The sequence below is a fragment of the Nansenia antarctica genome (assembly GCF_963989245.1).
Source record: "Nansenia antarctica genome assembly, chromosome: 6".
NCBI lineage: Eukaryota > Metazoa > Chordata > Actinopteri > Argentiniformes > Microstomatidae > Nansenia > Nansenia antarctica.
This window is the reverse complement of record NC_137676.1, coordinates 47920882-47992462: the sequence shown is the minus strand read 5'-3', so window position 1 is coordinate 47992462 and position 71581 is coordinate 47920882. Positions and strand designations below refer to the sequence as shown.

At 42.1% G+C, this 71581-nt stretch overlaps 5 protein-coding genes across 9 annotated transcripts in view; 4 read left to right on the top strand and 1 right to left on the bottom strand.

Annotated features, from left to right (window-relative positions):
* The window catches only part of rnd1b (Rho family GTPase 1b), a gene marked incomplete at both ends in the record, with an annotated part of 9759 nt that extends 1284 nt beyond the window's left edge, over window positions 1–8475 (top strand). Inside the window, 3 exons of the mRNA XM_080533328.1 lie at window positions 6584–6693; window positions 7205–7339; window positions 8230–8475. Coding sequence (XP_080389454.1) covers window positions 6584–6693; window positions 7205–7339; window positions 8230–8475 — 491 coding nt within the window. The remainder of the gene's footprint in view (window positions 1–6583; window positions 6694–7204; window positions 7340–8229) is intronic.
* A 24867-nt stretch (window positions 8476–33342) lies between these two features.
* dtx3 (deltex E3 ubiquitin ligase 3) lies at window positions 33343–39370 on the bottom strand. Of its 4 annotated transcripts, none has more exons than XM_080533991.1 (6): window positions 39338–39370; window positions 38956–39063; window positions 38698–38742; window positions 36868–37682; window positions 36503–36720; window positions 33343–35431 (listed from the first exon to the last, which is right to left on the bottom strand). In XM_080533991.1, exons 3-6 carry the CDS (start codon window positions 38708–38710, stop codon window positions 35356–35358), a joined length of 1122 nt encoding a protein of 373 aa, XP_080390117.1. In that variant the 5' UTR covers window positions 38711–38742; window positions 38956–39063; window positions 39338–39370; the 3' UTR covers window positions 33343–35355. The 4 variants fall into 4 exon arrangements, with proteins under 4 accessions (XP_080390117.1, XP_080390116.1, XP_080390118.1 ...); XM_080533990.1 differs by having other exon boundaries at window positions 38698–38739; XM_080533992.1 differs by lacking the exon at window positions 39338–39370 and having other exon boundaries at window positions 38698–38739; window positions 38956–39313.
* A 3603-nt stretch (window positions 39371–42973) lies between these two features.
* On the top strand, window positions 42974–58389 carry LOC308160148 (nascent polypeptide-associated complex subunit alpha-like). 2 transcript variants are annotated; one of them, XM_080534031.1, is made up of 8 exons: window positions 42974–43047; window positions 43914–43985; window positions 54639–54724; window positions 54853–54930; window positions 55041–55187; window positions 57391–57519; window positions 57986–58108; window positions 58303–58389. In XM_080534031.1, exons 2-8 carry the CDS (start codon window positions 43916–43918, stop codon window positions 58315–58317), a joined length of 648 nt encoding a protein of 215 aa, XP_080390157.1. In that variant the 5' UTR covers window positions 42974–43047; window positions 43914–43915; the 3' UTR covers window positions 58318–58389. The 2 variants fall into 2 exon arrangements, with proteins under 2 accessions (XP_080390157.1, XP_080390158.1); XM_080534032.1 differs by having other exon boundaries at window positions 58306–58326.
* Window positions 58390–58975: 586 nt separating this feature from the next.
* ptges3a (prostaglandin E synthase 3a (cytosolic)) lies at window positions 58976–63007 on the top strand. Its single transcript, XM_080533796.1, has 8 exons — window positions 58976–59110; window positions 60568–60681; window positions 60821–60890; window positions 61130–61228; window positions 61347–61436; window positions 61529–61588; window positions 62158–62185; window positions 62358–63007. Coding segments are annotated over exons 1-8 (483 nt in total). The 5' UTR covers window positions 58976–59108; the 3' UTR covers window positions 62378–63007.
* Window positions 63008–67501: 4494 nt separating this feature from the next.
* On the top strand, window positions 67502–69206 carry mipa (major intrinsic protein of lens fiber a; the record flags this gene model as incomplete). Its single annotated transcript, XM_080535076.1, has 4 exons — window positions 67502–67861; window positions 68501–68665; window positions 68774–68854; window positions 69021–69206. The coding sequence occupies 4 exons, from the start codon at window positions 67502–67504 to the stop codon at window positions 69204–69206; spliced, it is 792 nt and encodes a 263-aa protein (XP_080391202.1).
* Window positions 69207–71581: the final 2375 nt, after the last annotated feature.

Below are 71581 nucleotides of genomic sequence, written 5' to 3'. Positions count from 1 at the left end.
GTAATTCTTTTTTTATATAATTAATATCTTAAAAACTAGTCCATTGACATTCACAGTCATTAACAATCAATTTCCCCCACACTGCTGCGCATTATGATCCACATCTAGCCTAGTCCTCATTTGAGACGTATATGCCATGTCAACCACAGTAGGTCAGGTTGGCTGAGCCACAGGTATTAAAGTGTGCAAGAGACCCACTTGTGTATGTGATGGGATGTTTTTGCACTTTTTTTCAGAATGAAATGCGCTGAAACAGAAATAATGAATGTAATTTTGGCCAGTGTAAATCCTGTCTTTTTAATCCCAGCCCTGGGCCTTGATCTGATAGGTCTGTGTGGTGTGGTGCTTGTGGATGGGCAAAGGGAGAAGGTTTTGGTAGCAAATGAGAGAGAGAGAGAGAGAGAGAGAGAGAGAGAGAGAGAGAGAGAGAGAGAGAGAGAGAGAGAGAGAGAGAGAGAGAGAGAGAGAGAGAGAGAGAGAGAGAGAGATGGTGATGGTGATGACCTGCATTCTTCCTCATGTTGGTCAGGTCACCTGCCCACACACTGGAATGGCTTGACAGACATGTCTACACCTTCAAAATGTGTGAGGATTTGAGAGAATGCTCTCTTTCTCTCTCCCTCCCTCCCTTTCTCCCTCTCCATTCTCTTCTTTCTTTGTCTATGTGATTGACAGCAGTGACCATATTTAAAGCATCATGACTAGGGCCACCTAACATACAGTACCATGGTGGTGACAGGGCCAGCTAGCTAACTGATGGTCATGCCAAAGAGTTTCCCCTCATTGTAATCTGCTGTAATTACATGAGGCTGTGCTGCTTGCCGCCCATGCCTGGGCGCTGAGTGAGTCTCCTCATTACCCAGGCTTCTCTCCATTGATTGGACTCACCTCATCATTGGGTGCTGTGGCATCTCTGTCTCTCTCTCCCTTGCTAAGGCCTGCCTGGGATTTACAGGCAAAAATCAATCCAGTGGTTTTAATCAGGCGGACATTGGACATGCTTGAGGGCGGAGAGAGAGGAACTGCCTCCTCACACTAAACACTATAGGGCTCTAACTCATGAATACTGAATGACGATGCCTGGTTAGATTGTTTCAGAGTCATTTATGCTTGTTTGAATTAACTTGCTGATGAATTTCTTTTTTAAGAATTATAAGATGATTGCTTGTTGGATACATAAATTAAATTGATCTGGTGTGGTCTTACGTACACATTAGCTTGATGAAACCATCTGCATGCTAGAAAAATATTCAGACATCATTAGAAAGTATAGAAAATATTTAATTGATATATTGATTGTGGTTCTGTAATGTTTTTGCAATATATCTGATCTTTTTCCAAATCAATTGGAGTGAGACTTTTCTAATGAGAACCAAGTGTAGACTCATTCATTTTGAATGTTAGAAGATATTGTTATAAGAAGTCAGAACCAAGGATCATTCATCTTGATTTTGAGTAGCTTTCCCAAAAGTTCCCAAAACGTCCAGAATCCTCTAATTTGATGAGGATACTTCTTTGTCCAACAGCACCTCGGCTAGGCCACTTCTGCTGTTTTTAACTCAAGTGACGGCAGAGAATATGGAAATGTGTCAGGAGCACTCATGCCTCTCAGTGTTTTATGGAAGGTATCAACAAATATCCCTCTTCTTTCTATCCATTGTTTTCGTAACGTCTTCCCTTCCCTAGTAGTGCTTTTAGATGAGACCAGCAGAAAGCGATATGCTGGTTGACTTTGAACTATGAGAAACGTTTTCATGAATGATGCCAGGATATGAATTGTCATTCTTAACCTGTTTGTGTTAGCTGTGTCAAATCCGCTTAGATGTATTTTTTATGAACAAAGATAGTCTTATCCTCCCCGCACCATGAGTTGAACAGGGCAAATGTGTAACTAAGTCTGAGCAATCTAGTGTTTTGGGTTTGACTGTGAGTTAAATGGACTGCACTTACTGTATATAGCGCCTTTATCCAAGCGCCTTACAACAGCCTCTCATTCACCCATTCACATACCAATGGCGGCATGCTACCATGCAAGGCGCCGGCCCGCTCACTGGGAGCAATTTGGGGTTCAGTGTCTTGCCCAAGGACACTTCGACATGTGGCCAGCTGGGCCTCGAACCACCGATCTGCCGACCTTGTGATCATTAGACGGCGGCTCTACCTCCTGCGCCACAGCCTCCCACATAGATACCCCTTGGGCATTTTAGGAAAACCTAAATCAATTATTTAGGAAAACCTAAACCAATTATCATTGATTTTTGGTTGCATCTTTGTATTTCGGTCATAACGGAAATGGTATAGTGCGGCAGTGTCTGTAAAAGGTTTTCTTGTTGTAATATCCTTTTCAGCATGGTCTGAACTTTATCCTGATTTATCACAATCTCTCATTTTAATTCTAGTTCTGTTTTTAACCTCATGAGCATGAAGTGTCTAGTATTGTTAGGTTACATTATCCCATTATTGATCTACGCTATGTACAGTATCATTTTTAAAACATCTTAACATTTGTGAGCGCAATGGAGGTTTATAAATGTTTCTAGAGTCTGAAATGAAGAAAAAAAATTGTAACTTTCGGAACTTATTGTACAGTAATATGTGTTTATTATAAAACTTAAAATATATATTAATATACATTTAATTAATTGGGGCGAGTAACATTAAAATAAAATAAGGATTACTCATACATTTGTGATCACACTTTGAAAATCAATAAATCCTCAGTATGCAATAGAACAGGGGTCGGTTGCACCACTTCTTACTAAGTACAAACTAACCCTAGTTATAGTGTAAGTATTTACTAAATCAAGATTTAGTCACTACTAAACTTGAATGGGTTGCACCAAGCACACTAGTTATGACGTAGAGCTTAGTAACTACTAAATATTTATACATACCCCTAGGGTGGTGTGAGTTATAACTAACTCGTAGCTAACCGTAGTTACCTCAGCGGAGATAAAGTAGCCTGCTGAAGCAGGGGAAACCAGACTATCTTAGCAACGTAATGTTGCTAGCGAAGTTTCCCACAGAAGTGGGGGGAAAAACGTCAGATCAGATATATAAACGGGTTATTTTGATAAACTGGACACATTTTGGGAATATATATGGCTACTTTCTCGCCTGAAAACATATTAAAACTTCATAAAATGACATATTAACACTTGTAGAGCCAAATTAAAGCTTTTAGCCAAAATTGAGGATTTAAAAACGGTAAGTATTTACTAGCTAAGATTGGCAGAAGGTTGGCGTGGTGCAACCGAAATTAGTAAACAACTAGTTTGAAACTAGCTAGTAACTACTAGGGGTTTAGTAACTACTAAATGCCTACATTTAGTAATGACTTACGCCAAATTGATGCAACCCAGGCCAGCAGCATATCCCACCAACATTAGACAACTATGCAGAAAAAACTGAAGCTGTTGAAATATATTTGTAGTCAATATGTACCGTAAGTCAATTAAATCAATGGTTAGAGTGTAGATTAACTGAAACACTAGACAACAGTGCTCAGGCCAATTCGTAGCGAAGTGCAGATGTGTGGTAAGTTAAATACGGGCCTAAGTATCCATTGGGTTAGGAAGTTCATGGTACATCAAGACTTTAAATGTTGTATTTATGTAAATAATAATAATAATAATAATAATAATAATAACAAATGTTTTATTGCCATTGTCAGTCAATTGTTGGAATTTGGTATTTGATGCTCTAGGCAAGGGGTCGGCCATAGACGGAAACGCTGGAGCAATTAGTGGTTAAGTGCCTTGCTCAAGGATACCTCGACACATGGTCAGTCGGGGTTCGAACTGCCGACCTTGCAATCATTAGATGCCGGCTCTATCTCCTGAGCCACTGCCGCCCCTAAATAGGCAACATTAGACGATGACCATCAAGTGATAAAGTTAAGTCAACTTTGAAAAATAACCATCACATAACAACGACTAATCCAACATAGCAAAAGCTATAGAGCTTCAGTCTTGCATTTTGACATTTAAAAAACGTTCAATAACAATAGTCTCAGAGTCAGAAGCGTTGTTATGCATCAGTATATCATGTCCATGAGGTTGTAGCAGCACAGCACAGTTTGCCCAGAGGGATGGGTATGTCTCTAAATCTGTGTGAGTCATCTCATCACTATAGCATTCATCTAACTGACTCCACGAATGTCCCATTCTAAAATGGCTTCGCTAATGATGTGGATGAGGCATTGCACTTATTGATTAATACACCCAAAAGTAGTGTATGTCCCTGCCACTGCCCCTCCCCCCTGTACACAACACTAGGCTCCTCTCCTCTTACCCCACTTCTATGCTGGCCCACTTTCCAGTTCCATCTCCTTGACATTTTGCTTTGGGCATTGCATCATAGATAATGATGACCGGACTTCAGCCATAGGAATTTGGTGATGCCCTTTTTTTAAATAACATGTTTCATGCATCAGAAACTCTCCATCTGTCATGGCAAGCCGGGTTTAAAGAACGAACATGTGGCCCACTCTGTAATGCAAAGCTGTGCAGCTCGTCTGTCCATTGAGCTGTGTTTTGAGGCTGTAGGAGACGGCTCCTCTGTGATCTCACACCACAGGTGGTGAAGAATTAATGGTAGTGGAGGTCTCACTGTGATGTTCCAAAAGGCACTCTCCCTCCCTTCTTCTTCCTGTTGCCTTTTGTACCACCTGGTTATTGGCAACACACATTAGAGAAACAGCTTTCTCCAGGAAATGGCTTTGGAAGGTTTAGTTTGGAAGCGGTCAACAAAAAGAGCAGCACATAGATATTTCTCAACCTCCCCCATCTAGCGGGGTGACTAATTTGTCTGCCTTAATTGAAATGGCTCCTCAGCCCCCCTCTGTGCATGTCCATCGATTTCTGCATTTAGATCAGTGACCATTTAATGCAGCGTCACACCCGTGCTTGCTGCTTTGTGACTTCCCTGTGTGGGAGACAGACACACCGAGGGCTCTTAATCTTCACAGGGACGAGGGATGCTAACCTCAATGCCGACACAGACAGACTGAAGTGATCATCCTCACCGTGCCTTTCAACTGCATCCATGGCTCTGATATTTGCTAATTATGTCTGTTCTCAAAGTTGTAATGATGTCACATCAGGCCAGGATGTACAGCAGACAGTGTCATGATATACATGTCGTGTATGACTTATTGACAATGAGAGTGATCGTATCCCCAATGTAAAAACATCAAACGTTCTAGTAGATAATTACTCCGCTTTATATTTCTCAGATGGGCAAAACCACTTGTGAAAAAAAGTGATTAAACAATGAAAGTACTTGCAAAGGATTTCGATACGGACTAGTAATGCAACAAGCTAATCCTATTGTTCCTCCTGCAGCAATGTTTACATCCACTCTGGTCATCAAACACTAAGGAATTCTAGCACAGCTTGTCTCTATTCAACGCACGTCTCCCAACAGCTGGCGAATTCAATTCTCCCCTTTGATAATGTGGAAAATCATTAACTATTTATGGAACAGATATATATGCACATAGCAATGTTGTGTGTGCTCTTTTAGTGGCTGAGGTACATTTTTGGGTGTTGTTTTGTTCATTGTAAGTCAATTAGCAGAGTTATGTAATACTTAATGAACGATTGCGTTGTCTAGTGTCTATCTATAGCCGTAAGAGGAAGAACGCCCATTGAGATTCATATGTAATCAGAATAAACATGTTCATCTCTCTGAGCCTCTCCTTCTTCTTCTTCTTCTTCTGAGTTCTTTTGATCTCATGATCTGATATGGGATTCACCTTTGACTGATGCCAAATTCAACCAAACAAAAGGACAGACTCCAGTTAGCTTGATGTGTGTGTGTGTATGTGTGTGTGTGTGTGTGTGTGTGTGTATTCGTTTGCGTGTACGCGTCTGTTTGTGGCCCCAATGCTGTTCAACAGAGGAATGTCTTTAGCTGTAGGTGGGTGGGCGGGCAGTTGCGGTGTAAAATGATTGATTGGCAGTTAAGGCAAGCCTTTATGGAGGGGTGGGAGGAATGCTTGATGCAGATGGTGGATTCCAAGGCTGTTGCTGTGGTAACGGAGGACTGTAGGTATTGCGCACGCGGAGGATGTTGGTGGGAAGCGGGAGGGGGGGTGGGTGGCTTACTTAAGGATTCTGAGCATGAGTGGGAGCGTCTGCCTGCCCCGAGCCCCACTGTTCCACTTGCGTAATCCACTGCTAAAAAAGATCAATGAGGATTTAGTGCTTGATTGTCATCTTCTCCCCCTCTGAAATAGCAATAGAGGGAGAGGGGAGGGAGAAGGTGCAGGTTCAGGACAGCAATGTCAGGCTCAGCATGAGAAGTGATGGCCCTCATGGATAATCCCTGTCATCTGTCTGTCTGTCTTACTGTTGGTCGATCTGTCTGTCTATCAGTCGCTCTCTCCTGTACACTAAAACTACAGTATTCACATAGAGAGAACGGACAATGTGCAATAAATATCTTAGAATATCTGGTATATTAAAAAAGATATACCGGTAACTTCATTTCCAACAAAAAAGAGAATGTTTTTTTTTATTGTATACTCTTTTACGTAATTGTGTTGTCCTAACCTCTGATATTGACTATCCTCTCCTAGGCTCCCCATACTATGATAACGTGAGGCCCCTCTGCTACAGTGACTCTGACGCGGTTCTCCTCTGTTTTGACATCAGCCGTCCAGACATCGCTGACAGTGGTCTCAAGAAGGTAATGGGCCTGAAATAATCAGAGCCTTAAAGAATCTACATTTTTATTGTCTTTTTTTTGGTTTTGCATATGGACAGAGAGAATGCACCAACACATTGAGCAAACAGTAGTAGTAGTAGTAGTAGTAGTGTTGAAGCATAGTGTCTATAGCTTAACTTCTCAACACTTGTCTCTAAATTAGTTTAATTCCAAGTCCTCAAAGCTGCTGTCTCAAGTCATCTAATTTATCCAGCCTTCAGACTCAAATCATTTCACTATTTGGTTTTACTGACTTTATATATTTGTATTTATTTAAAAACGTATTTTTAAGCTTTTAATCCAAAGCGATTTACAGTTACGAATTACAAATTACAGAGACATTCCCCCTGGAGTAACTAAGGGCTAAGTGCCTTACTCAAGGGCACACTAGTGGTGGTGTTTCAGGCGGCTAAGCAATCTCATTCTGCTTATGTTAATTAATTCCATGTAATTATAATGAATACATCCAAATGAATGTCTTTTGTTTCCATAGTGGAAGACTGAGATCCTGGATTTCTGCCCCAGCACACGCATCCTTCTCATTGGCTGCAAAACCGACCTGCGCACAGATGTCTGCACACTGATGGAGCTGTCCAATCAGAAGCAGACCCCCATTACCCATGAGCAGGTGAGATTGAGATAACAAATCACTCAACTAAGCCGGGTACACACATAAAGATAATCTGGCCGATTTTGGCCCGATTTCCCCCCTTCCGACCAAGGACAGCAAACGCCCGATTATCGGATGGCTCTAAAGATTATCCTACAAGATTATCCTGTGGTATGAGGTGTGTTAAGAGTCCATTTCTCCCGACAATCTGCTCGGAAAATGGTCGGGCCGGCGATCGTAAATATTAAACATGTTCAATATTTACGATCAAAAGTCGTTGTGTGTGGGCAACTCCCGACAACTCCCGAGTCTGATTGTGACGTGGATGGAATGTAGCCAATCAAGAAGCGAGCTGACTTCTTCTTTTCGTTCTTTGGCACTTTATTTGCCCTGTCGCACATTGGCTGCCTCGTACAGGTCAGTCAGGGTACTACGTTTGATTTCTGGCTTGGGGGACGAGACTCTAGACTGTCGTAGGACTGATCTTTATGTATGTGGTGTGCTGTATTGGGAATATCGGAGCACACCACACACAATACGATCAAAACTGTTCAATCCATGATGTGTGGGGTCTCTCAGATAAAAAATCTGTTAAGATTTAGAAAATCTTTATGTGTGTACCAGGCTTAACAGATTATACTCCATGACAAACCGGTGGTCATGTGGTCATGTATTGTTATGGAAGCAGTTAGAATAGTGTAATAAAAGAAACAATATTTCTTGCGCACTATACTCAAGATAGAAAAAGAAAACTATAAAAGCAACAAGTATAGAAAGTACAGCAGAAAAGAGGCTGTGCCGTGAAAACAAATCATGATCAATCAATAATAAAATGGAACCGACGGCACTGAGCACATTCCTTGGGTCCTACTCCCTCTCCTCTCCTACCCTCCCCCTTACTCTCCCAGGGTTCAGCCATGGCTAAGCAGTTGGGTGCCGAGGCCTACTTGGAGTGCTCGGCCTTTACCTCAGAGAAGAGCATCCACAGTGTGTTCCGCACCGCTGCCCTGGCCTGCATCAACAAGCTGCAGCCGCTGCCCAAGACCAGCCCCACCCGCCGCCTTTCCAAGAGACTCCTCCACCTGCCCAGCAAGTCGGAGCTGCTCTCCTCCACCTTCAAGAAGGAGAAGACCAAGAGCTGCTCCGTCATGTGAGTGGAGACCCCAGGCGGCACTCCCACATGCAGCTCCCAGCCCTGCTGCCTGTCTTTGGTTCGGGGAAGGGGGGGTGGGCACGATGGTTTTATCAGAGAAGGGCTCCCTGCTGAATCCTTCCTCACCCCCCCTCCAAATGGAAAACCCCATCAGAACAGGTGGACACCCAGCTGTCCACTTTGTCCTGAACTTTTCAGTGCATATCCATCTTTTTCAGTACCCTATCTATGCTTTTCAAATTGAAGTTTGATATCATCAGCTGTCAATTGTTCCACTTGTAACAGTATGCAACCATAATGTTGTCTGACATCAGTCAAATTACTATTTAGGCACAACCTTGTGATATAAATGTCTCTCAGACAATTCAATGCCTATTTTTCTAAAGATCTAGCATGAAAATATCAGACATTACTGAAAATACTTAGCCCTCCTACACAGATTGTGAGCTCTAAGCCTGTAAAGAGTAGATGAACAAAAGGCTGGTCTCCAATTCTGGAGCTTGTCCTCAGCTTCATTTAGGCCCATGGAGGCTGAAGGGAGTGTGTGTGTGTGTGTGTGTGTGTGTGTGTGTGTGTGTGTGTGTGTGTGTGTGTGTGTGTGTGTGTGTGTGTGAGTGTGTGTGGAGAGGAGAGTGTTTGACCACAGTGAGAACACAGGGCCATTACATGTCCTATTGTCTCAGTGGCCAGGAGAGGAGGGATAAGAAGTGCTGATAGCGTGGGCTGCTGTGCAGACAGACACCAGTCTAGACTGTGAACCTCGATGGTTGTTGATTCAAGGTAGTATAGCTCTAGAGAGCCCTCCTCTCAACCTCCCAGAGGAGGACCCATGCTGAAGAGGCTATGTACAGAAAGATTAGAGTTTTGTTATAAGTAAAGAAGAGATGGAATGCAAAAAACAACAACTGGGGCTTCCAGTGCACCGGAGCTTCCAGTCATGGGATATCTCCATCACTCCCACTCAATTTGAATATAGTCTGATATGTGCTTTGATGAGGAGGACACTGCCTCCTGGGAGTGTGAGGGATATAAGATTCTTTTGTTGTGACCAGGGGCACAAGCACAGGGTTTAATACAGCGCTGCCAATTGATTTGTATGAAGTTACGTCTTGTATTTGCTGCCAGAGCAGTTTTATAATTCTCTTGAGGCGTTTTTTTTTTTTTTTTTAAGGACTGCTGTTGAACATACAGTAGAGAAAGTGAATCAGAGGAATACACTGGGGGAAATTTGATATTCAGTTGAAAAATGTACTACAGAAAAGTGTTGTAGCACCACATTGTTGGTCCTTGATCATCAACAATGCTCAAACAGTATGCAGTTATCGAATATGCCTTTCATATCATGCTCCCCGAGTTCATTCCAATTTTAAAAATATGGCTGCTGATTTATTTCATTTTCAACAATCTAATGTAGCACTCCATCCCCTTGACTTTTACTCTTCCAATATATTTCTTATTTTCCTTCTTTTTCTCTCGTCAATCTCTTAACTTCCAATAAGAAGCACTTATGTTAGAACAACATATAGAGGACAGTCCAATGTATTGCTAAACTTGACCTTTTTGAGCTTACATTTTTGGCTTCATGGTTATGTGTGTGTACAGCATCGATCTATGCTTTTAACCATAAAGCAATAAGGATTTAAGTGCTTGTGATGCAAAGTCAACTGAGTGGCAATAAAGATGCAGCTTTGTGATATCAATGTCATGCTAGCCATGGACACATGTTTGGCGAATGAACTGAACCGAACCATCAATGCTGTAAGAAAATTCCAATCTGTGTTTGCCCCTCCGTTGCCCTGTTAGTGACCACTGTATGTAGGGTAACTGATGACATCACTGTGCCATGAAACAATTTAGAATTTGAGATCAAAGGTGAACAATGCTATTTGAAGATGCCAGTCTGTGCTATTCTATTTACAATATCATCGGAAGAGGAAGGAGCCATGGGAATAAGACTAAAAACAGAGGGCATGAACTGGTCTAAACGACTGCTTTAATTAGTCACATTTAGCAGTACAGTATTATTTGAGCTTTTTGCATCTGGTACGTGGAAGCCTTCTAACTTCTAACAATCGACTTGTGAAAAGGGCTAGGGAAAATGGAAGTGTTTGGGGTCGCAAGTAGAGCAAGGAATCAAAATGCACAGGCTGGCCCTGTCCAAAGAAAGATATTTTTCCATTATTCGTTTCTTGGTTGAATTATTGTGTTTCTATTTTCGTACGCTTGGAATGGATATCCTTGTATTGTTTTTGTTCTTTTGTTGATGGTTGGTGTTATTCTGGAGCTGTGGACAGCCCCCTGGAAGACAGAATGACTTTAGGTGGTGATTTGCACAAAGGCTTTAGTTCCTTGGTCACACACTGAATTCCTCAGCATTGCCTAGCAACAGTTCAACCTAGGAAATCGAGACAGGCTCTTAAGGTTTGTAGCAGAGATAGGGAGGGCTTACAGGAGACGGAGCCACATTCATCGTAGCTCCAAATATGCTTCTATCTCAAGGGGTGATCATTTGTATTATCTCTCTTTCCTTGGATTTGGGAGCTCACACAGGGCTTAAGCCCTTCAGAGATGAGGATAGAAGCAGTTCATGGACCATATCAGTTTATATACAGCCATTGTGTGATACAGTAACAGTCAGTGTGTGGTACATTGGTGCAGTCAAACTCCTAGCATGTCCTATACGAGTTGTATGATTGTACATATCTCGTTTTATAATCTTTGTAAGACATCTTTAAGAATGTCCCAGGAAAATGGTGATTCAAACAATGAAAGATAAATATGTTGTGCTTGGTGTGATAATTTATTTGATAGCTGTTGCTATTTTTGCGTTTATTTTTTGGTTGTTTTGATGTTGGACATTGGACTTTCTCTCTTTTTCTTTTGCTCTGTTAATTAATAAAGCTTGCCCTGTCTGGGACCCATGACGACTTGTTTGAGTTTTCATTATTATTAACCCTAACTAACAACCTAACCACTCAAGCACACACACATCGATACACTGATTTGGGCTTTATTGGTTGAATATCAGACTGTTCCACCCTTAATTGTAACCATTTTCTTTTATTACTGCTGAATAACTGTTACCTGTGGCATTTCTTTGCGATCTGTAACTAACCGGCCCACTGTGTGTAAATACAATACATGATCAAAAGCATAGGGCAATTGTTTTTGAGTGGTTATTGACATAGTCACAAAGGGGGATGAATGCTCCTGTTGTTACTCTATCACTGCCAGTGTTGACCATGACAATGTTAGCTACGTGGCAGACAGGCCTCAGTCCTGTCCCTTGTCTTAATTACTTTCTTAAAGAGATCGACATTGCTATGCGCATACACAGCTGCTCCTATTACTGACCAAGCTCATTAATCCCAATGGACAGAGATCACAGTCACGCAGTGGTGTAGTCTATTTTTTTCTAGTGGGTATACTGTGATTTTCCCCTCCCAGTCTGTCTCATATCGTTCATTTCGGAACAGCATAAAAATAAATCTGCGCTCCCTGTCTAGCGTTATATATCTAACATTACATGTTATAAGGCTGATCTGTGCATGATAGTGCTGCCTTTTGACATATTTCATGTCGAATTTCCCCCCGTTGATGGTATATCAACGCTATAGTCAGTCCCAATGGTCCAAACGTATCCTCCTAATCAATTAACAAACGATGCCAGTAATAAAGAAAATACTACAATATTTTAATAACAGACTATTCATTACATCCTGTATCACAGTCTAACTTCACTCTGCCCCTCTCAGGGACAGACAGACAGACAGACAGACTGACTGCAGATTTGGCACCTTCCATCCACTGTATGTTTGAAATCTTCTCTCCCTCCCTCCATCATCTCCTCGGTGACACTGGGGCTGCCATTCACATCTGTCCCCACACACACACCACATCTGGAAGGTTGTGTGTGTGTGTGTGTGTGTGTGTGTGTGTGTGTGTATGTGTTTCTGCACAGGCATTAAGACATGCCTGATGCCTACAGACATGTGACAGAGGTGCAAACCCACTGACTGGCCAGCTTCACCACATGCTCTGGAGTCTTACCTTGGTCTCCACAAAACAATAATAATACCTCTGGAGAATCTGCAAGGCTAATCCTCTTCTTAAATGGATCCTCCTCTTAAACAGTGTTCATCAGAGGGTTTATCTACCCTTACTTGTGTACTGTCTGGATCAGTCTCTTCTCCGTCATCTGTGAAACAATGTTTTTCAGCGTAATGACTTGTGTAGTGTTTAAATCTCACTTTATGTGTGAGAGTTTCTCTGTGGATTAAGCTTCTATTTAAAAAAAGCCAACCTGTTGGAAAATCCCACTGTTGGTTTTACAGCGGTTTCAACACTGAACCATGCCTCAAGCAAAGAATGGAGAATTCAAGAACAAATCTTTTTCTGTCTTCTTCCACCTGTATGTTTTCTTCTGAAGACTCATTCAACAGACTACCAACCTGGTGTGAGATTATCGCAGTCTGCAACAGGTTGTATGTAAAGTCAATTGGGTGGCTCCTATGTCACCGGGGTGGATGCAGACAAAGTCAACAAGCCCGCTGCCACCGTGCTCACACTCGAGGTGAGGGCATGTAAAGGGACTACATACGCCGCCAGTCGGAGTAAATTAGGCCAACATCTGGACAGGCACAGAGAGTTCAATTGCTCACTCAGCCATGGTTCGTACCTCCAGGCCACAGTTGAAGGGAATTGGCATCACGGCACAATCCAGCAAGTTTTCAGGATCAGCCCTAGCATTTGGTGGTGGTGAAGACATTCTCTTAGGCCTCTATCTAGTAACAGCTTTTTTTTTCTATGGTGTTGACCAAGCCTAACTGTATTGCCACAGGCATTATACAAAATACATAGTTTTTTCTGACATATAATTATTGAGTCTTATTTTCATACAAGAATATATTGATATTAAAGATATTTGATCAGTTTCAAGGTGGAAGGTGAATGGTATTCCATTGTAAACAAGTAGATTCCTTATTGGATTAGTGAGACGGAGAGGGTGGGGCATGATGATGTCAGAGGAGACCCCTGCTCATTGCTGTTGTGTAATGTCACAACTCTGTAAGGACACTGCAGGGAAAAGCACTGAGCAGCAGACTACAGACTAGCTGACCAGATCTGTGAATTGACAAAGTATGTTTTTGTGTTGGCCAAATATATGTATTTGTGTTATTCATGTTTTGTTCATTAGCCAAGGTGTATGTGTGTGTGTGTGTGTGTGTGTGTGTGTGTGTGTGTGTGTGTGTGTGTGTGTGTGTGCGTGCGTGTGTGTGTGTGTGTGTATGTCTGTGTCTGTGTGCGTGTCTGTGTGCGTGTGCGTGCATGCATGTATGCATGCGCACGTGTAGAGAAGTAGTGCTGTTCTCTGATTACTGATGAGCTGTCTACTTCTGCAGTATGCTGTCTCTCTTTCACACACTCACGCACACAGACATGTGCGCACGTGCGCATGAGCGTGCACACACACACACACACACACACACACACACACACACACTCACACACACACACACACACACACACACACACACACTAACACACACTCACACACACACACACACACACACACACTAACACACGCACACCACACACTGCCTCTGCCGCAGTGCAGGGCCAGGCCAGCACATCCAAAGCCATCAATTTCCAATCCAGCCAGTTTCGCTCATAAAAAGGGATACTATGACAGGGCTCAATAGAGCATGATGGCAGTTGCTATATTTCTTGTCTTTGTACAGTCCCTTTACTCTCTCCTTCATATAATTGTGTAAATGTGATTTTCGACCACACATAGTTGAGAGCAAGATCAATATCAACAATATTTTTGCATTTGTATATTGTCTCACATACTGAGGAGCTGTTTGTCTCTAGGCTCGCTCTTCTTTTGTGTCATTGCTGTTATTTGTATTTCATATTTGTATTTTGTATATTGATCAGTATTACCATCTCATAGTTATTAAGGTAATAACACTGTCATGTTGATAATTTATTTTTAATGAGTACTTAATTGATGAGGACAGTAGTCATTAGGCTCAGGAGGAATAATGTTGTAAGTAATGTTGTCCCAACTGCCTAACGCCCATAGCTCCACCCCTGGCACCCCGAGCGCTCTGCTGACCCTGTGTCTCACTCACAGCTCACCAATGAGCACAGTCGGACATGAACAATTGTTTAATGTTCCCTGTGGTCCCACGAGAACGCAAGTTATCCCTCGGACTGGTTTGTTTTTAAATGGCAACCAACATAACCTTGTTGTTTCTAGGACACATCCTAATGTAGTAGACGGGATGGGCCAAAACATGTCTGTGGCACAGTCAAGCAAGTCAAGCACACATCGACCTGGATGAGCAATCATTGCTTTACTGTAATGTACATGAGGATTCATATTGAGGTATATTCACTGTGTCTCATTTTCAATGAAAAAGCATAAGACGTAAATTAGATGTTTTGCTCTCTGGTGATGACAATGTTGCAATTGGAAATCAAAAATAAGAAATCACTGTTATGTATTTTCTACAGAAATCTCAAACATGCACACACACACACACACACACACATACACACACACACACACACACACACACACACACACAGAGACCTACAGAACACAGTACATTTAGTACACGCATGCATACACAACACACACATACACACACTTGCTGCCTCTCCCCGCAATCACCAGGCAACAGTGCACAAAGGCTGGGGCGTGCTCTGATGTGCATAATGTGACAGTGTCTGAGCAGGAGAGAGCCAGGAGGAGCGCTCGCTAGGCTGGGCTCTGAACACACACTCACCCCGTGGATTTGGCTGCCATCCATGTCCTGTGTCTGCACAAGCCAAACAACATGGAGGGCTCCAGGACAGAGCCCACAGCCAAGCCTCATCCTCTCCGCTCCTATCTTCCCTCTCCTCTCCTTTCAGGTCCTCTGATGGAAAAATAAGTAGAGCCCACTGCTTTGTGTTTCATGCTCCTTAAGTGCTGATTAAAATGCTAGATTAGGTCAAAATGCTGCTGATTACTTTGTATTGTGTCTCTTCTGTGTCTCACTGACCTCATTTTAGATAATTGTCATGTACAGATAGACTGTTTTGCACTTACTAAAGCATTATCACAATCTAATCTCACTATTCAATAGTTGAACCCTATTTGATGATTCATATCAACACACAATTATATCTTTATTTTTCAAAAGACTTCAAGAGCCACAATAAACACAAACAAAACGATAGTGTGTGATTCAGATCGATGTCTTCCTCTAGAGATCATACATCCCTATTAGTGATCAACCTACTATCACGTGTGTGTTTGTGTCTGCGTGCATGCATGAGTGAACCGTACAGTATATGTGTGTGTGTGTGTGTGTGTGTGTGTGTGTGTGTGTGTGTGTGTGTGTGTGTGTAAGGTCCCTGAGGCGGTGCAGAGAGGAGAGAGGAGTAGAGGGAGGGGTGGGGATGGCAGAGAGAGACAAAGGAAGATGCAGGACACTGCAGGCACCATTCTCTGCCTATCTTTGTTCCCGTCACTCTCCTATAGGGAACCATGGCTACACGCCGGAGCATGTGCCTTTGTGGGGTGAGGGAGCGTGAGATGTGTGTTTAGCTTCCTTCCCCTCGGTCTGGAATGCATGCATGCGCTGCAAAGTGAGCAGGAGGCCCTCTCTGCTTGACCAATGCTCCTGTCTGGGGGAGGATCAGCTCTTCTAGATCCCTGGTACACTACTGTGGATCATGTTTTTCCTGCATGTGTGTGGAGTAGACACTGGGGAGACACTGCGGATGTTTGAGGGGGGGAGGGATTTAAAAACAGTGAGGTGAGATGATGCTGAACCCGAGTGACAAGAGAGCTGTAAGGAACAGCACTTACTATACACATGCACTGGAGGAAAGTTCTTTAATGTACTCAAAGGGGGAACAGAAGCATACTGTATAGTGATGTTTCTCAACTGGTGGGTCGCGGGCCAAAGTGGGTGGCGGACTCATTCTGAATGGGTCGAGGAGTGTGTGGTAAAAACGAAAAAAATAGTATTTTAACACTAGAAAAGCCAAAGATAGTTCTAGTGCTTAGCTATCTCATGTCAGACTTTTATTTTGACAGATGTGTGTGAAAGATGCATGTGCACAAGCTTGAAGTCTGCAGATGAACAGGAAGGCTATGACCGTAGCCTCATCAGCATTGATTAGTTTGGATGTCAAAAGTTTTTTATAAGCATGGCTTTCCATGGCTTCAATCTACAAAACATATTTACAACATGGATAATATCTACAAGAAATCTACATTTCCACGACTACTTCACGGAGAAACATGGAGATCATCACTGGATACGTGTGACCCCTTCCGAATCGACATGGAAAGCGTCACGTTACCAAGCAATGAAGATAATCAGCTGGTGAAGCTGTTATGTGATCAGACGCTGAAAAGGAAATTCACACTACTTATCTGTGCAAAAGTGGCTTCTCAACTTTGGTCCAGCTCGAGTCAAAGCAGGGGAATAGGTTGGACACTGAGCATGATCTGAGAGTAGCTCTGTCTACCATCACCCCACACTTTGAAACTCTTATCAGGAATAAAGCACATCCCCAACTATCTCATTAGCTTCCCCAAATGCCTTGAGTGAAAACAGCCTGTTTAGTAGGCCTGCGATACTTGGAGAGATTATCATAGTATGTGTGTAACAGTTATGCAGTTATGATGTTCATTTTATTCATATTCACCAGGATCAGTAGCATGCAGTTGTGATGCTCATACTCATCAGCTTATTAATCAGGACCAATGTTATTGCTAGTGTAATGTGCTCTGAATGCAGGGATGAACATTTGAACATAAAACAGTTTGTTTTCTGTAAAAAAATAAAAATAAAAAAAGGTCATGATGACATTGTGTATGTGTGTTTACTATCCCATTTCTGAGAAATACATTTGCTGGTTTCTAATTACTTTATTCTAATTCTGCTCGAATAGCATGCCCACTGTGAATATAGAATATCTCCACAATCACAAGGGCCTTCATAATGATCTTGGTATCAAATGAAAGCTAACACCTGTGGGGTGACTGTAGAAGTGTCAGAATCTAAATATATGTTACTGTGTCAGAGTAAATAGAGCTAGAACATTGTGGAAAAAAAAAAAAAGCTTTTAGAGTGAATATCAGCTTGGAAACCTGACTGAATAAGCCCAAATCATCTAGGAATCAGTACTCCAGGGTCTAATGAGTACTTGTGCCAAATTACTTTCGAGGACCAATGATATGGAAATTCGGGGGTTGAAATCAAGCATGCTTGGTTTTCCTATGTGACGTGGCTGTAAACAAGGGCTTGTGACTCGCACTCTATTTACCGGCCGACATAAAACCCGATATGGACGTTTAGAATGGAATCTAATGAATCGTTTGCGACATCGATGAACATTATTGATAAAGGTAAGCTCTTTATATCTGTTATATTAAACATAGACCCGATTCTCGCCTCACCGGTGGGGCGGTGGATAAGAAGTGACCATACTCTGCTGGACTCTTTTATTTAATATTATTTATTTTTGCTGCTGGGGGTTGTTGTCATGACAACAACAGGTATATCTTAAGTGTGATAATACTGTTTTACTTGTTTGTTTTTTTAAAAGTAAGAAGAAATAGGGATATAACCAGTGGGACACTAATGTGTACGTGTCAGTTGCTGTGATGACAGAGTTGCCTTCAGGTGTGGCAGTGGAGTGTTTGCTGTACAGCCAGCCCGTAGGGCTCCATTTGAGGAGATTCTGAAGGCTAATGTTTCAAGATAGTAGGCCTAAGTGTGTGTATAGGCCATTGGTTATACTAGTCATTCATGAGCAAGCTTTTTCAGCCACACCATCCCTGACTGCCTCGCAGTTATTAAATCGAACTATTGCGTCTTCCCCGCTTCATACACCGGGCATCCCGATGCAAGTTTGCCTACTTGGACACAGCCATTCCTACCGTTGTCTCCAACAGGCTGTCCGTTGCGAACACTGTTTTCCACCATCAACCTCTTACTCCGCCCCCCTGATGCCCAGCATCCCTCTGGTGCCCCCGATCTCTGCTCCAAATTCCTGGACTTCTTCCAGGCAAAGTTGACTCCATCCACCAGCAGCTCCTGACGCCAGCCCCTCCCCCTCCACCCGCACCTCAGCCACATAGTGACGGCCCCTTAGCGTCATGTTTCTCCCAATGCTGTCTCTCCTCCTTCACCCCTGTAGATGCTCCTCAAGTCGCCAAGGCCTCCACCTGCTCTCTGGACCCCATGCCCACAGCTCTGGTCAAGGACTGCCTACTCACCCTCTGCCCCTACATGGTGGACATTATCAACGCCTCATTAGAATCTGGTATAGTTCCCACTAGTTTCAAAACTGCCTCAGTCACCCCCATCCTCAAAAAGCCTGATCTGGACCCTGATGACATTCATATCCACTGGCCGATCTCCAACCTTCCTTCCCTCAGTAAAATTCTGGATAGCAGGAAAGCAGCCGTCGGCCAACTCCATCAGCAACCATGAGCTCTATGAGCGTCTCCAATCCGGCTTCAGAATACACCACAGCACGGAGACCGCCCTTATTAAGATTATCAACGATCTCCTCATCGCTGCTGACTCTGGCCGCATCAACATCCTCATCCTCATCCTCCTGGACCTCTCTGCAGCTTTTGATACTGTCTCTGACACCATCGTCCTCAACCGCCTATCTGACCTCCTAGGTGTCACCAGTACAGCCCTCTCCTGGTTTCAGTCCTGCCTCTCCAACAGGGAACATTTTGTTACTATCAATGGCTCGAGTTCCCCCCCAGCCCCAAGGTGTGCCTCAAGGCTCTGTACTTGGGCCCCACCTCTTCACCTTGTGGCCAGATCATCCGCCATCATGGCCACAAGTTCCACTGCTATGCTGAAGATACCCATATCTCAGCACTACTCCATCCTCTAAGCTCCCCCCTCAGTCTCTTGTCAACTGCCTACGTGAAATAAAAACTTGGATGTCATCTAATTTTCTAAAACTTAACAGCAAGAAAACAGAGCTCATGGTTGTGGCACCAATCAAAATACTATGATTCTTTCAAAAAAACATCCCCAACAAATCATTTCATTTGGTGTCAAGTTTTTTGATAGAATTTGATATTCAGGACATTACAAATATTATGAGTGAGCAAAAAAAGGCACAACTTGTCTTAGTGATAGTAATTTTACAGATTTGAGGCATGTGCAATCTTGGAGCCAATTTAAGCCTAAAAAAATTGTTTGCAGCCCACAAAAACATATTTTTCTGTTTTTATAAATAATTATGAAAGAAAAATAATACTTTGTGAAAGATTGTGGCTTTTTTATGTTTTCATTGTGGGTTCTGGCCAGACCCTGTTGGTAAAAAAACGTATGTGAAATATGTTGGTAGCTTGAGTCAAGTATTACCTTTCATGTAATTTGTTACAAAGTCAATGTAGCTGCACTTTGACTAATCTCCAAATTCAAGACTCTAGGTTGTTTGCTCTTCAGATATCACTCTGATACTCTAGATGATGTTATCCCTACTGCTCCTCAACATATACAAGTGTAAGGCTAACACTAAACTGGCCCCTTACACATCGACTAAGACCTGGAGGTGAAGTTAAAGACCATGGCCTTTGCAGGCAGAGTAGGAATGGCCCAATGGCAATCAAGAGTGACAATACAGCCTGTGCCAACACCAAAAAGCCTGTGCCAACACCAAACTCTCCTCCTATAACAACTAGGGCCACAACTATGTGGCATTTACTTGCCCCTTCCTCAGCCAGAGTTGAATAGGTCATGGCATTTCAGAAAGGTATGTACATGTGGCCCTATTCTTGATTTCCAGTTTTATTAAGAGGTCAGTGGTAAAGGCTTGATACATTAAAATGCTTAAGATGTGGATACGGGAGAGAGAGAGTATGGTAAAACTATGGTAAAGTATGGTAAAAAGATCAAGGACAGTGTGCATAATACCATTTGATGTTGTTATCCCTATCTCGCAGAGAGTAACACAAAAGGTTCTCCACAGCTTTGCTGTATGCTCTCGTCTTATCATTAGGCTAAAGACCTCTCACATGTCTGAGTCGTAATGGCTGTCATAAATAAGAGTGCCATGTCTAGATCTGCATCAGTGCACAACAAAAGGAATGGGCCTGGATAATAGTAAAGTTTTTAATCAATGCCTGGGCCCAGGTAGTGAAATACAGCCTCTGTTACCATGCAACAACTGCTGCTGGAGAGAAAGCCTCCTGTAAGATTCTCATTCCCTCTTTGTGCCCTTCTTCCCATCGCTCGCTCGCTCTCTCTCTCTCTCTCTCTCTCTCTCTCTCTCTCTCTCTCTCTCTCTCTCTCTCTCTCTCTCTCTCTCTCTCTCTTCAACCTTCTCTTTAATTCTCTACTGTTTTGGAGAAAGCCTGGGTTTGGTCAATGTAATTGTTACTGTGGAGTGTAAAGGAGAGAGCATCTCTGCATTAAATCATTTAATAATTGTGATGATGACAATCATGAAAATGGCTTGTGATGTTCAGAGGACCTTTGAAAGCCGTTCAAACATAACTGATCTGCAAATGGACTACAATTCCTATTCCTAACCACTTATTCTTGTTACAGTTGCCTTTAAATGGACAATTTACTTAATTTGTAATCATATGTGCTGTCTTCTTTCTACCCTCTGTAGCCCTTGTACTCTGATGACCAGACAGTGAACAAGACTCCAGCCCAGTGATATAAACATTACAATTGACTTTTAAAATATGTGAGTAATAGAAAACACCTGCGGTCACAGCTGACTAAATGGAGAGAGAAATAAGACACTCAGCTACTCAGTCAGTACGATATGTGCTGCCTGTAAGTGTGGTTTGGGTTGGGTCACATGCAGTCGAGGAGGCATCGGATAGAGCTTCGCAGTGCAACCACACTTCCCATTAAGTTGAGATCTTTACCCCTTACATTACATTCCAGGGGGAGAGCACTGGGGTTTGGGCGATAGAGGAACTGACTTGCACTTGCCTACTTATTGTTTAGCCTGACTTCAGGTTCAGGGATACTCACCTATGAACTCACAGAGCTAGGGTGTCTGGATAACTCTTGGAATACATTTTTTATTTGTTTGATGTAAGGTCATCATGGTAGGAATACAGTATCAGTGGAGGAAATTCAATGCTAATCTGAATATAATTTAAAGTGCTAAATGCCTTGATTATATGACATGAGTTATAATATATATTAGTAGATATATTAGAGTTTTCTATGAGTTCCTGCAGTACGATTAGCAATCATGTGTTGCATCCTGTAGCGTAAATTCTAGAAAACCATATTAGTTTCCATGACAGCAGCAGTGAGAAATGATGTGGCTTGATGCTGGGGCGTGCTGAAGTCCAAGGCTGTGTGGATGGCAGACAGACAGACAGACAGACAAACAGGTAGGCAGGCAGGCAGGAAGGCAGGCAGGCAGGCAGGCGGGCAGGCAGGCAGAACAACTGATAGCTGTTGATTCACCATACAGCACAGAGACAGGGCAGACAGTGAAAGGGGTGGCCATGTACAGTAGATGACTGCTATACCCTTGGTTAAGAGGAGGGGAGTTTCCTAAGCAACTGATACTTTGAATAACATTGAATAACAAGGGTCTTTCCTCTCTATTTGTCTGTTTGTCTGTATGTCTGTTATGTTTGATATTGATTGTCCAGAGTGTACATAATCTCTACGCAAATCATCCTAATCATGACAGCTTCATTACTGAAACCGTGTCAATACACTATAGAGGCAGACATCATCATAGTTGCAGGATGGTTAGTATCACACAGGATTTTCAATCAAAATCGTCCTCTGTGGCTTGGTTACATTAAATAATCTGTTCCACTTTTCCATGTACTGATAGTTGGCATGTTTAAAAACAACAACAACAACAGAAAAACAAACCGTCGTAACATTAGGATAAAGAACAACTATTGACAACAAATGCCCCCTGTTGTCTGTGATGTAAGAGTAGTTTGGAGAGGTAATTACTGGCCACCATTTTAATCTCTCTCACAGAGGAAAGATGATAGTGCTGCTATTCTCATAACGCTGGCTGCTGCTAATGAAGAACAGCTTGAGCACAGCCTCCAATCTGCCTTCCAGATAACTCAGCCAAAACCCAATAGTTGCCAGTGCTACTCTTGTGCCCTGTTGGTGAAGTAAGTCAGTAAATCTGTCAGCATTACTAAGAAAAGCAGAGGGTCTGTTCTGCTAAATCAGGCAGACAAAAACCCATGTAGCAGAGGCTATGAATCAGAGAACAGAATGTGAGAAACAGTTCGGACACACACACACACACACACACACACACACACAGAGCAACCACATGTCTATGGATGAATATGGCTTTGCTCTCCGAAAGACGCTTGACCTTGTTGCTCTGCTCAGGAGGCTCCCTGATATACGGATGACACCCATGCCCTTAAACAAGCCTCAAGAAAAGATAGCCTATCCCAGTAGGCCCTCGCCACTGCAAGATCCAGCTACCTCTCAAACCTGATTGAGGAAAACAAGCAAAATCTGATGTAAAAAGTGCTATAGAAATAAATGTGATTGATTGACACACACACACACACACACACACACACACCACACACAAACAGCCTATGGCATATAGTGAATGAGTACAGTATGTCAGTGCTGTGGGCTCGCATGCTCTCATGGAGGGGAGGATCATTACATCACAGAACCACCTTAGAAGCCTACTTCTGCCCACTTCTAACCCTGGGACTCTGGGATGATCCAGCTCTGAGGATGAGGAGACAAAAGCAGATAGTGGCAGAGGGAGGCGGTGTGCCAGGTCTATCCCCAGTGCCTGAGACACTAATTAAGGAGCTCAGTGGGGAAGGGGGGTGAGAGGAGAGAGCTGGAGAGAGCACTACTGTACAAAACACATGCATGCACGCACGCACGCACGCACACACACACACACACACACACACACACACACACACACACACACACACACACACACACACACACACACATTGTCACTCAGTGATTCTCCTGTCATTATCTCTTCATCTTTGGCAAAGGAAACATGGAGCATCTCCTACCTGTCTGAAAAGTTTGTTTGAAATGGTTATACCTCAGCCAAAACAGCCTATCAGTCAACATAATCATTCATTGACTTCAGTAATTTACATATTTTCACAATGAAGCAGGCGGACTCCTTGAGATCTTGTTTTTTTTTATCATCAAGGTGTTATCATCGAGGTATCTGAACAACACATTCTGTCTTGCCTGCTTTTTGAAAGCTTGTTCTAGAAATGTTACCAATCTGTTGTGTACAGGAACTACTCTACACCTGGTCATTAACATTAGTGCATTCTATAATGATAACACACCCATGATATTCATAATCATTTATACATATTTGTATATCTGGTGGCATTTCAATAATTCCTCACCCCTGTCCCCAGATATCCAGATGGATGATGACAGGGGATGAAAGGGCCTGGGAAAGACACAAATCACAACCACAACCACCTAGATTTTTAAAGTGACTGATAAGAAGTTGAATTTAATCTATTAGATAGAGGGATTTGGTAGGCAAGTCAGACATACGGTTTCACTATGGAGATAAAGATGGGCCTTTGAAATATAATCTTTTATGGTAAAATGTAGCTTATTTCCACTGCTATTGAAGTGGATTCGAAGTTAACTTATTTGCAGTGTTTCTATGGTTACCATGTATCTGACTGTTGCACTCTGCGATGAAATGTGCACAAGCATACAACCGATGATCCTTTACCACTATGTTCATTGTGTAGACACGTATTGTTTATAACCATGGCTAGAAATGTCAGGGGGGATGGGGGAGGGATGGAGAGATGGAGGCCTGGACAGAAGGATGGAAAGAGAGATAGATGGAGGGCATGAGGGATAGATGGATGAATAGAGGAAGGGAGGGAGAGAGGGCGGATTGACCAGATGGGCCTGGCCCTGTTCTCTGAGAGCAGCAGATGCCCTGGTATCCTCCGCCACAGAAATGCCCCCAGCGCCTCTTTGCCAGGGCACTAAAGAGGACAACTCTCATAACTCTACCCCATACACACACATACACAGGCCACAGTAACCCCTCTGTGACCAAGCAGCATGGATGAGTGAGAGGGCGAGGACACCTGATGATCTATACCCCATTATCTCACCTCTGTGAGACGTACTCAAGAAAGATGCAGGAGCGGAAAGTACCGGCAAGCTAGCCAGATGTATGGAGGATCGGGATGACTAGAAGCGCCGATGGAGGGCTCGTCCAAGGACGACCTAGTAGTAGTGATGAATATGTGATGTTCAGCTGAGACTCCGTGGTTGGGTTGTGTGTACTGGTTAGGGTCAATGGGCTCCGTCAACAGCCGCAGCTGAGCATATGGTAGCTGGTAATGGTAAGTAATGCTAGGTCAAATGAGATGAGGTCTGTATGGATACAGGTGGTGATGTGTCACTTTTCATCATTCTCTAGACAAACATGTTTAGGCACTGGATTTGATAGTGATCCAGTGTTTTTTTTTATTTGGCAATCTCTATTTTACAGAAAATTATATCATGAATATCATTATTCATTCAACAAAAATACAAGAAAAAAAAAACAATCATTAGCCTATGAACACATAGTGGATGTACTATTCCAATATCAACAACATAACACAACAATAGTGTTATTGTAACTAACAACATAAAGAGAGACAAGTGTCTGTGAAAGTCTTATAATACAGATGCCAATGCCAAAGCTGCCCTGAGCCCCATGGAAACACATGACTCATCCTCTGTAGCAGATGCTCTGCTCTTCCTAGTGACTTTGGGGTATGGTGGCAGGGGAGGTGTTGTAGAGAGATTGGGTTTGTAATGGTACAGCTGCATACCAAGCAGACCTCTGTTCATTTAGAGGAGGAGGATTGCCCTCTAGTGGGGTAGAAGGAGAATGGCATGGTTTTATAGTAAGTGACTGAACATCCAAGCTCTTTATTTGGAAACAATTGTGTAAAGCGGCAGAGATTATTATTTGTTGCATAGCTGGAATTCAAAATGACATACACTGGGTCACAATCATTGTTTCTTAAACACAACATCAAAAGATGTGATATTGGAGAGTGATACTTTTGGGCCTATATATCATTATAAATAACACTATGATGAAACATGGACAAACACTATCCAAATGATACTTATTGACTACTCAATAGACACTATACCTAACTGGGATGAAGAAGGAGGAATTCATCTCAACTAAATTCTTTGTTAAAAAAACATAATAATTTCTGCCCCATATAAATTGAGGATACACAGTTGGACACAAACTAACTGCAAGATATTGATTACAAAACTTGAATGTATTTTTAAATTAAAGAAAATAAATACTGTACACACTGTACACTCAAGTGTACAGTATATTACATGCACGCCAATACAACATAATAAAGTTGCTTTGACAACAGTTTAAAGCAGATCTACTAATCTTCCCTCCAAACTCCTAAGTGTGGTGTGGATCCAGTCATGTCAGTTCTCTTCGGTCACCCCTTTAAGACGAAGCTCATCTTGAACCCTGGAGAGGTAACCTGGATCTGGGTACCCAAAACTAATACAGAAAGGCAGACCTGTCAGGATATCCAGACAACAAAGGCATGACAGCTTCAAACAAATTTTCATGTATCTGTAATTTCAAAACATCCAACTGTACTAAACCCTAGAAACTAAGGAGTGGAATCAGGTGTCCTATCTATTACAATGAAGACACTAGGGAACATACAGCTGAGGTCCTCCACATGTGTTGGTCTTGTGGTGTATGTCATTCCAGGTGATGGTGTTCGAGAGGCCGGTGGTGGCTGAGGTTCCGATGGTGAAGATGAGCCTCCTTTCAAAGGCTGTCTGGAGCAGCCTCAGCACCCGCTCCCCCTCCCTGCAGACCGGCAGGAAGGCTCTTCGAGATGTACTGGCATACCTTTTGCCAGGGTTTGGATGCTCAGGCTACAGCAAAAGGCAGAGAAATAAGAATAGGACTCAGGACAGTAATTATGTTGTTTGTTTTCCTTTTGGACAATGGATAATTAAGATAATAAAGTCCACTTTATTCAATCATTCGATTTAACCATGCCACTTTGAGAAGAAGCATGTCAGAGATTGACTCATATGAAGTTACAGTTCATGACGTTAGAATTATAAGGTTCTATCTCCATTTTTGTCAAAATTGAGTTTTTTTACATAATCTGATCCATTAGGTGTTTATTAATGCCTGTGTGGTGTTATTTTTAAAATGTTGCATTTTTTTAGTTAGTCATTCATAAAATACAAAGGTTCCATCTCATAAAACATAATGGAATGTAAAAACTTTGACGCTCAATATCTCTGAACTACCCTAAACGGAGATAGAACCGTATAATTCTAAACTCACGAGTTAGATGTTACATTGTGATTAGAAAAGCTTTTGTGATAAGCCAGTTCAAGTAAGGAAGCTGTTTGGTAATATCATGGGGGCGGTAGGCTACCCGACCAAAAACAAAAATAAAAGGAGCTCAATAACAATAGAACAATATCACGGATGCGCTCAGAAGAAGCAGCACTTTAAACGTCAAGTAAATATTCTCAAACACTTTTGACTTGATTTATACACTGACAACCTCACCCCTTGTATTCCTGCTGGAAAGTGGTAATCAATAATGTTAGTTCCGGAAGAAGACTCGAAGCCTGGTAAACACGTCCAGCTTCGGGTAACGTTCATTGTACCGTCCAGGGGCTGAGTTCCAATGTAAGTTCCATGGAAGGTATTACATAAAGGACATGCAGGTTTTACTTTGAAAACAGAGTCGATACAATCTGCGCAAAACGAGTGAGCGCATCTTAAAGTTTTCTTATCCCGAATATTATCCATACAGATAATGCAATAGGCGTCATCATAATTCCCGTCACAGTCTTCTGTTTCGGAGGCGCAGTTATGATTTGTGCATGAAGTAGATTTCGCATTTGTGTAGTTATTTTCCATTTTGTCGAACGGTTAATGCAGTATCACTCTGACAGGAGAATATGTTCTGCTGACCAAGGCTGTGTTCGGAATAGCATACTAGCATACTACTCATACTAGATATGACGTAGAGTTGAGTAGGCGAGAGCGTTCACACTGTACAGTATGCGAGATTTGAGTATGCAAGCAATATTTCCGTAATAATTTAAGTGTGTTATGACTGGGGGGTAGTGGTGGTCTAGTGGATAGTGAGTTGGACTTGTGATCGGAAGGTTGTGAGTTCAAATCCCGCCTGAAGCCACACCACTACTAGTGTGCCCTTGGGTAAGGCACTTAGCCCTCAGTTACTCCAGGGGGAATGTCCCTGTAATTCGTAATTGTAAATCGCTTTGGATAAAAGCGTCTGCTAAATGGCAAAATTAATAAAAAAAATAATGACTGGACACTTCTGGAGTACTGTTTCCCAAAATGCATTGCGCGTCCAGGGTTGCCAGATGGGGCGGGTTACCGCCGAATGGGCTACTGGATTTTGAGGTTATAGAAAGTTTAGGCTGTAAATTGTCAATCCCATCTGGCAATCCTGTGCGCTTTCAGCCTCGTCAAACTGCGTCATACAAACTTGTCATACAGCTGTTGTTTACATTGTCCGATAGCCTGGGGACCGAAAGCTTGCAATAAACATCGTCTTTTGCACATATTTGAGTGTGCAGATGCTGCTTTTTGCACTCTATTTGATACTCTTCAGTTGTAGCACCCCAGCTAAGTCTGTCGGATGAGCGGTGGTATTTTCACTATACTGGGAATTAACATGGTGAAATGCATTCTTAGACAAGGCTAGTTGGTTGTATTGTGCTTGCTGCAGCAAGCCCACGATATGTTATTGCTCATATATATTTATTTTAATCATGTTCTTTTACCAACTGGTAAGACAACAATATAGTAAACTAGTTACTTGAGCTAGCTAAAGATATTGGCCCCCCAAATCATTTTACAACTTGTTGTAATTATGTTATGTCGTTTCTGTCGAACTCCGTAAGTAAGCAATGTATGTAAGCAACACAGGGTGCGTTCCTAAATTTGCTCTGAGAGCGCCGGAGCGCACACTGGGTTCAACGTCATAAAGGGACCAGGTAATTTGATTGGACAAGAGGCATTCCATGAGTGCTGATCAGATTTCCAGGGCAAATTTACGAACGCAGCCGTAATATAGCTAGGAACAGAAGACAAAGACTAAAAGATTGTCAGATCAGATATATAAACGGGTTATTTTGGTAAACTGGACACATTTTGGGAATATATGTGGTTACTTTCTCGCCTGAAATAAAATGAACACCAAAAGTACAGGTTTTAGCAGTGGTGTGCCGTCAGGGCCAGCAAGGCCTTCTCTGCTGGCCTAAACATCATCAGAATATACATTTTATTTTAATATATATTTTCCACAAATATGTATTAATGATTCCCCATAGTCTATTCTCTTCATTTCATAGCTTTCCTCTTGGTTGCGCTGCTTCCAGTCTCCGATTGAGATTTGGAGGGCTGGCCTTTATGTTAGAGCTTTTATCCAATCAAAATGTGTTGCTAGGGGGCTCAAAAATCTGCCCGCCTTCACATTAAACGGTGCTGCGGATTCGACCTGTAACTTAACATTGGAACGAGAAAACCTGTGGCGTACCTAGTAAACCTATGCGAGCAAAAGCAACAACGGCGCCTGCTGTAAGGCTCAATGATGTCAGCACCCAGCACGTCTTTTGATTGGATACGCACTATTGCTACGCACTATTGATACGCACTATTGATATTCACTATTGAGATGCGGAACTATGCCGGTAGATGTGAAACTTTTGAAAGTGCGCAGGGAAACGGAGCCTCACAACGAAAGCTTTCGTTGACTGATCGATTGTGTCCTGTTTTTGGGTAAACAATAACTTTCATTTAGGGGACACAATGAAAGCGCCAAGTCCACAAACAGAGGAAACTACGTTGAGCTTCTTTCTTTTCTGGCTGAAAACAACCCAGATTTACATTACCACCTGTCCACAAACAAAGTGTTTACTGGGACGTCAGGCAAAATACAAAACGACCTGATTTTTGCTATTGCTGAAGTGATGGAAGAAGAGATCAAAATGGAGATTAAAAAGGCACCCTTTGTCGCTATTATGGTGGACGAGACGACAGACGTGGGTAATGTAGCGATCTTAAAGATGTTAGTTTAACACTCTTCATTGTAAATGCGGATTTATTGATTAAAAATGCTTCGGAAATATTAATATAACTCTGTTGTACTTGTCTGACTATGTTAAGGTGATGCAACGCCCGGTTATACTGTGTTTCTGTCTAGTTTCTAGAGCCATGGCGTCATAACGATGGTATTAAGAGGTAGAATAATTCAGGTAGGAATGTGTCGGACATCACTGAAGGCCTAGGTGTGAAATGCACCGCCCGCCACTGGGTTTTAGCTAATGGAGGTTTAAAATGGAGGTTTAAATTCGCCGCTCCCGGCGAAATGCATTCTGAATGAATGAATGAATGAATGGTCTTTATTGTCATTGATATAGTACAGGTACCAAACAACGAAATTTGGGAGGGGGGGCTCCCCTGGTGCTAGGAAAAAAAACAACTAAAAACAAGAAGGGAAAAGAGCTGGTTTACATAAATAAAGGCTATGTACACTATCCACTATACTATACTATACTATACAAATAAAACACTGTGCTGTACTCTATGCTATGCTATACCTATTCTAACATTTCCTATTCTCTGAACCTTATGTACCCTAGGGTTGTCATATTGCACATAGTGTTATTGCACATTCATTTAAAGTGTCGCAGTTTGCAGGTTTGAAATGTACACAGTTGTGTTTCAGTATTACACTTGATTTCAATCTAGTAGCTGCCATCAATTTGTCTAGATTGTCCAGGGCCTAGAACCTAGGTCTTTGCTGTGTTCAGGGCCTGAATGGCCCAGGGGTAGAAGCTGAGCTTCAGTCTGTTTGTCCTTGCGAACATGGTCCTGAACCGCCTGTTCGAGGGCAGCCGAGCAAAGTGTTCGTACCCAGGGTGGGATGGGTCTCTGGAGATCTTGGAGGCCTTCCTGAGGCAGCGTGTGTTGTACAGCTCTTCCAGAGAGGGGAGGGGGGCGCCGGTGATCTTCTGGGCCGATCTCACGACTCTCTGTAGCGCATTCCTCTGGGAGGCAGTATGCATACTGTGTAAATGGTCGGCTGGTTTTCGCATACTTATTATGAATTTAGTAGGCAGTATGCAGTATATACTCATTGAGTATGCTAGTATGCAGTATGCTAGTATACCATTCCGAACACAGCCCAAGCCTTATGTCCTGAAGTGAAAGTCTTTTTTTCACGCCATTTCAGTGCTATACGTCACAGTTATGAAGGTACATTTGTGTCTTAATGTTGCAATAAATAAAATAAAAAGTTATAATTAAAAGAAATAATAATAAATAAAATGAATAATTTGAAAGCCAAAAAATAAATATCTGCAAGCAAAAAAATCTTTTTGGGGTTGCAAATTCCTGCTTGCTATGTGATGTCACTTCCCCAATAAGCCTTTTCAAAGTAAGACCAATAACTGAAACGTGTTCTGTTTTGAGAGAAACACTTTTATTTATTTTTAAAAGTTTTTTTTTCTTTCCTAACACCAGGGGAGCCACCCCTCCTAAATTTCGTTGTTTGGTACCTGTACTATAGCAATGACAATAAAGACCATTAATTAATTAATTAATTAATTCATTCATTCATTCATTCATAATGGGGAAACAGTGTGTTTATATTCTGTATTCATTACAGATTAAATGTTTTTATTTCATGGCGTGGGATCGTTCTGTTCAATATGGAAATGTTCTAGCTAGTTGGGACTAAGCTCCTGGTCTGTTAAGTACCGTGTCCGTCTACCGGTGCATAGTACTCGCAGGTGGAGGCCCAGAGTGCTTGTGCCTTTGTGTGCAAAGTGTCCTCCATTTTTGGTGTTATGGAAATGGCCACACTATCAAGCACTGATCATGATATTTACGTCTGCATCTAGATTCGTTTCTAAGGTTATGTTATGGACTCTCTTTAACACACTGATGTGCGGTTGCTGCTCAATGTGTACAGTTATACATGTAGGCTGTAGTGTAGTAATATGTCCATAATATTTGTTGGATCTCAATCAGCGTAAATTCATTCAACTGTTAGAGGACACTAATGCAGAGCATGGTGACTTTATCATTCAAACGTTCGCTGGTTAAGTCAAGGGAGAGTATTTAAGTGGGTGTGGGATTTGAGAGACAGCGTAGGTAAAGCTGAGGATTTCTCTTAACTGCATGATAGGGGGCTGGCTGCGCGACTTTGCATTGCCATTGACATTCTGGGCCATTTAAATGACCTTTTGATCAGACAATCCGTTCATGTTGATAGGGCGAACCCCCCTGCTTTCCGCAGCCTCCTGATCAACTCATCCTTGCTCAGCTTCAACAACTCCTTATCAGAATCGACAACCTGTCTAACCCAGCCTCGACGGTGATATTGTAATCAAAATCAAATTCATGATTCACGATGAATGATCAAATAAAAGCGAGCCGAGCAGGTGACCCAAATAGACAGTGTAGACAAGTACGCAGGTGAACTGCCGTTAATCCCCCGGTACAACATCTGCAAACCCGCAAGAATGCATGTTTCGTTCAAGATCCGGTGTTGGTTACTAACAGACGTCTCCTTTCAGAGTTCCATTTGGGTTATGCCATACCCGCTTTACACACCGGTCAAATCCAGAGTTTAGACTCTCCTCTAGGCCTTCTATCCTATAGTCCAAAAGTTACATACGTGATAGGATATTAGAAAAGGATGTACAGTTACGAAATGATAAGTAGGCCTACAGTATGTCTCCCAATCCCTTGGGATTTCTAATGTTTCGTGTCTCTGAGTTGTTTGGTGTCGCCAGCTTACCAACTGCAGAGACTAGAAAGCCCAGCTCATACTGTACTTATCGTCCAAATGTTTACATACACAATAGTGATAGGATATTAGAATATGAATATGATGTTAGCACCCCGGGAAGTGAGGCAAATGTATGAATTAATGGCATGCCCCCTGCCCATGAATGAATGAATGAATGGACTTTATTGTCATTGCTACAGTACAGGTACCAAACAACGAAATTTAGGAGGGGTGGCTCCCCTGGTGCTAGGAAAGGGGAAAAAAGAAGAAGAAAAAAAACACTTTTAAAAAAATCACAAGAAGGGAAGGAGCTGGTTTACATAAATAAAGGCTATGTACACTATCCACTGTACTATACTGTATGAAGCAGTGCGCTATGGGGAGCATGTATCTCCATGTGGCCAGTCACCCGTGTGTCGCTGTCGCATTCGATCGGAACATCTCACCGTGTGCATCCCACCCCTAGATTCCCCTGGCCCTGGTGAACATGGGGATGTGTGAAACCAAAAAAACAATAACTTAAAAAACAAAAAAATCTCAAAATACTTTGCTTGCAGATTTATCTTTCAAAATTGTTTTTATTGCAACATTAAGACACAAATGTATCTTCATACACACAGTGGGCGTCGATTTAACCATGCAGGGCGAAATGGCGTGAAAAGAGAGTCCCACCCCGAAGTAGCGCCAGTGCTGTAGAGGGTCTTTAGTGTTTACTGCGTGCTTTCCAGGGAGAGTAAAAGGGCAACTGACGTACAGTAGGAATCGCTCTCTGGCAGAGGAATATTACATTGATTCTATGGTATGAGATTTGTGTAGTCAAACAGGTCACCCCGTGATGGCTTTGAGATGTTATAACAAAACAAATGAAATAGTTTAGATATTACAATTTCATGAGAAAGGTGACAAATGGGAAAAAAGGGTACATCATACTTCATTCTGTGAAGTAATAAACACATGACCACAAACAGGAACAGAACAGAACCTTTTTTATTCAAGTATTAAAATGTAAAGCACATTATTTTGAATATCAACAGACTCATAAAATACAAATCAACACTTAGAAAAGCAAAACTTCCAACTTTTCAGTCACAATCAATTTGCAATGTGCAATCCTTTCAAATGTATTGTCCTGGCCCCATTTCACTTATGTACTGCATAGAAATATTTGCACGGTAGAGTAAACTACTATCCTGGCTCCCAAAGGTATTTGAATTGGTCCCCAAAGAAAAAATACAAGAACAGCTGTGATGTAAAAGAAAGGGCGGGGGAGAGAATATTTTATGTATGAGCCTAATATACTATATTCTGTACATCATTTGACTGCACTTAAATTAATGAGAGGTCAAAACAGTTCAAGCAAGGAGGGTAAGCATCTCTTTAAAATGTTACCTTGCGAAATAAAAGCTTGATTCTTTTTGTTTGAGACCCAGTTTTTGGACCTCTTACCATACAGTTCAACTGAGAGGTTTATGGAAATGCACATTTGTATTACATATTCTTATAAACAGAATAATATACGTAACTGAAATCCAGAAAACAGATAAACATAATGGTGCTATCCCATCAAATAACAATGTGACACCTCCCACTGAGGAAATGCTTATAATTATTCTTTAGTATCAACTTGCTCAAATTTCTTCAAACTTGATTAGAAGAAAGGCACAATAAAATGAGAGAAGGTTATCCAAAAAAAGGAATACAATGGAACACTAACAATACCCCTATAAGGGACTGCAGCTTGAATCATACCTTTCTTAACATTTTCAAAGATTTTGTTATTCAAGATAATCTATTTAGACAAACAAATTACAACAGATACCTCATTTCGAGGAGACCATTATCAAGAACGTCTTAGTTTGACAGGGACGGAGGCATAGTTAATTACTGAGCTGTTGTGCCTTTGATTTGGTTTAAGTGGTCTACATGCCCTTTTCATTTGACATCATCATATAAATCTGGTAATTGGAAACAAGTGGACTGTACGTACATCAACTGACCTCAAACAGCTCAAAATCTGCAAGACAACCTGGGGAAGAAACCATAGGGAAGAGAATGACAATGATCCTTATAGTCACCTCAGGACATTACTGCAACATCAGCTACAATGGTGCAAGTAAAGACATTTTTCCTACTTAAGTAAAAAGGGAAGGAAGATTAGGAAGAACAAAGGGAGATAAAGAGCAATTGACATCAACTTACAGCTACCAAGCTAACTGCCCAGGGCTGAAAACACCTGTATTTGCTCGGAGCGCTCTTCCATCCTCTTCCCTGAAGAGGAAGCAGAAAAAATCAGCCTCCATTACTGAACATCTGACTCCCTTGCCAAAGTGCCTGTGAGTGCTTTAGATTGCAATGCCTTTAGAGAATGATTTCTTTAGAGGGCTCTATTAAAGCAGTGCTATTCTTGAACTTCGCAGTACTGTCTTCATAACAGGTAATCAGTACCACAATTAAACAAGAAAAAGATACTTATTTTACATATATGCTAGACAAAAAAAAAGTGTGCTTGTAACATATAAAGAGTAACAAAGAATATGTATAAAGTCCAGCATGGAAATCAACATTAATAACAAAAGAAAATAGATTCAGATTTCAAAATAATATTTAAGGGCCTCTAACTCAAACACGCCATGATAATGCCCAAATGAGTGCATTATAACTGTCCTATTGCCAATGGAAGTGAAACGCAGAGGATTGTATCACACAAGAATGCACTGCACTCATTTGTATTTTCTTCCACACAAAGTACTGGGTTAAGTAGAACTCAAAAGACAACAAATCAACAGAGGAACAACAAGTGGTGTCAGGTGATATGTGAGCTCCACTGGGTCATACTCCTGTGTCTGCATCATCTCCGGCTGTCCTTCTCAGTCTAGAGCATGTAGACTCTGGGAAGAGCTACAGTAGCAGCCTAGCGAGCAGCCACCAGCAGGAGGACCGGTAGAAATGTCTCGAGTGTTCTCAGAATACCACATTCCAGACTGTTTGTCAGTCCGCTGTGATACCTTTCTCCCGGAGCTCCTCTGTCACTCGCACCAGGTAAGTGGGGTCTGGGTAGCCAAAGCTGTCAGAGAAATGAAAAACCCATCTGCATGTCATTGCCAACAGGAACAACAATACTGCCATCTAGTCAAGGACAGCAAAAGTTATTTTCTTGACAGAAATAAAAATCATACCTCTCAACACATGTTCACGCATGAATATGGGCCCAATCCCATTTCTTATTTTTACCACTACCCCTCTTTTTCGAGTGCCCCTCGCTCGGAACAGAGTTACAAGGGGTAGTGGTTGAAATCTTCCCCTATGAAATGGGACAACCTTCAAGACCCTGATACGTCATCAGTAGTATCATAGAAAAGCATTGACACTCACGATTCGTTCATGACTAAGTTTCAATCAAACAAGTCATCAAATAAAAAAGAACAATGCTTCATTACCAGGCCAGTTCATGCCAGAATAGCGGTGCTCCTCCTCTGCCAATCTGCACTGATATTAGAGGAGCGGTAACACACTTTGCTGCTGGACTTAAGTTACATTTCGGGCGTCATATGCCATCAAAGGGTGGAAATGCGACATGGAAATATGTCAAATGCGGGACTGTCATGCACAAATCAGCCTTAAAACAATGTTGTAACATTAGCTAGCTAGCTAGCTAGAGACCGTATACTAGCAATTTTTTTGTTATGCTTGTTATAAAGAAAAGGTCTATAATACATTGAAATGACATTAAACTAAGATAATACAATGGTTATCATAAGTCTTAAGTCTTTATTAATTAAGAAAATAATTACATTCATGGTTCTCTTTTGTTGCTTGTGCATTCGCCACTATCTTGCCAATGATTTGCAAAGCATTCTGGGAGATTTCACTTAACACTCGGTTTGGAGTGTGCCTCTGAAGAAACTCAGTTTGGAGGACCACTTCGCTCTACCCCTTTATCCCAACAAGAAATGGGACACCCTAACCCTACTCGTGAAACGGAGGGGTAGAGCTTAATTGTAGGGGCAAGAGGTATAATGGGATTGGGCCATGGTTTTCTGATCAATACTTCTCTGTCACAGCTCTTGGGGAACATAGTACAACCCTTATAAAAGCCATTACAATCTAAATCATAAGTTAAGCAGGAGTTACATACCAGCGTGGTCCCCCCCATAGAGAGGTCTTGTGGTGGATGTCATTCCAGGTGATGACGTTATGCATGCCTGTAGTCATGGAGGTACCGATGGTGAAGATAAGGCGCTGTTCAAAGGCCCGGCGCAGTAGGCCCAGCACTCGGTTCCCCTCAGGGCTGTCTGGGAGGTAGGCCACGCGGTCCGTCCCTGGGTATCGCACCCCTGGGTTTGGATGCTCCGGCTACATGTCACGGTCAGAGAACAAAACAACATTACATTCACTAAAAGATCAAGGCTTTCATTCAATATACATTATTCAGATGAGCTCTTATTCTCACCTACATACATATCCTTATGGCCTTTAGAGAATCTTACACATAATACTCACCGCCTGCAAACCAAAAGGGAAGCTGTAGATTATGCAGATACAACCATAACCTTCATGTCCTGGCAACTCCAGGTCTGGATCTCTCTCCACCATCATACTGCCATTAGCAGGCTGGTTCCCGATCAGCTGCCCGTACACCAGACGACAAACAGGACATGCTCTCTTCACCTTGAAGGCCTGATCCAAGCATGAATGACAGAAAGAGTGGCCACATCTCTCCAAAGTGGCCTTTTCCACCATATCCCCCATGCAGATAGAGCAACTGGTGTTGTCCTCTGCTTCACTGTGGGAGGCCATGTTAACATCCATGTCCTTCCTCTGTGCTGCTTCATGGGGCATTGACAGGACAACACAGGCCTCCTCATCAGGAGGTTTCTTGTACCTTTGCTGTTGCCTCTGGGAGCGGCGGGGCTGGGGGGGTGGTGGTGGTGGAAGCAGGCTCCCTTCTCCTTCTGTCTCCAGGACTCCCACACATGGCAGCAGGGATCGCTTCCTCTTAGGAGCCCCCTCCTGTTTACTCATCTCTTTCCGGGCACAGCGGCATAGGTCTATGAAGGCTTTACGGGTCTCAATGGAGATAGGACCCTCCATTAGGCCTGCTCCAGCCCTGCTGGATCCCTCCACAGGCCGCAGCCGCACAGCGCAGCAGCCCCCCCGCTCCCCTCGCCTGATAATGCCAGCACTCAGCCCCTGCTTGTCTTGGAAGTCAATGAGCCAGGGCCGCCCGGCCGCAGCCAGGTAGTCCCACACAGCCTGTGACACCAGCACCTCGTCACTACCCTGCCCCGCACGCACACTCATCTCATCCGATGAAACTGTAAAAGAAAACACACAAATAAATGAATAACACGAGGGAGGTTACATGATCAGTAAGTTTCTTATCACAAGAATAGGATTATGATTTACTCTATACAATTATGAGTTAATTGTTTTTTATCTGGATTGGCTATAAATCATTGAGCACACATAGTGAAACACCACTTTGAATACCATTTGAAATAAAACACAAATTCAACAGTTTTTCAAACAAGTTCACAACTGACCCAATTCATCTTGGAATTCACATTCTAAGGATAATACTTATTCTGTGTTTACAAGCTTTTCCAATGGCTGTCATCCTCAAAAATATGCATAATCTGTAGGGCTAGCTCGCTAAGTGTTTTAAAAGGAGCCAGAACATGGGATACTCCTCTACAATGCTTCATGCCTTTGTATAGTAATCAGTGCGGGTGAGGGGAAGCCAAAGTAGCCTACTGTAATGACAATCATTACAACCTAGCAAGAATACCTCGACTAAAGCTAACTTGTAATCGGCCACATGCTTTATTTACTGTGTATGTTCTTAGAAACATTACAATAATTCTAATATTTGACGTGACTTCTTCTGTTTCTGCTAAAACAGGCTACTGTATTGCTACTCGGCCTTCTCAGAATCAAAATGATTAGCGCAAAAAATTATTCCGCAATGCAATGTCCGAGGCCATACATACAAACCTTAATAGATCAATCGGTTGTCGCAAATCGTTTTAAGTGTCAACTGTGTAACATGTTTCTTTTCACGAGGAGCGAGTGTTTTTCAATCCGCTTGAGCTCAAGTGTTTCTCTGTGGTCGCAGCAGGACCCGTCAACCCTACAACAGGCGGCAGTATCATAGCGGCATAGCTGCTTAAAGGGACGATCAGCTGTTCTGACATGCAGACTGTAAACAAAGGAAACTGCGCCTCGGTGCTTTTCACTCTTATCAAACACGTTTCGGTCAACAAATTATAATCGCAAGACAGTCAAATATAACATATGTAAAAAATATTACTTCGTAGATAGAGGTGTTACCTTGTGATCCCATAAATTCCCTTTAATCGAGAAAATATATTCCTGCTGAACAGAGAAAGAGAGAGAGACACTGAAGAAAAAACTGAAACAGAAGTATTATTATGTACACTAAACATGACACACGTCAGATCAGACAGCGACATTAGTTTGAGTTCCGCAGCGAGGAACCAGACCAATCTAGCGACACAACATCAGAGGATCGTTTTACTGACGTATAATGACATCTACATTGCGGCGGCGTGGAGTGCAAAGACTCACCTTTTTGCCGAAGCTTGTGTCAGATTAGCTTTATTTAGTTGAAAACTACTAGATAACCACGATTACCTTCCATTGGACGAGGCCCTAAAATCCGGTGCTGCAGTGGATCTGTTGATGAGAATTATTCTGTAATCGAGACATAACTGATATACAGTCAAGACAGACTACAGGGGAGGGTTTTCATGCATCTCTATCCTCTTTGCAAAACCATCGAATTTCTGTTCCAGTTTAACTCGCGTACGTCTTCAACTAGTCCAGGCAAAAAAATTATCAACACCTTTTACGCTCTTATTTGGCCATGGGCCACATTAACAGTTTATTTCTTGTAACATGTCCTGCATACATGACAAAATACTTAGTTAAACTTCTCCTCTACTTTTACCTTATGTAGTTTATTGCTCCAAAGTCCATCACGTCCCCGTTTATTTACTGACGAGGGACACATGTAAGCAGGAAGTTCGTCATAACTCTCCATGATTGGTCAAATTAGCTGGCAAGGATCCTCATGCACATTAAACACATGTAATAACTATGTACAATCAACAAATAGAATTCATGTATACCTCTGTGTACAATTATCTGTTTTCAAGTCAATGAAAATGATTTGAATGTTTTTTTTCCAATCCAATGTTTTTTAAATTAAAATGTCAGCAATGACAAAAATGTTATGTTTGTCAAGGATAATCTATCCATCTTTAATATTAGCTGTCACCGCTCATCTGATAAAAAATTATTAACCAAACCAACTTCAATTATATGGAATAACAAGGTTAACGACATAAAGAATGTTTTAAGACCCTATGATGATTGGGGACTGAATGTATGAATGAAACTATGTATGCTGAAACTAAAGTGGTTACAATCAGTGATATGGATAGTGTAGATGTGGGTTTAATATCAAAATCAATACTGTAGTCATAAATGCTATCCCTTGTAGTTCTGGTAAAAGGGATGTTATTATATTCTGATGTATCTCCTTGTCTGCCATCCGCAGCGAGGAACCAGACCAATCTAGATACACAACACCATCATTTTAGCAGAATGTATTCTGAAGTGTACATCAGTAAAACAATTTTTGAGTCAATGATTTTTTTTCTCTCCAATAAAATGCCAATGCAATGTTGTTGATTAAAATGGCAGCAAATTAGAGGATGTAGTGTACATTGTATCAATAATACATTCAATCAATGGCAGTTTGACAGGTAGGCTTTGACAGAAAGGGTTTAGGTGGCTCTACAGCAGCCACGGCCTCTGGGGTAGGCCTAATATAATGATCATTTGAACCTAATGAAACTAAACTGGGGCACCAGCTTCCAAACCGCACTCCCCTTCCACCCCTCTCCAGCCTATTTCATACCCTACCTCTACCAACTGGATAGTGAATTCAAGGGGTATGTAGGCCACAGGCACGTGCCGTGAGCTTTTAGATTGGGTAAGCATAAGATATAGAAATACACATAATTACACATACACGCTATCAGTGAACGCAGTTTCAAGGAAATGCAATGTTGATGCCCTAGAACCCGCTAATAAACTGTAGTGTCACTTTGTGATCAGATTACCAAAAACAAAAAAAACTGTTGCCAGTTTCGACTATATCAGGGGTGCTCATTGTTCAATCTTTTTTGAACCAAGATCTTTTCAAGTAGCCAGCCTGCTGAAATCTACAAGTCCAGTTTCAACATCGCAAACGCACACATGCACAACACAGACACACACCGTTTCCAAGCTCCATAGTAAACTCACAGCACACTTTCTTTTCACACTTTATCACACAGGCACTTGACATCACATCACAAACCCTCCCTCTCTATCTCTCTCAAACACTTTTGGTCCAGAACCAATGGCACGGACAGCGACATTAGGCCTATCTCAGCGATTGATTAAGCAGCTCTCTCTCCAAACACAATGGCACAGGCCTACACATTCAAAGGTATAAGCAGAGGAAGTCTTAAATAAGAAGCCATACCAGCAGCACAGCAGTACTCAAACCATATAAACAAGCACAGATCGCCACCAGCCTCGCGAATCATATAAATCATATAAACCGCTCATACCAGGCTTGCTGGAACCCCCTAGCGACTCTCCCTTTCTGGGTGTGAAGATCGGTGAGCGGTGGCTTCGGGCGGCATTTAGCCAGTAGTTCTGTTTTTCCAGTCCAGTCCAGTCTACGAAATCCCTTTAGGTCGCTGACAGTAATGTCCATATTCACAAAATCAAGCAAGTTATCCTTATTGATTATTATTATTTAGATCGTTTGAGCTAGCTAGCATAAGCTATTCTGCCGGCGAGAGGTGAAATGTTAAGTGAACTTGAAAGTGATAAGAGCCAATCAGTAGCTCTTATCGGAATTAAAGACTACTGATTGGCTGTAAGCATGCTTACCCTGGCCACATTAAACAGCGGGCTGAGGCATCGGAAAAAATAAAAAAGACATTTTCACGCATTCAAATGTACGCGAGGGAAAGCAGAGAGAGGAGTGCTTATAATGTAACGCAATGCAAGCAAGCGTACAGGGATGAGGTAGAGCAATTGAGCAAGCTGTGCAAGGTAAACAACCTGCTGCTAAACAAGTCAAAGACCCAGGAACTCATCGTAGACTACAGGAGGAAAAAGTCCGAGATCCTGCCCCTGCTCATCGACGGAGAGAGCGTAGAGATGGTCTCAAACCTCCGTTTCCTGGGACACACCATACGGGATGACCTGGCCTGGAAGGACAACACTAAAGGCACCATCAAGAGGGCACAACAGCGGCTATACACCCTGAGATGCCTCAAGAAACAACACAGCAAGCAGGAGATGCTGGTGGCCTTCTACCACGGCGCAGTGGAGAGCATCCTCACCTTCGGCATCTCCAACTGGTACCACAGCTGCACGGCAGCGGAGAGAAACGATCTACAGAGAGTCGTGAGAACAGCACAGGGGATCACCGGCGCCACCCTCCCCTCTCTGGAGAAGCTGTACGAAACACGCTGTCTCAGGAGGGCCTCCAAGATCTCCAAGGACCCGACCCACCCTGGGCACGAACACTTTGTCAAGCTGCCCTCGAACAGGAGGTACAGGACCCCGGCCGCTAAGACAAACAGACTGAAGAACTGCTTCTACCACAGGGCCGTCAAGGCCCTGAACACAGAAAAGGCCTAAGTTCTGGGCCCAGGACAAGTCCGGACGGATTGTAATGGCAGCTAGTGCTGAGGCACAAACATGTACATTTTCAAGCCTGCAAACTGTGACACTTTTAAAAAATGTGAAAAAATACTTTCTTGTGCAATATGACAACCCTAGTTGACTATCTGTGCAGTATAGTACAGTGGATTGTGTACATAGCCTCTATTGATGTAAACCAGCTCTCTATCTTCTTGTGATTTTATGCATCTATGCTTTTTCCAAAAATGTGTTTCTTTTTCCTTTCTTAAACACCAGGGGAGCCTCCCCTCCTAAATTTCGTTGTTTGGTACCTGTACTGTAACAATGACAAATAAAGTCTATCTATCTATCTATCTAAGCAGAGTAGGAAGTGCTTACTCCTGCAGGTGGCGCTAAAAATGCAACGTCAAAATGAATGACTCCTGCTGCCCTGGGACCTAAAATACGACTCTTAATGAAAACAAACAAACGGTTACATGCACTTTTATTTTAATATTTTCACGGTCCTTTTTTATTTTTTCGTTGGGTAAGCACTGCTTACTATGCTTATATGGACGGCTTATAGGCCAACCCTGGGGTAGTGTGTGGCATCAGGGTGAATAAAATACTTAGGCCTAACGTAATCTGCTATTTCTATGTGGCCTTCGATATGAACATCTCGTTTGGGTTTAATATCGTTTTTTACAATACTATATTTTTTCTGCCTTTTTATTGTTATTGTCTTACTATTTCATCGCAACTTATTATCCTGTAAACAGTGTTGTGATGTACTTCGTGATGTGCTGTGATGCACTTTAAATAAAGTTTGATTTGGTTTGACTCGTCATTCTGGCACTTGTCATTCTGGCACTTGTAGTTCTTTACAGCCATCTTGGATCTGAATTCCTATTACATTAAGTATTTCTCGTGAGTCGTGACTATCTGTCGCCAGCTAACACCAAACAGGTAAATATAGTAAGACTTACTTATCATTTTATCTTTAGTTTGGGATAGGAAAGGAATTCATTTAATGTAATTCCACCTTACGGGGGATAGCTAATGTAGCTGCATCAGTTTCCTCTCACATAGCCGAGCCTGTAAGTAGCTAAATGTAATGTCAGCTACTGTATACTAACGAATAGCTGTCCAAATGATACATGTTGAGAAGTAAAGCTATTTTTTTTAAATATTGAATAATATTGAAAATGCATAATACCACGTTCAACTGTTCAGCTAGAGAATATGTTGGGGTTTATGTAGCTATTAACTAACTTTATCTTGCTAGCTGGTGTACCAGAATAACACAAACCAACAAAGTTCAAACCTTGCAGTGAACATTTGATTGTTGTAATTCAGCCTTTGTATCATAATTGGGCAGTTCTAGCCTACAGCTCAGTTAACTAGCAAACTGGTGTTTCACTACCTGCCGTTTCTTCGCAGGTTGATGTTATTGAATGAATGTCACAGCTTGCTAGTGAGCTGGCTCAGGGTCAATTTGATTTGATATGCTGAACACTTGAGAGTAATTTGGCTTGGCTTGACTTAATTTTTGCAAAATCCAGATACTGTTTTAGTTATGTTTAGTTTTTTTTGTGTGAGCTTTTTAAAAATATATATATATATATATCTGCTTCCCATTATTGAGGTCCTTCAGTCTGTCAAACATATGGAACATGTCAAGTTCCAACAACTAGGGCCTACATGAATCTGCTTCTGATTTGTTTGAGAGTTGACCATGACCTTGTTTAAGAAGACAAATGTCTAGACTACCCCATTATAGCTCAAGAAGTACAGTTTTAACCTGATTAGAACATTTATTTCCTTGTTCATAGACATGCCGGGTGAAGCCACAGACACTGTTCCATCAATGGAGCAGGAGATGCAACAGCCACAAGCAGAGACTGGTTTGTACAGTTATTTATCTCTTAGCATGGCATGTAACACTTATTTGAAATATACAGTATGGTGTCCTGGAACTCTATCAGCACTTTCTGACCTTTTTTCCGCCAAAACATTGTAATTATTTTCTCTGATGACGCACAAACATAACCGATGTATGGTGACCTGGTATACACACTCAGAGTTTGCCTGGGTTTCCAGGACTCCTTGCGGTCGCTCAAACCTCGGCCTATCATACTTACTTGTACTGACTACGTTTTTTTGGGGACTGGAGTGCATTGGATAACACAAACTAATAGGCTATGCCAAGCTAATTATTCTGCTGTCTTGCATCGAACATAATATGCAATTTAAAAAACTCAGGGCTGGTTTCATGGACACAGATTACAGTTTTTTACGGTCGCTAAGTCACAGTGTTCAATACTGAAACCACAGATTCACAACTCTTCATACAGTCAGCAGAGCAGAAACCCATGTGAACAAAACTGTGACTCTTTCTCTGTGATTTGTGCATTGCTTTCATACAAAATGCATTCTTTGACTACGTTCTCCAAAATCCATAACACTTCTCTCTTTCAAACTCCCCCACCTGCAAAATACTATATATTTGCAACACATTTTTTCCATTGTTAAACCACTGTGTTCAAAACTGTGAAGGACATGTTCAAAACTGAATTATTTGATGAATGGACTTTATTGTCATTGCTACAGTACAGGTACCAAACAACGAAATTTAGGAGGGGTGGCTCCCCTGGTGTTAGGAAAGGGAAAAAAAAAAAAAACGTTTAAAAAAAAATCACAAGAAGGGAAGGAGCTGGTTTACATAAATAAAGGCTATGTACACTATCCACTGTACTATACTGTACAGATAGATGACTAGGGTTGTCATATTGCACAATAGTATTATTTCACATTTATTTAAAGTGTCACAGTTTGCAGGCTTGAAATGTACATGTTTGTGCCTCAGCACTACACCTGATTTTTTCAGTCCAGCAGCTGCCATCAATCCGTCCAGACTGTCCAGGGCCCAGAACTTAGGTCTTTGCTGTGTTCAGGGCCTGGACGGCCCTGTGGTAGAAGCTGTTCTTCAGTCCGTTTGTCCTTGCGGCCAGGGTCCTGAACCGCCTTTTCGAGGGCAGCCTGGTAAAGTGTTCGTACCCAGGGTGGGTCGGGTCCCTGGAGATCTTGGAGGCCTTCCTGAGACAGCGTGTGTTGTACAGCTCTTCCAGAGAGGGGAGGGGGGCGCCGGTGATCTTCTGTTCTGTTCTCACGACTCTCTGTAGCGCATTTCTCTCCGCTGTTGTGCAGCTGGAGAACCATTTGCAGATGCCGTAGGTGAGGATGCTCTCCACTGCGCCGCGGTAGAAGGTCACCAGTATCTCCTGCTTGCTGTGTTCCTTCCTGAGGACTCTCAGGGTGTATAGCCGCTGTTGTGCCCTCTTGATGGTGCCTTTTGTGTTGTCCTTCCAGGTCAGGTCATCCCGCATGTGCATCCCCAGGAATCGGAGGGTTGAGACTCTCTCCACGCTCTCTCCGTCGATGAGCAGGGGCTGGATCTCTGACTTTTTCCTCCTGAAGTCTACGATGATTTCCTGGGTCTTTGACTTGTTCAGCAGCAGATTGTTAACCTTGCACAGCTTGCTCAGTTGCTCTACCTCATCCCTGTACGCCGCCTCGTCCCCCCCCCCGAGATGCATCCCAGCACGGTGGTGTCGTCTGCAAACTTTACGATGGAGTTGCTGGGGTGGACGGGGGTGAAGTCGTAGGTGTAGAGGTTGTAGAGGATGGGGCTTAGCACGCAGCCCTGGGGGGACCCAGTGCTGAGTCTGAGGGCTGTGGAGGTGTGGGGGCCCACCCGCACCCTCTGGGGGCGGTCGGTCAGGAAGTCCTTGATCCACGCACATATAGAGTGTGATAGACCCAGGTCTAGTAGTTTGGTCACTAGCCTGTCTGGAAGGATGGTGTTGAAGGCGGAGCTGAAGTCCACGAAGAGCAGTCTCGCGTAGCTGTTTCCCCTCTCCAGGTGGGATAGAGTGGCGTGGAGAGTCGTCGCGATGGCGTCCTCTGTGGACAATTTTGGTGCAATTTTGGTGCAATTTTGCAGTAATCATATTCCTATCATATATGACAGAAAGCTCGCAATAAACAGTTTTTTTTGCACAGTGTTTGAGTGTGCAGATGCTGTTATTTTGCACTCTATTGATACTCTTCAGTTCCAGAACCTCAGCAAAGTCTGATAACGGATGAGAGGTATTTTCACTATTTTCAGTAATCACTAATCATATTGAAATGTCTAGAAAATATTAGCAGAATATATACAATGAAATTAAATAGACTAGATGCATTGCCAGGGAAGACATTAGATGTGACCAGATGCAGACCAGAGGGTGGACCAAAACCCTCAGGAGTGAGACATTTTTGGTGTGATTGCTATTGTATTGTAGCCCTGGAATTTCTGTTTTTATTTTTTATTTGAACTTTGCATCTTCCACTTTATTTTTCACTGTTCATTTTACACAAGTAAATGTAGTGTACTTTGAAGTAAATGTACCGTAACTTACTTTCTGCAAAGATACTGAAAAAAAAGGATAAAACATAGAGAAAGGATAGAAGCAAAAGATAGACTAAAGGATAGAAGCAAATTGCGGCATTTCTGATTCATTCTTGTTGCCTAATACTTTACAGTTGTACAGCTACAGTTGTACAACTATTTTGTCTATGATTACTATAAATCAAACCATTTTTATAATGAAATATTCATTCTTGTGAAAATCATTAAAACTATGTAATGCTCCCTGTTGTTAGTGTTTTGTAAGTCAGAATGTTATGAATGACTGTGTATGTTTCTGAGTGAACATTGTTGCCAGTGTATGGTTGAACGAGCTTCATTTGAGACATGAATGAAGTGATTGGCCAACATGAGTGTTACTAATGCAGACTGTATGAATGAATGAATGAATGGTCTTTATTGTCATTGCTACAGTACAGGTACCAAACAACGAAATTTAGGAGGGGTGGCTCCCCTGGTGTTAGGAAAGAAAAAAAAACAACTTAAAATCACAAGAAGGGAAGGAGCTGGTTTACATAAATAAAGGCTATGTACACTATCCACTGTACTATACTGTACAGATAGACGACTAGGGTTGTCATATTGCACAATAGTGTTATTGCACATTTATTTAAAGTGTCGCAGTTTGCAGGCTTGAAAAGTACATATTTGTGCCTCAGCACTACACCTGATTTTTTCAGTCCAGCAGCTGCCATGCAGACTGTATGAAGAGTTGTGAATCTGTGGCTTCAGTATTGAACACTGTGACTTAGCGACCGTAAAAACTGTAAGACTAATACCAGACTAAAAAGCATCCTCAATTGAGATGCACTGCATGTGTGATTCAACCCTGGAATAGGTTTAAGCCTTGTCTCTGAAACCGCCCCTCAGTGATTATTCCAAGAGGCATTGAATAAGCATAGGGTCATTTTAATGAATGATGGTTTTACGATTCTGGGCGTTGAATCTGAAACCGGATTATTTTATGCTTGAGTGTGTATTTCATTGCTATTGATGAACTTCCACATTAATGTAAATTATTTTAGGGTATGTTTATTTTGAGATGAGTTGTTCAATGTAATGTCAAGTCAAGTCTCGTTCATTTTGGCCTAAAGGTTCCTCAACTGCTTATGTCTTTCACCAATTTTACCATATAATATTTTCTTGCTAACCTAGTCTTATAGAGGTAGAGCATGTTTTCATATAATCCACACTTCTTTCGTTTAGCCTATATAATGAGTTCTAACATCTGTTGAATTATTTTATGTTCTCCTTTTTTTCTTGAATAAGGTGTCCTGACTGACAAGGGTCAAACGGTTTAATGTGAACAACTGACTGTAGGCACTGCATGATGAAACAGTGATCTGGGCAATAGGGAATATCTCTGTTACAAACATGCTTACTAATAGTGCTAGCAACAAAGACTCTGTTTTTCTGTCTCAGATTATACTCAAGCCAACCAATGTCTGATTTTCACAGCCTTGTCACAGGCTTTTATATATATAAAAACATATTATTGCTGTTTTTTCATAATATGTACATATTATTATTATTTATTGTTTTAAACATGATGCCAAATCAGTCTTTTTAACAAATGTTTGCATACCTCTAAGTTTAAAAATCCCCTACAGTACTAGTGTTGGAGGGGGGTGGATGTTCTTCCTCCACACCAATATCACTACCTGAGCTAACCAAGGAAATCAGAGCTCCACTACTCAGAGCTCCACTATGGCTGAGTCAAAGTAGGCCGTGGGTCTGATGGCGTTTCAGAAATCCATTGATATTGAGATTGCAGAGGGCAAGCTGAATGAGGCAGACATACAGTGGGGTGCAAAAATGTGGGCACCCCTAGTCAAAAGACAATTAATATCTAAGTGAAAAGAAGCAAACCTAACCTCTAAATGGTACAAAGTTAAACATGACACATTTCGTCACATTTTAAAGCAAGATTATTATTTTTTTTACTTTTTACTTTTTACAGTTTCAAATAAAACAAGGAAAAAGGCCTTGTGCAAAAGTTTGGGAACCCTGTCAGCTAGTACTTTGTAACTCCTCCTCAGGCAACTATAACAACAATGCTTGATGTAGCCAGCTAAGAGTCTTTCAATTCTTGTTTTGGGAATGTTTCCCCATTCTTCCTGGCAGAACACCTCTACCTCTGAAATATTCCTTGGCCTTCTTGCATGCACCGCATGTTTGAGATCTCTCCACAGATTTTCAATAATATTCAAGTCTGGGGACTGTGATGGCCATTCCAAAAACTTCATCCGTCTTTCCTGGAGGTACTTCATGGTTGATTTTGAGGTATCCTTGGGTCAACATTGTCTTGCTGGAATACCCAACCTCTCTTCAACTTCAATTTCTAGACTGACCTTCAAACATTAGCCTCTCGAATGTCTTGATATTTGGTGGAATCCATTCTTCCTTCCACCCGCACAATATTGCCTGTGCCCTCAGCTGCTACACAACCCCAAAGTATAATGGATCCACCTCCCTGCTTAATAGTTGGCAAGGTGTTCTTCTCAACAAATGATTCACCCTTTTTTCTCCAAACATACCTTCTTTGATTGTGGCCAAAAAGTGACATTTTGGTTTTGTCAGTTCAAAGCTTCAGGTTTCTCAAGGTTTTCTTTTGAATACTTCAGACGCTTAATTTTGTGCTGAGGTCGTAGGAAAGGCTTCTTTCTGGCAACTCTGCCATGTAGGTGTTTTTTGCGTAAGGTACGCTGTATTGTTGTCCTGGGAACAACTAGACTGGTGTCTGCTACTATTTTTTGCAGCTCTTTTGCAGTGATGTGTGGGTTCTTCTGAGCATTTCTCACCGGATCTCGGGCCATTTTATCTGACATTTTTCTTGGTCTACCAGATCTTGCCTTGACTTCAATTGTTCCATTTATTTTCCATTTTCTGATGATGTTTCTGACAGTGGAAATGGGTAGTTTGAAACTAGTTTGAAAATTGCAAGAGTTTTTTGTAGCCTTCTCCTTGATGGTGGAAGTGAACTATCTTGATTCTGATAGCCTTGGACAACTGTTTAGAGGAAACCATGGTTTTTAACACCAGACACAACAGCCACCGCAGTTGGATACTTTAGAAGGCATGGAGTTACTTCAGAATACACAGTTCAACCCTGGAATTATATTCACCTGACTCATTGAAGCCCTAACCAGAGTAAATCACCTTGGTCTGGGCCTTAGTAATCATTTTCTCAAAAGAATAATCCAAAATGGTTCCCAAACTTTTGCACAGGGCCCTTTTCCTTTTTTATCATTTAAAAACTAAAAAGAAATCTTGCTTTAAAATGTGCAGAAAGGTGTTTTACATGTTTAACTTTTAATTTAGTGTTCAGGTTTGCTTTCAATCACTTGGAGATTAATTGTAACAGACATTTAAACCAGGGGTGCCTAACTGTTTGCACCCCACTGCAAGCACTGTGCATGGAGAACAGGCTGTCCCTGACAGGCTGTGACAGAACCCTCCTCTCATCAACGAATCACCAACGAAGAAGCAATTCAAGCACCCTGTGAAGCTGGTGAAGAAGTTGGGGCCACCATCTTGATGCAAGCGACTGCAGGTGAGGAACCAGACACACAAGAATCCCCAGAGCAAGAGACTCAGGCGATTTAGTGACTGAAATTCCAGGGGTTGTTATTGAAGAATATGCCATTCAAAAACTGATGCCACTACAGAAGACCAAGCGAGCACGGTTGAAGATGTGACAGCGACTGAAGCCCCAGCTGTTGAATTGCCTCTGACTGAAACCATGGATGCAGAAGTAGAAGCATCCCAAACAGAGAATATTGATGTGTTGTGTGAGGAATCAGGACATGGGACTAGCCACAGCCACCAGGATTTATTATGGGCCTTGAAGGAGTTGAAGCCTCTGACGTGAACATTGCAGTGCAACAAAATGAACTCAGAGTGAGCAGCCTAAGGCGGTCCAGACTGAGGTGGCCATTAATGGTGTTTGCAAGTCATTTGCTACCGGGATTTTTTTTCAGGTGGGTTATTTTATTAGAACCTCATGAAACTGACCCTGACTTGGCGCATTTTTATGAAACGTTTTTAGGTTGGTAGACAGGATTTTCATATTTAAATGCTAAATGTGTCAGTCATAACTGATTATTCTGTGATAGTAGCTTGGTGACCTTCATCTTCCTGAGAAAATGTCGGTAGATCAAATAACTGTCTTTGTTCATGTTTTATGAGTGTAACAAGTGTGACAGGGTTTGCGACATCTTTGTATTTTGTACTGTAGATGGGTAATTTGTATGTTAACGATACTGGTGACCCATATTGAAAGTTATTGTACTCCCTGGGTGTAAATGTTCTAATTTTCTCTCTCAGCGGTGGGTTTGAGAAAGTGTTGATGCCAAACATGCAATTTGTACGTAAGGCTTGGTATTAGAAACTGCTGCAAGTCTTATGATTTGTATGGTTGATTGAAGCAACGGCTTGAGCCTCGTGAATGACATCCAATGGTTGTTGCAGTACAGTAATGAGTAACTGTGTAGTACTGTATTTATTCTACACTAACACTTCCTGGAAGCTGATATGGTTTGTGCTAGTCTAGTAGTTATGACTATACCTGGTCCTTGAGCCGTGCTTCAAACTTTCAGAGCCTGATTGTCTTTGATACTTTATCATGGTTTGCATTGCAGTGCAAACCAATCTGTGCCTTTGTGTTATTTGCCGGTCAAATTGGAGTGCTCTTCATTCTGTAACATATGTGTGTGGCTCGACATTAACGCCATTTTACTTGTCCGGAGCAAGTAAAACTTTCGCCGGGTTTGTTTGCACGAGCACGACGACGCTGCTAGATCCCCGATATTTTTACCTGTGTGCAGGAAGAACAAGACGGCGCAGGCGCGAGACTAGACTAGATGATCGTGAGTGACGATATTATCAAAGCGTACGGGTGATCGACAGGCAAGTACGCTTTGATAATATCTTCACTCACGATCAAAACCCGCCGAAAGTTTTACTTGCTCCGGACAAGTAAAACTGCGTTAATGTCGAGCCCTGACTGTCCTTTGCATGCATTGAGCATACAGTACTTGTCATGGACTGGATATTGAATGAGTAATGATTAGCACTTCTGTGTTGTAAAAGCTCAGGTTTATAATGCTATGAATCCTACTCAATCAATACTGCAATTGGTGCAGTTGAGTCACCAGGTAGACCACTGTTGACCAAATCCAACTGAAATCCTGTCTTTCCTTCAGGAGCCTCTGCTTCCACTGTGCATTCCTCCACTCCCCTGTGCCCTGCTACAGCTAGCTCCTTTATTCCTCCTAAAACTAGCGACAATAAAAGTGGGACCAAGCATCTGTATGTACCTCTGTCCTCTTCACCCAAAGCTGTGCCTGGGGTCATCAAGCGCCCCTCTCCCTCCACCTCCTCCTCCCCCTCATCTTCCAAGTCTCTCTCCTCCTCCCCTCACGCCTCTCCTCCCTGCTCACCCCTAGCCTCTGTTGGCTATCCTCTTGCTCGCTGGGACCAGGCCAGCCAACAACCCAAGGTAATCAAAGCTGGAGAGCAAGGGAATGTTAATTGCAATGGGTTACTGGTTGCCACTAACATACCTACTAAACCCACCTTAACTCTTGGCATGGCTGAAACTCTGATTCTAACAACAAGGCAACAGCTCTAGCCAGGCCACTACCTCCCACTCTGTCTGAAAGTGCACCAGACACCATTGGTGTAGCTCCACATGTTCATACCTATTCTGTTCTCACTACTACCCTCTGCCTTATATGCTCAGCCCAAAGTGGACAGCACAGCCATGCTTCCAACTGAAGACGCATCAATCAAAGCTGTCCTCTTTTCCCCAACCCCAGCAGTAGTAAGCCCTGCCCAAGCTACAGCCACTAAGGCTGACGCTGTCCATCCTGAACATTTGACCACTGAAGCTACAGCCTATCGGGTTCAGTTCTCAATGGTTGAAGATGCTCCCAAGGCTCCATCAGCTAAAGCCTCCCACTTTGCCTTTAACCTGTCAGCCTGCTGCTCCTGCACCCCTGTCATTTTCTGCTGCTTAAGCTCCTTGCCACCCAAAGAGAGCTACTGGAGGTCAAATACAAGAGCGGATGCATGTGGCTGCCTCTGCATCTGCCCAGGCCTCCATTGTAAAGCCTGAGTTGCCCTCTGAGACTGCAGTTGTTGACCGAGCTAAAGAGCCATCTGTAGACATGCCTGTTAAAGGGTCCTGCTGAGAAGGAAAAGGTTATGGCTTCCACTATTGCCCCCTCCCTAGCTTCTGCTACTGCCTTCACCACTGAAAAACTGGCCACCACTGTATTTGAGTCTCCTAAGTCTTCTCCATCCCCATTTGATGCAGAAACAAACCCCACCTCTGCCAGTGTGAAGGTGATTGTCCCTTCCAAACCAGCTCCTCTAGCAGCTGTCCCTTCCAAACCAGCTCCTCTAGCAGCTGTCCCTTCCAAACCAGCTCCTCTAGCGGCTGCCCCTTCCAAACCAGCTCCTCTAGCGGCTGTCCCTTCCAAACCAGCTCCTCTAGCGGCTGTCCCTTCCAAACCAGCTCCTCTAGCAGCTGTCCCTTCCAAACCAGCTCCTCTAGCGGCTGCCCCTTCCAAACCAGCTCCTCTAGCGGCTGCCCCTTCCAAACCAGCTCCTCTAGCGGCTGCCCCTTCCAAACCAGCTCCTCTAGCGGCTGCCCCTTCCAAACCAGCTCCTCTAGCGGCTGTCCCTTCCAAACCAGCTCCTCTAGCAGCTGTCCCTTCCAAACCAGCTCCTCTAGCAGCTGTCCCTTCCAAACCAGCTCCTCTAGCGGCTGTCCCTCCCAAACCAGCTCCTCTAGCGGCTGTCCCTTCCAAACCAGCTCCTCTAGCAGCTGTCCCTTCCAAAAACAGCCCCTCTAGCAGCTGTCCCTTCCAAACCAGCTCCTCTAGCGGCTGCCCCTTCCAAACCAGCTCCTCTAGCGGCTGCCCCTTCCAAACCAGCTCCTCTAGCGGCTGTCCCTTCCAAACCAGCTCCTCTAGCAGCTGTCCCTTCCAAACCAGCTCCTCTAGCAGCTGTCCCTTCCAAACCAGCTCCTCTAGCGGCTGTCCCTTCCAAACCAGCTCCTCTAGCGGCTGCCCCTTCCAAACCAGCTCCTCTAGCGGCTGCCCCTTCCAAAACAGCCCCTCTAGCAGCTGTCCGTTCCAAACCAGCTCCTCTAGCAGCTGCGGCCATACTATCCCTTGAAGTTGATGACTTCCCTCCTCTGATCCAACCAGAGGAGCCTGTTGGCACATTCATGTTCCCCCCACGCACACCAGTGGAGGCTGCCCCCAAACCTCCCTCATCACCTACCGCTGCACCCTCTGTAACCCCAATCTTCATCACTGAACCCCCACCAGAAAAAGACCCTACCATGGTGGAACCAGTGGTCAAGAACAACAAGGGTATTCCTGCCTTTTCACATTTGTATGGCAGTTGAAGTAGCATTAACAACCTAGTATGCAGCATTTAGAGGGCCATGTCTCTCATTAGATACATAGGGAGAATACACGCACTTGGGAAAAATGTAATCACTAACATGGCACTTGTTTTTACAGTACAATATTAAATTATATTCAGTATATTCAAGTCTGTTTGGTGTGGTCTTTTGAAAGAGGAAGTATTTTGTATATGAGTAGTTTGTGATCTTTTATCTTAGGTGTTCAAACATGCAGCGGAATGGGGTAGAATTAGGATGTTTTAATGCTTGTGTGAATGATTTTGTCTAATGTTTATCGCCACTCTTAAAAACAATTTCCCTGGTCCAGACACTTGTCTCTGATGATGGTCAGAATGTAGGGTGTTCAAAGAAATACGTTCACCTGTGCTTTAGTCACATGATTATCTACTGTTTTACTGATTTGTGTCAATGATGTATATAAACATATGGTATGCTGCCAATTGAATTAATATTAATTTGAATTTATTCTTAACAAATGGCTGCACACTACCTCCATTTTAGCAAATTAAGGGCGTGGTCCTCATTACTGTATCACCACAAATATTATCTGTGATTTATCTTCATGTAACACTAGTTTTATTTTCTGCTAGGAATAATTGAGTGCAATATTCTGATGTGTTTTCTAACGTTATCTTGGATGGCTTGTAGGGTCTTTCACAGATTCAGACAGTGATGAGTCGGTACCAGAGTTGGAGGAGCAGGATTCAGCCCTGTCACAAACACAGCAGGCACAGGTATGGCCACCAGGGGACACTGCAAACCAATTTATTGTTGTCCTGTATTGTCACATGATAGATTTGTCCTGGTAAAAAGTTAAAACTTTTCAGGAAACATGATTAAGCATGTTCTTGTTTTTCTTCAGCTTGCAGCAGCTGCTGAGATTGATGGGGAGCCAGTGAGCAAAGCAAAACAAAGCAGAAGTGAAAAGAAAGCAAGAAAGGTCAGTTACTTTATTTATTTTTCTTTTCTTTTCTATAAAATCTATTGAATATCAATTACTTCTATGATAGTTTAATCAGTTGACTTTTGTTCTGTTATCATTGTAATCAGGCCATGTCCAAGCTGGGTCTCCGCCAGGTGACAGGAGTGACAAGGGTCACCATCAGGAAATCCAAGAACATTCTCTTTGTCATCCCCAAGCCAGACGTCTACAAGAGCCCAGCATCAGACACATACATTGTATTTGGCGAAGCTAAGGTAGGAATGTACATAATTTCAAGTGGTGACAACAAGTGTTCCGGAACATCTCTTCTTTAAATCCCTTTTAAAGGGACTTGGCCAGACGAATGTGTGGGCGTGTGAAAACAGCTTCCAAATGTGTTCTATACATCAAGGATTTTACCCATGAGTGTTTGGGGATAATCACATGATTTTGAAAACTACAAGGAGCTTTTGGGAGGAGTGAGTTTATCATTCTCAAATCAACTATTTCCTGGTTTGCACTGCGCTAACACATACAGTACATCTGTCACTTGTTGTTTACTAACGTGCCACTGATGCACCACCGTTACTGGCTGGGAGGCGCAAGGCATTTTGGATGTTGTAAGAAGTCAATCATTCAGACTTTTACTTTCCTGGTCCAAAGACTATTTTCTCACTTATTTCTTCAAAATATATATATACACTACCGTTCAAAAGTTTGGGGTCACTTAGACATTTTCTTATTTTTGAAAGAAAAGCACAGTTTTTTCAATGAAGATAACATTAAATTAATCGGAAATACACTCGATACATTGTTAATGTGGAAAATTACTATTCTAGCTGCAAACATCTGGTTTTTAATGGAATATCTACATAGGTGTGTAGAGGCCCATTTCCAGCAACCGTCACTCCAGTGTTCTAATGGTACATTGTGTTTGCTAATCGCATTAAAAAGCTAATGGATGATTCGAAAAACCTTGAAAACCCTTGTGCAATTATGTTAGCACAGCTGAAAACGGTTTTGCTGGTTAGAGAAGCTATACAAATGGCCTTCCTTTGAGCTAGTTGAGTATCTGGAGCATCACATTTGTGGGTTCGGTTATACTCTCAAAATGGCCAGAAAAAGATAACTTTCATATGAAACTCGACAGTCTATTCTTGTTCTTAGAAATGAAGGCTATTCCATGTGAGAAATTGCCAAGAAACTGAACATTTCCTACAACGGTGTGTACTAGTCCCTTCAGAGAACAGCACAAACCGGCTCTAACCAGAGTAGAAAGAGAAGTGGGAGGCCCCGGTGCACAACTGAGCAAGAAAACAAGTACATTAGAGTCTCTAGTTTGAGAAATAGACACCTCACAGGTCCTGAACTGGCAGCTTCATTAAATGGTACCCGCAAAACGCCAGTGTCAACGTCTACAGTGAAGAGGCGACTCCAGGATGCTGGCCTTCTAGGCAGAGTGGCAAAAAATATATATATATATCTGAGACTGGCCATTAATATGGGCAAAAGAACACAGACATTGGACAGAGGAAGATTGGAAAAAAGTGTTATGGACAGACAAATCGATGTTTGAGGTGTTTTGATCACACAGAAGAACATTTGTGAGACGCAGAACAAGATGCTGGAAGAGTGCCTGACGCCATCTGTCAAGCATGGTGGAGGTAATGTGATGGTCTGGGGCTGCTTTGGTGCTGGTAATGTGGGAGATTTGTACATGGTAAAAGGGATTTTGAATAAGGAAGGCTATCACTCAATTTTGCAATGCCATGCCATACCCTGTGGACAGCGCTTGATTGGAGCCAATTTCCTCCTACAACAGGACAATGACCCAAAGCACACCTCCAAATTATGCAAGAACTATTTAGGGAAGAAGCAGGCAGCTGGTATTCTGTCTGTAATGGAGTGGCCAGCGGAGTCACCAGATCTCAACCCCATTGAGCTGTTGTGGGAGCAGCTTGACCGTATGGTACGCAAGAAGTGCCCATCAAGCCAATCCAACTTGTGGGAGGTGCTTCAGGAAGCGTGCGGTGACATTTCTTCAGATTACCTCAACAAATTAACCACTAGAATGCCAAAGGTCTGCAATGCTGTAATTGCTGCAAAGGGAGCATTCTTTGACGAAAGCAAAGTTTGAAGGACAAAATTATTATTTCAAATAAAAATCATTATTTCTATCCATGTCAATGTCTAGACTATATTTTCTATTCATTTTGCAACTAATTTAATACATAAAAGTGTGAGTTTTCATGGAAAACACGAAATTGTCTGGGTGACCCCAAACTTTTGAACGGTAGTGTATATTTACAAGCTATTTAGACAACAAAGATCACAAGTAACTTGTTGAGCCATGGTGACAATCTTTGACATTTTACTTAAAATGTCATAAAGATTTTGGATTCTTCTTGGTATGAAGTACTTCTATTATTCATACATTTCAGTGATTGTTATCTTTGAATAAATGTTATTCTGTTCCAGATTGAAGACCTTTCACAACAAGCTCAGTTGGCTGCAGCAGAAAAGTTTAAGGTTCAAGGTGAAGCTGTCTCAAATATCCAGGAGAACACACAGACGCCAACAGTACAAGAAGAAAGCGAAGAGGAAGAGGTGAGGGTCACTTCTTCTTCGGCGTATGGGTAGTTGTTTTTCCTCTCCACTCCACCAGGCTCGGGGCCGAGGGGCTACCCTTTTACCACCCCGAGACCTGGTTGAGGGGCTCACCCGGGCTATATTTCTGGACACCCCTCCAGAAGCCACGTCATCGTCTCGTCATCTAATACCGACAGACCATGCATCCCGTTGGGTGGGTGGTACACCGGGCAATCCAGGATAATATGGTCTGCGGTTTGGTCCTCTGAGGGTCACTCAACTGATTGTATCTAACATCAGCTGTTATCAACCTGCATCTTCTTGAATGTCCTCCTTGTTTATCATGAAATGGTAATATTGTTTACAAAGTCTGGAATCTTCATGTCTTCATTATGCACATCTGTAATCAGTATGTAATGATGCAACATATTTGTTTATATTGATTCACCCAAATTGACTACTAATGTGTTCCCTGCGTTTGTAGGTAGATGAGACAGGCGTGGAGGTCAAGGACATTGAACTAGTAATGTCACAAGCCAATGTGTCTCGAGCAAAGGCTATTCGCGCACTCAAGAACAACAACAATGACATTGTAAATGCCATCATGGTAAGAATAGTTAATTGTTTTTAGATATCTCGATAACCAAGTCCGTTTTTCTTTACTCATGTACTTACTTTACTTATGTGTAGCCATTTTGCACTTGACAGTGATAGCCTTGAAATGCATGTAGTGTAGTGTAGATTCTCTTTTATTGCTTCAATGTTGTTATCTATCTCTTATTATACATTTTCTCTTTACAGGAGCTGACCATGTAGCATCGTCAAAGAACCATGAGGATTAGACGTGGAATGTGCGTTTTACCTTGGGGGCGTTAAATTAATTCCAGGGACAGAAATAAAGTTATGGATTAATTCAATGTAATATTTTGTTTCCGTTTACTGTGTATATTTATTTGACCCTTTGCTGGTAATAAAATAGTTTTCCTCACAAGTTGTTGTTCCTTACAAGTTACTTTTGTAAAACTTTGTTTACACAAAAAACCTATCTGTATACAGAGACTAAAGTGAGGTAAATGTTCAACTTCAAAATGAATGGATATAAAGTAGCTAGATATATTTCTTGTCATGCACTATTTTAGATGCACAAACTGGTATGGTAACATAATTATAATTTGACTTGGCACATATCAGCCTGCCCTGCATACACACTTTTTACGAAATAGTAAAAGCTAAGCAATTTCAGCCACATGAGATGCAGATGAAGCCAGGTTTGAGTCGATCAAGACTCCAGCACGAGTATTTAAAAACCATGAAACCCCCCCCCAAAAGAGCTCTGGGTCCTCTCTCACCCTCTGAACGTTTCAAGGCAAAGCGCTGTGGCCAGTGAGCGGAAAGCCACACGTGCGTCACTCACTGCGCGAGAACGAGCCGAGGAAAGCACGCGAGGCGCTCACTGGGTCGGTGTACTGTGACTGACACGGGTTTATTAGCCAGCTAGAATAGATAGTCACATTTTGCCCAGTCGTAACACGAATAACCAAGACCAGTGGACACACCGAGGCGATACTGCAGTCTGGAGAGGAAAGGCAAACTAGATAGCAAGAGAAATGTAAGTCTGGAATCAATGGATTGAGGAGAGCGTAAGCGTAGCATGTCTATGTTCGTCTAGACTGCCGACTAGCTAGCACTATCAGTGAGTGCGTTCATAGTCATAGTTGCACACCCCCCCCCACTCAGTTGGCAAGAAAATAGGCAACAGTGCAACATTGTCTACTTGCTTATTATGGTTATATTAGCGAATCTAGAGAAAACTCATGTTTGTGAGCCATTTCTTTCAAGCAGGCTAGGCTCCACACAAAAAAGGTATGCTGCTGTCACGTTTGAGTCGGTGAATGGAGCACTCGTCAGTGAGCTAGCTAACAACCTAGCCACAGAAGTTGATCTTCCCAACAACACTGTTAAACCCATAGCTCAAATATGTGGCTATACAATTCACGATGAGATATCTGTCATAACAAACTGTTCCCCGTGTTATAGTTAACCCCAGTCGAGTGGCACATCACAGAACACCCTGTCTCAGTAGTCCAGCTGGTCCCTTGTAGGCTAGATATTATCCCCCTATTGGAGCTAGCTAGTAGTTCAAGTATTTTGACCTTGAAATAAACAAGGTTGTATGGGCGGGGCCAGTGGGCACATCAACATTGGTTTATTCAGTTTCCAGCACCTTCATAGCATGGGGTTAATGTGAATCTCTGAAATAGTGCATGAGGCATTGATCACAGCTTCATGTAGGCTAATCCCTGTGAAGGATAGCCTAAGGTTTAGAGAGGCTGGCCAGCAATCGGTGGGTCGCTGGTCCGATCCCCACCCTAGGAGGGAGCCGGATGTGAGCTGTTGACTAGGATTGCTGGCATCATATCTAAGGTGCCTACCACTGCCGTTGTGGCCTTGAGCAAGGCACTTAACCCTTAACTGCTACAGGGGCGCCGAAGATGTCTGACCCTGTGTCTAGAGCCTGGGGGGAGACGTGCATGAACTACATTTTGTTTTTACAGTACTTGTGCCCGGTTCAATGACAATAAAGTTGTATCTTAATCTCTTAATTTAAAATGTGCATCATTGTGTATCTTAATCTTAATCTCTTAATCTAAAATGTGCATGTCAATTGTGTATTTTAATCGTAATCTCTTAATCTAAAATGTGCATGTCAATTGTGTATCTTAATCTTAATCTCTTAATCTAAAATGTGCATGTCAATTGTATATCTTAATCTGTTAATCTAAAATGTGCATGTCAATTGTGTATCTTAATCTTAATCTAACATGTGCATGTCAACTGTGTATCTTAATCTAAAATGTGCATGTCAATTGTGTATCTTAATCTTAATATCTTAATCTAACATGTGCATGTCAATTATGTATCTTAATCTTAATATCTTAATCTAACATGTGCATGTCAATTATGTATCTTAATCTTAATATCTTAATCTAACATGTGCATGTCAATTGTGTATCTTAATCTTAATCGTAATCTCTTAATCTAACGTGCATGTCATTTGTGCTTCAGGCAGCCTGCAACTGTGAAGTGGTATGACAGACGGGATGCCGTCTTCATTGAGTTCTGTGTGGAGGACAGCAAAGATGTCAAAGTTACCTTTGAGATGTCCAAACTAGATTTTGGGTAAATTGGTTTATCTTACACTTCACATACCACAGTACTCTAACATCCCTCTGAACAAGTGTGCTATTCATAAGCTACTTAATGAAATAGTTGGAATGAGCAAATCTTCTTTCTGTCTGTCTATTTTGTTCCTGTTCAGTTGTGTTGGCGGGACAGATAACATAAAACACCAGAATGAATTGGACCTTTTTGAGACAATTGACCCCAATGTAAGTAATACGTATATTTCTCAGTTGCAGAATCACCATCTCTGTTTGGATACACAGAGAAAGACACGTTGTCTGATGAGGATTACAAAGAAGATACCTAGTACAGTGTAACCTCGGTCTCAGGCTTCAAGCATATTTGGCAGAAGTGTCTGGGAACGAGATTAGGTGCAGAATGACTTGCCATGTAAGCATGTAAACCTTTCAAAGCAGTGTTTTTCACCTCTCTCCCCTCAACACAGGATTCTAAGCACAAACGCACAGATAGGTCTGTGTTGTGTTGTTTACGAAAAGCAGAGGCTGGGAAATCATGGCCACGGCTAACAAAAGACAAGACAAAGGTCAGAATTGTTTCCATATAGTATAAAAAATTAATGCAGTGTCAGTGATTTATGTCGTTATGATTTTGCTCTGAACAAGAGCTGTTTTAATTCCAGTGGGGATGTTTATTCTTCACAGTTTAACTGGCTCAGTGTCGACTTCAATAATTGGAAAGACTGGGAAGATGACTGGGAAGATGGGGAATCCAGTTTTGGCCAGTTCTCAGAGGCAAGTTTTCATGTCAAAAAGTTCCACTAATAGCTGTTGTTTATTGCTGTGGGGTTGGAGATTAGATACAGTGACTGTTGTCTTCTTTGCAGATGATGAACAACATGGGAAGAAATGATGATCTACCTGATATGGATGGTCCACCGAAGGAGGTATTATTTTATTTCCAAATACATTTTACAACAGTGAGCAATTATAAAACCAGATAAAGGGCTACATCAGAAACATTGGTTTACATGATAGATAGATAGATAGATAGATAGATAGATAGATAGACTTTATTTGTCATTGTTACAGTACAGGTACCAAACAACGAAATTTAGGAGGGGAGGCTCCCCTGGTGTTTAAGAAAGGAAAAAGAAACACATTTTGGAAAAAAGCATAGATGCATAAAATCACAAGAAGATAAAGAGCTGGTTTACATCAATAGAGGCTATGTACACAATCCACTGTACTATACTGCACAGATAGTCAACTAGGGTTGTCATATTGCACAAGAAGGTATTTTTTCACATTTGATCATGTAATAGTTAAACCCTAGGAAGAATACCAATGTGTTGTTTCTTTTCATTGAGTGGAGACCAGTCATTTACCAGTTGACTTTATACAGTCTGTGCAAGAACTAGATCAAATTAGTTTTTGTGGTTAGATAAATGAGCTTTAAGTATGTTAAGTTTCACACTAACCTGTCACACTTTTGTTTGCTACTTGTAATTCATAGTATGGGACTGGAGACAGCGATGATGAAAGTAAGCTTGTTCTTACAGTTTTTGTGTTTACGCCAGTGGCCATTCAATGTAGCTATCTGTTTGTTGTTATATTTAAAGATGGTTGTATCCTTATTGGTCCATTCATTCATTCCATCAAATGAGAACAATTCTGTCAAAATAGTAGATTAACTTTTTATTTTTATTTTTTCAGAAATGCCAGACCTTGAGTAATGGAGCATACTGAAGGAAGTCTTGTGAAGGATAAAAAACAAGGAGTCACAACGGGTCGTTGAAGAGAAAGACTGGAGATGAGTTGGTAGCTTGAGAAGGAACTTCTTTAAGAGCAGTTCACTGAGGCGTGTTAGTTGGACTGACAAATAGAGCTATCTCCAGCTATCGGCAGTGCTGTGCTTTGCTGTCCTATTTGGCATGGACAATTTTTTCGGTTGTTTTTGGATATAGTTATTGTTCATTATTAACAATGGCTGATGGGATGCGCTTATGTCTTACACCATTCCATGTGTTTAACAATGTCAGTGAGGTCATGTACTAAATATAAACATTGTGATTTTTTTGTAATGAAAAATGTCTTGTTTATTGTTCATGCTGTACATTTGATTTCAGTGTTATGTTTGTTAATTTATTTATTTTTGCCTTGAAGGAAGCATTTTTCCAACTGTAAATATTTCTGTTAGAAGTTCATTGATTTTAAATATTGCCGCATTTAACTTGATAATTGCCTGTTTAACTTGTTTATGGTCAAGTTGTAATGGTGCAACCTTTTCATGCAGTCACATTTAGAAAATGTGTTATTGTTTTTTAGGGATGCACAGAAATGAAAATTCTTGGCCGAAACTGAAATTAAGGAATTTTTGTACCATTGCATAAATTAAATAAATTTACTTTTTATTCATGATTGAAATGCTTATTCACCTAAAATGTAAAATGATAACTATTTAAATTACGTGTTTGAAATTGTATATACTTTATGTTACATCATTTTTTCCTAATTTCATGAAAGATGTAAAACAAATATATATTTGAAACTACTTTTATTTTGAAAAACGGAAATACATTTCGATGTTGAAAATCACATCACACCCATCGCTAGTCAAGCCAAAATATTGCAATGCAATGGATTCGGTGAGTAATCCCCACTGCTACCTAATTAACTAACACTAATTTACATTGTTAGTAGGCTCACAAAACAAGCTGTGTTAGTTGACTAGCGAGTGTGTCATTGATTTTCAACAAGGCTGAAATGTATTTACATTTTTCTAAATAAAAGTCTGAACATCAAATCGGCTGCTGGCTTGTTGCAGCTGTCACAAATACTGTTATCCTATCAGTTTCCAGTGATCGCTTAGCTCACGCTTTTATTTTGAAGTCGCGAAAACGGAAGTATTTATGTCGGAATGTGCATCATTATCGTCCAGAGAACAGATGCCTAAACATGACATCAGTAAACATTCTTTTCACATTTCGTCCGAACACCGAATGTGCTTTTCTTTGTGCTAATTTCGGTGGCCGAGATTTCGGTGCATCCCTATTGCTTTGTCAGTGTTTACAAGGACCCCAATTGAAATACAAGGACCCCAATTGAAATAAGCCAGTGGCTTTCTTGGGTTTTTATCCTGTTAGTTGACCTTGTATGTAATATGTACTTTCATGTACCTACTTCTGCAAATCTTCTAATAAAGTTTTCAATCAATCAATCAATCAAAGTGTAAAACATGTTTTAAAAAAATATAGTATTTTTTCTGTACGAACTGAATGGCATTGGTCATTGCACATGATTTTGTATATCGCACAAAAGTAGCAAATATCAAACATCATTTCTTCCATATAACAATGGTAACTAACCAATGGATGACCAAATAGCTTTTGCACTTACATTTCAGAATATAAATGTCTTCGACTAAGCAAAATAATTATTATATTTCTAAAAACGTTTTCACAGGTTGAAGAATTTCAGTTTGTTAAATGCAGTGGGGATGTTTTGTCTACGTATTTCTAATAAACTGTCTAAGACTTACATATTATTTCATTGACTTGAAACGGTATTGAGGCTATAGGTAAGACGTTCTATATCTAATAACATTGTATTAACATACTGTTGCATAGTAATTAGTCAATATCGTTTGAAGTTGTTTTTTCCCAACGTGTAATAACAAATCACAACTCCATTACTGTGCAATTGCTAACGCAAAATATTACTGTAGTAATCATACAGGTATTCTACAGGCAACTTAAATTGTAACTGATAAATTAATGCAAGCTGCCAATTAATTGTGATTCATATTTTGATTATTTAGGCTAAGGGTTTTTCCAGACTGAATATTATATCTGTGTTCATTATACTGCATCTCCCCAGTCTTTCCAGTGCTGTGCATAGGATTATTATATTGTTATTAATAATTTTATTATTATAACATTTATTTTTGTTAGAAACAATTGTTTACTTAAATTAGAATCAGAATGATATGGCTGTCTACATATAGCACAGTAATCAGCTGGATGGGAGGGACAGGGATCCGTTTCCAGAGATTATGCTCATTAATGTTTATAATGAACATACAGTAACAACTGTATCTATCTAGTCTAGTATCTAGACTTTCTACCTACTGTATTTACATACAGTACATAGCTGCCTTTAGAGGAAGAAGCTGCCCACAGTTACTGCTACTGGTATGTGTTGACAGGCAGATGACTTGTATCTCCCTCACAAGTGTGTCGTCAGAGCCGCGTTCTCCTCTGTTCTCCATGGTTCTGTGTGCTGCAATGAGTGTTTCTCCCACAGTGTAGGTCTGGCAGCCCAAGGCTAGTATTGGGGAGTGGGAGAAAGTGGAGGGTTGTAGGTTGGTTGTGTTGGTGTCAGCAGTCTGGAGCAGAGGTGATTGAAAATTCCCAATGCAAGCAGCTTTTAACACCCTACCCTGTAAAACAGGCTTACACCCACAAAAGGGGGCTTACTAGTGCAGGGGAAGCCAGGAGGGGGCCATAATACAGACCACAATAGAGGTGCAACTGTCCAAAGAGTTAGTTCTGGACCTGGTCTGCCTTTCCACCACTTCAGCCCTAAGCACTTCTTGGTATTACTACGGTTTCAAGCTTTGTCTGATTTTACTGACACAGACCTTGGGGCAGTGTGCTGCTGAACAGTTTAGTCAATAATCAATCAATTCAATAAAGTACATTTATAACTAAAACTGTTAGTGTAAGTGTATTCAATGTGTGCAATATTTGTTTAGTTGTTAGATAAGAATCCCAGAGAATTACAACATTTTACTGGTCATCATAAATGTGACATCAGTTGTGATAAATGTGTCATTAATACGGACAAACTTCACTCCAAATAAGTGCATGTTAGTCCGCTAGTTTAAGTGTACAGTGCAACTAGGCATGGGTCAAATAAGTATATGACCACTACTGCACCATCGATAAGGGAACTCTTATAGATTTGACAGCGACCGCAAGACAAACAGATCATAGAAAGCAGCAGAAACTGTTGCTGCCAGCGTTTTGTTTCCATGCATGAAAGGAGGGAAAGCGTGAGCACAGCAGTATCCTTTCAGTGAGCTGCGGCCCGTCCCTCTGGCTGCCCTGGTCAGCGCGATGCTCCGGTGCAGAAGCTCAATGCCAGCCCCTGCTGTCCCCTCCTCCTCTCCAAACATGGATTTTCCACTGCTTTATCTGCCCTGAGCCTCGCTACTCAGCCAGCACATACAATGTAAAACTCTGCCTAATCAATTCTGCACAGAACCAACTTGCACCCATCCAGAATACTAGAGCACTTCACATGCATTGTAATGATCACTGTTTGGAGTTTTAGTAGGGGGAAAGTGGACAAGTGCATGAGAGGTGTTGATTGTGCGGAACAGAATGAAACAATCAGAAAGCTTATTGAGAAAGATTGACTGATAGGCAGATATCTTTCAGGGTCCAATGCAACTGCTTGTTTTGCCAATTGAAGGAATTGAACAGTAAAGTCATGTGTTTCAAGGTTTCAGGCCAGTTTGTGGTATGTAGGTTTGAGAACAATTGCAAACCCAAACCATTTTAAGATAATTTGATTATGTTTTCTTACATTTTATCACTGATTTGGCCTGATAAAATAACAGGAAATTGAATAAACTTAACGTAAATATATTGCTCTCTCTGTTTAGAAGGTCTAATATACTGCATAACACATTATGTCAGTCTCTCCATTTGCAGGTTGTGAGTTCAGGGCAGTTTCCGTTCGGGGCCTCTCCTGATCAATGGTGTTATTATTGAGATTGTCTACTGGTTTCTTTGTGTCAGCACTGAAAGCTTGCAGTAAAGGGACCAAACTCTGTCCATCTCTCTGGCGAGACTAGGTGGTAAAAATATTTAAAACCCAGAAAAACATCAATACCACACAGGTCTTATATGTGTATGAAGCATTACACTACTGGTTGTAACTTTATACCCAACTGTATGTTCCCTGGCCTTATTGTCTAACACACAGCCGTATTTACCGTATCAATTGAGTTACCGATATCAGTCATACCAGTAACACTTTCACAGGGGTCTCTTAAGTTTACACATAAGCAAAGATCATCTATAAAATCTTCATTACTAATACCCTTTGAATGTATTTGTGTATTTCTTCCATCTTTTGTGACCTTTCCCTGTGTCCACCTCTCAGTTGCCCGGAAATGGTATGATGGAACTCAGATGGTTCAGGTTTAGGATTGAGGTCTGGCATTGAGAGAAGAAGGTCACGGAGATAGAAGGGGTTAAGTATTTTTGTTTTGATTTGTTGTATTGTCCAGTGGCCCCTCCCAGCCCCCTCCCCTGGGGTTGCTGGGGTGGCTGTGGCCCTAGGGCGTTATAAATAGCCCCATGGGCTCCCCCTGCTCTGGCAGAGAGGCTGAATGTCTGCAGGACATGCTCAACCTTTGTCTATCCATGTTCCTCTACTAACCACCACCAGGGTTTGCACATAGATGCACAGTGACCGACGCGCTGCTCCACACAGGGGTCTCTATGACTGAAAATATAGCTTTTAGAAAGCGACACAGCAGATCATTTAAAGTTTGTAAAGCTGACTTCTAGAGAGTTACATGTTGAACTGTTTACGTGCGGACAGACCTTTAGCTTTAGAGAGGCACTTTTTGCTTGTGAGTTCATTTTTCTAGTTTGCTCTCCCTGTTTTTGTGTATCCTACCATAGGCACACTAAGATAGTAACTATTGATAAGGTAAGCAGAGCTAACTGAATCTAAAGGAGAATTCTATTTTCTCCTCTTAGTTGCCCAGTCCTTTTTGGAGGAGTTTCTTGCTCAGTTCTCATCCCTCCATTGCTTTGGGGTAGCCTCTTGACTTTTTCACCATGTGGGAGTTCCGGTCCATGTCGTTCTGGCGGGCGGTGTTTGCTGAGTTCTATGGCACCATGTTCTTTGTGTTCTTTGGGCTGGGGGCAGCCCTGCGCTGGACCACCGGGCCCCATAACGTTCTCCATGTGGCCTTCTGCTTTGGGCTGGCGGCTGCCACCCTCATCCAGTCCATCGGCCACATCAGCGGAGGCCACATCAACCCGGCCGTCACCTTCGCCTACCTGATTGGCTCCCAGATGTCACTGTTCCGCGCCGTCTTCTACATTGTGGCCCAGTGCCTGGGTGCTCTGGCCGGGGCAGCGGTGCTCTACGGTGTCACACCCAACAACATGAGGGGAAACCTGGCACTCAACACGGTAAGCCAGCCTCTGACAGGTTGATGGAACTTCCTTGTACACATGTATAAAACCATGGGGTATGTCACTGCTGTTTCTACAAAGATACCTGATACAGATGCAGACCAATAGAATGTTCCCTCCAGATATGTGTGAGAAAGATTTAATTGTTCAAATTGGAATATGCCAATTGTGTCAATCAGTGATAATATTATAATCTTATAATATAATAAGATAATAATAATAATAATAGATAATATACTGATTATCAATCTCTACTTTTGAGAAAGACTGTCATGTATAACAGAACCAGCCACGTCACTCTTTATCAAGATGTCAACTCAATAATTAATAAGTTATTCCAAAAATTACCAAATTGAGTTGCCATTCAAACTATTTGATCTGTAGATCTGTCTTTCAAAAGACAGATTGAGTGTTTTGAAAATTGTTACTGTTATGTATTCTGAATGATTAGTGTTACAAAAAAACAGTATTTTTAAATTCATGGACAATGAAGAGTAAGAGCGATATTTGTGTCCTATAAGAAACCTATTACGTGAGTGATATTGTGGAATGATTGGAGCCATGTACTGAGTGTGCCCCTCCCTCCCTGGAGCCATGTACTGAGTGTGCCCCTCCCTCCCTCCCTCCTTCCCACAGCTGCAGCCAGGCATCAGCCTGGGCATGGCCACCACCATGGAGGTGTTCCTCACCCTGCAGCTCGTCGTCTGCATCTTCGCCGTCACTGACGAGAGGCGCAATGGACGCCTGGGCTCTGCCGCCCTCGCCATTGGCTTCTCTGTGCTCATGGGGCACCTGCTGGGGGTAAGACACAGGCTAGCCATAATAACTTGGTGAGATTGGTATTGTATGTTTTCCATGACTGCAAACTCTAACCAACCCTCTGACTCGGGTTTGCTCTCTCTACCACAGATGTACTACACTGGAGCTGGAATGAACCCTGCCAGGTCCTTCGCCCCCGCTGTGCTGGTCAGAAACTTCGTCAACCACTGGGTAAGAGCCTTGGTTCACATCTGGTGTACTTGGCAAAGCACCCCATTTAGAGCAATGTGTTTCTGTACGTGGAGTTTAGTATTTTTTAATTGTCCTAATCTGCTAGAGATGAACTCACCTCCATGTTCGCCTCCCTCTGTCTCTCCTTCTCTCTCTCTGGTGGTAGGTGTACTGGGTGGGACCAATGATTGGCGGTGCCATGGGCGCTATTGTGTATGACTTCATGCTGTTCCCCCGTATGCGCGGTCTCTCTGAGAGGCTGGCCACACTGAAGGGCAACAGACCCCCAGAGGCGGAGAGCCAGCAGGACACCCGAGGAGAGCCCATCGAGCTCAAGACACAGGCCCTATAAGCCTGGGGAAGAAGGTTGGCTTTCTGACCCCACCCTTATCCCCTCCCCAAACTTACCTCCCTCCCTCTCTCCCCATTCCCACCCAACACATGTAGACACATATTTCTGCACACATACCTCCTCCTCTCCCCTGACCACACATACTACACATAGACACCAACCCTGATGACAGCTACACTCCTCATCCCTCATCCTCACTCCGCATCCAGAACAGGACATGCTGAATTAAAGGGGCAGCAAAAGCCCTAACCACCTCCGACCTCCCCCTTCATCCAACCCTCCTCCCCCCACACACCTCCCCCTTGGACTGCAGGACATAGAAGGAGGGCTAGAAGAGGACTTGCCACTGAAGAAAGCACCCTGTGCCCTGTGGTGTAGGGAGTGGGTCACTCCTGGCTGACCAGGTGGCTATAACTGCTCAGGACAGGGGCATCTCTCTCTCTCTATCTACTTTTGTAGTCTACTAGGAGTGAAGCTACAGTAGAGCAGTGGACTTCTGCATGCTTTTCCATTTTCATCCAGTTTGATCTCTCCCTTTTGTTGTGTTTTTGTTTTATGAACTTCGGGTACCTGACATGTATGTATTATTATTATACCTTTAGAATTTAAAGGATTTATTCGACTCAAATTCTTTTTTTCAGTCATGCGTGTGTTGTGTGTGTGTGTGTGTGTGTGTGTGTGCCTGTTTTAACTGACCATTTTTATTTTTGGCTTTTTCATTACCACAATCCTTTGTTCGTATCATGCTTTGTTGTTTTTATTTATCATGCAGCCTTTAAGGGAATGAAGAAACTTTTGTCCCCCTCCCTCATTGATTTTGCTACAGTAAAAGTTCTGATTCATTAGTTTTACATACACCATATCTAGAGTGCTCCCCTTTTTATCAAAGCCCTTAAATTCTTGCCTTTGAAGTCAAGTCTTTTGAAATTGTTTCCGTTTTATTTAGAGTCTGTGTCTTTCTAGGGGAGCACAAACACCAGTCACATTTATATGAAAATAAACACAACACACAAAACCCAACTGGTCTTTTCTTAACTGAATCTCCATTGCTATTTCAACACATATTCTTGAAATTGTATATCACAAAAAAATTCACTGTTGTCTTTCTTGACTTTGATATCAACATGTAAATTGCCTCCAAAGATAAAAGGGTTTATATGCAGTATTTGTGCCAGACTGTTACGTTTTACTACGTTGACTATCTGGAATGCTTATTTTTTCATTAAAGCTTTCCCGTACAGTAACAGATATCATAGGTTTTAATGTGCAGGAGTGTGATAGCTGGATTGGCTTTCATTTTTGTCAGTCACATAATAACAAAGTGGACAACCTTGACTGCATGGCTTTGTCATGTGGAGCAAGCTCTGTTTTCTAGTTGATTGTGTTCTTTACATAACCTTACAATTTGTTGTTATTTCAACAAATGTGGTTAAAAACCAAAAGAGTGCATGATGATGCGGTGGCTTCTTGCTGGTGTTCGCAAACACCTGGTGCTTTCTCTTTTCTAGGGGGAGAGGGGTCGATTTAGGATCGGGGGTATTCAGTGTACACCCACCTCAAAGATGTGTAGTCTGTTTGCCCTCCAAACTCAGGTTCTTATACCTGGGGGGTAAAGGAGACCCTGAGCCGACTGAATTCTTGAGCTTTTTGCACAGGGTGGTGAGGGTAGTGTGCACCTGTATCTTCATAGCATCTGCATCAGAGGGAATGAAACTTGAAGGTGAGGCTCCCCTTTAGCTCCTTGTCCCCTCTTCCCTCCATTCCTCCTGCTTTCACCCTACCTCCTCCTTCTGTTTACAAGGTGGCCATGTTCTGCTCTTGAGGAGAGGACACTTGAGGCTACAGGGACTCTGGTGAGGGAATGGAGGGAGGGGGACTGCAGTGTTCAACCAGCTGATAGCATTTCACCCCCTCCATTTTCAGTTGATAGAGCTATTACCGAACCAGACATGTAAGCTGATTCTCTTTTACTTTTACAGTTTGACCCCCCCCCCCCAGCAGTAGTTGAATAGATTTCCTATTTAGTGACTTATGTTGAAATTAGAATTAAAAGATATTTTGTATTCCAATTGAAAAGCTTTGTGATGTACAGTGTAAAGTTTTCTTTTTTTAATTTACCATGATTGTTGAAACTGGATGGATAGACAATATAATTTTAAAGCTATACAATGTCTCCTCTTTGGCCATTATGAAAGGTATGCAAAAGATGTGATACACCAATATGCTTGGGTCCTATCAAGAACATACATACTTTCATAATCAGATTACCATGGATTTATTATTTTTATATGTTAACATTTTCCTTAAATCCAGGTTTTTCGGTGTTTGTCTGTTTCTTTTAGACAGAAATGTAGGAAAAACATGGGGAGAGTTTT

What these genes read in the sequence shown, in the direction of transcription:
- dtx3 (XM_080533991.1), bottom strand. An exon ending in TCCCTTTTGGTTTGCAGGCG is followed by an intron (nt 36,721 to 36,867) that starts GTGAGTATTATG and finishes CGTGACATGTAG; the next exon opens with CCGGAGCATCCAAACCCAGG. An exon ending in CTATGGGGGGGACCACGCTG is followed by an intron (nt 35,432 to 36,502) that starts GTATGTAACTCC and finishes TTTCTCTGACAG; the next exon opens with CTTTGGCTACCCAGACCCCA.
- ptges3a (XM_080533796.1), top strand. An exon ending in TTGAGACAATTGACCCCAAT is followed by an intron (nt 60,891 to 61,129) that starts GTAAGTAATACG and finishes CCCTCAACACAG; the next exon opens with GATTCTAAGCACAAACGCAC. An exon ending in TGGATGGTCCACCGAAGGAG is followed by an intron (nt 61,589 to 62,157) that starts GTATTATTTTAT and finishes TGTAATTCATAG; the next exon opens with TATGGGACTGGAGACAGCGA.
- LOC308160148 (XM_080534031.1), top strand. Translation starts at nt 43,916, where the DNA reads ATGCCGGGTGAAGCCACAGACACTGTTCCATCAATGGAGCAGGAGATG. An exon ending in CACAAACACAGCAGGCACAG is followed by an intron (nt 54,725 to 54,852) that starts GTATGGCCACCA and finishes GTTTTTCTTCAG; the next exon opens with CTTGCAGCAGCTGCTGAGAT. An exon ending in GTGAAAAGAAAGCAAGAAAG is followed by an intron (nt 54,931 to 55,040) that starts GTCAGTTACTTT and finishes CATTGTAATCAG; the next exon opens with GCCATGTCCAAGCTGGGTCT.